At 41.8% G+C, this 71565-nt stretch overlaps 2 protein-coding genes across 3 annotated transcripts in view; both read right to left on the minus strand.

Annotated features, from left to right (window-relative positions):
- Positions 1-33644: 33644 nt before the first annotated feature.
- On the minus strand, positions 33645-46455 carry LOC121071960 (inducible T-cell costimulator-like). 2 transcript variants are annotated; one of them, XM_040560887.1, is made up of 7 exons: positions 46105-46455; positions 45789-45878; positions 39802-39840; positions 38503-38841; positions 37540-37652; positions 36838-36929; positions 33645-36315 (listed from the first exon to the last, which is right to left on the minus strand). In XM_040560887.1, exons 2-7 carry the CDS (start codon positions 45844-45846, stop codon positions 36294-36296), a joined length of 663 nt encoding a protein of 220 aa, XP_040416821.1. In that variant the 5' UTR covers positions 45847-45878; positions 46105-46455; the 3' UTR covers positions 33645-36293. The 2 variants fall into 2 exon arrangements, with proteins under 2 accessions (XP_040416821.1, XP_040416820.1); XM_040560886.1 differs by lacking the exon at positions 46105-46455 and having other exon boundaries at positions 45789-46044.
- A 21489-nt stretch (positions 46456-67944) lies between these two features.
- Positions 67945-71565, minus strand: part of CTLA4 (cytotoxic T-lymphocyte associated protein 4) — a 4139-nt gene continuing 518 nt past the window's right edge. Inside the window, exons 2-4 of the mRNA XM_040560888.1 lie at positions 70536-70886; positions 69884-69993; positions 67945-68936 (exon numbers count right to left, since the gene is read on the minus strand). Of these exons, the coding sequence (XP_040416822.1) occupies positions 68838-68936; positions 69884-69993; positions 70536-70886 (560 nt within the window). The 3' untranslated portion in view covers positions 67945-68837. The remainder of the gene's footprint in view (positions 68937-69883; positions 69994-70535; positions 70887-71565) is intronic.

The following is a 71565-nucleotide window of genomic DNA, read 5'->3' on the forward strand; positions in this document are numbered from 1 at the left end:
AGATTCTCAGCCCTTCCCCTGTTTCCTACACTAAAACCAGTTCCTTTTTATTTCCTCTGGTCTTTGGATCATCTTCCTTATATTTTCCCATCCTGTCTGCTTTCTCAGCATAGTGGGTTAGCAGTGGAGGGAGAGTACAGGAAAGCGTGGTCTGTCACTTCTGTGCTCAGTCAAGTACCCAGATCAAAATCAGAAAGGCTGGGATCCTCTGCTCATATAAAGAAATGTTTCTCTCTTAAAGTGAGTGATTTGTCCACTGTCCTGATTTGTACGCCTGAGAAACATGCATTTTCAGTCCGTTCCCATTAGAACCTGTTGGACCATTTAAAACTGTTTCTCAAGTCCATGTAGACGGACACTTTTCTGCCTTGAGCCTTTTACCTTCTCAAAGACTAAAAGAAAGCCATACTAAGTATAGTTAATATCCCCTTCAGTAGTCATCATATGGCCAAATTTTTTAACTTGATGTATTTAAGCTCTGTAAATCTGTCACTCCACTATGTTAGTCAGGTTTGTTGCTTCTCTTTGGATTCCTTGCAGTTTGCCAACATCTGCCTGGCTCTGAGGTGCCTAGGAGAAATGTCGGTGTCTGCGGGCCCCTCACCTCGGTGCGAGTGGAGGCAGGACTGCCACCAACCTGAAGTCCCATACTGGTAGCTACTGGGCACAGAAAATCTGACATGTGTCAGGCCAAAAGGAGAGAGGTAGAGACAAAGAATATTTTTCAAGAGAAAACGTAACTTTGTTTATCATTTATTTATGCCGGGAAAATATTTTGTATACATGGTTTACAGTTACAGGTGATAAAAATAGCGTTTCAGGAAAGCTATCACTGGGGAATTGCTACCAGAAGAGTACAATCAAAGTAGAAATGATGGTTTGTTGTTGTTGTTTTAAATCAAATGGTTGATTAGGAGCTAATCACGTTATATACATTTACTGTCAGGTATTTCTGTACGTGCAGTGGAACACAAAGCATGGTCCTAGAAACAGAGACCAGTTCTGGTTAGCAGGGACCTTTAGAGGTCATCTTGTCCGATCCCCACTCAGAGCAGGGCTAGCTTACAAATTATGTTAGCTTTCTCAGAGCCTTGATGTTCGCACTGCAAACATTTCTGCTAAGTCTCTGATAAGGACTTCTGAATGAACAATCAAAAGCTTTCTTCAGAGAGGCTGCCCCAGGTTTCCACGGCTGGGACAGATCCCAGTGTGTTATCTAGTGTGTTTTGAAGCATTAACCCATAAAACTCATCCAGTGAGTGCTCCACTAATAAAAATGTGCATTTAATGCTGAGAAGTTGTCTGAAAACAAAGAGAAAAATCCTAATATTGCACCAAGCAGCCATCAGATCTTCTCCTTTAGATCTTTTAAGGTGTGTTTTTATCTCTTTTGCCACAGTAATACATGTGTGCAAGGGCACAAGTGCTTTATTGGAGCAAATATATATCACCAGGGACCGGGGGCAGAAATTAGTGAGTGGGCTTGATTCCTGCTGTTGCACATGGACAGCGCTCCCCCATTTCAAGCAGTCGTGGAGGAGACCCCAGGTGCCTCAGTGTGATCCCGGAGGCAGGCTGCCACTTCTGGGCCCAAGGGCAGCAGAGCCATCTCCAGGTCACTTGAGCGATATTTGTCACCCTCTCAGTTTCTTCAAAGAGTGTCTCTTTCTGTGTTTTTGTGATCCAAAAGTTCAGTTAAGGGGAAGGTTTTAGAGAGCGTGATCCGACACCACATTACTGGAGCTAATTGGGCAGCCAGACCCGGCTTCGGTTCTGTCTGGTCAGATTTCTTGAAAAAAGATTTCAGAATCTCACCAGAGCAGGAGATAAAAGCTGGTGTCAAAAGAGACAGTGTGTTCTTTCCTACTTTTTCTTTTGATGATGTAAGTCCTGGTGGTTTAATAGTGCTGGTAGTTAAGCAGGAAAGTTTTCTGTAGTTAACTGTTTGCAGTGACAGATATTAATTACTTTTACTTCGACAGCAATTCTTCAGTAATAGCTCTTCAATGGCAATTCCTATTTGACTGATTTATAACAGCTCTTTACCCTCTATTAAGAGACAAGTTAAACTTAAACTTAAATCTTATTACTCATAATTGGGGCTTGGAAAAAATAGTGTAGACTTCACACTTTTAAATTTTAATTATGAGTGCATTTAATACTCATGAAAGTGAACAGCTAATTGCTCTGGTTTGAACCAGACACAATGCATGTTCTGTACAAGCTTCAGCTTGTAGTTCAGCCAGTGCACCTCAACCCTGAATCCTGTTAATCCAATCTTACTTTTTTTTGCAATGGGACAGCCAGTTTGTCAGTGTGTTTTATGAGCTACATGAAAAAAGGAGCAGGGCTAGGATCACCAAATTCCTTCTGTATCCAAAAGCAGGCTTTGAGCTTACAGCTGCAAGAGGCAACTGCTCGTGTAATAGCCCATTGTTCAGAAACAACCAATTTCTTCTGCAGCTGAAACCCAACGTAGTTAAAATCAAATGCTTGGCCATAAAACTAGTAATTTTTATGTCAGTTTTTTAAATTGTATTATTCCTAATAATATTTTATTGTTGTATACATTTTCAAATATTTTCTCTCTCTTTCTGGATCAATACTCTATCAAACATATCCGTTCTTTATGTTATTTATTTACCTTTCTTTGGAGATTGGGTGCATTTGGACGTGATAATAACTTCCAGCTTGCAGTACTCAAAATTAATGGCCAGAGTATTGAAAAGCTTGCCATAGATGTTAATAATCCTTTTTTCTGCTGTGTTTGTTACTTCCATCTGTTACCACAGGAAGGATGACTAGGTAATAAACCTATGATTATACCTTCACCACAAAACAAGAGAGGAAATGAGATGTCAGCAAAAAATCAAAGTGTGACACAGTCATGTTCGGCAGCATTTTTTGTGACTTAGAGACTCTTACACGTATGTTGTTGCTAATGCCCATATCTCTGAGGAGTTTGGAATAATTGCAGTAGGGTAAATCCGTCCAGGATGCCCCTCCTCAGGAGTTGCAGTGTCCACGGAGAACCGAGTCATCTCTGTGGTACTGATTAATGCACTTGGAACTTCGCCTTCAGGCAGAGATAGGACTAAGCTGCAGCGTTTTACAATACTGAGAAGGAACTGTGTGCTTTCATTTGAAAACCTGTTTCTGAATGGCATATTTGTGATCATAAAATGTCCATATTTCTATGAGTTGTTCTAATTTTGCAAGTCAGCCATCCTGGTGGCTCTACTGGCACAGAACGGTTCTCAGCCTGCAGAGGTCTGGGCTTTCTTCCAGCGTCTAGCAAGAGGATCAATGCGCTTCATGACTACCCCCTATGCGTTCATACACTGGGGATATCTGGGCCCTGGCAGCCACTCACCCTCCCTTCCTCCTATCTTACAAGCTCAGCTGGATTCTCCAGAGCTCTGAAACTACATGCAGGTGGTTCCTAATTTTAATAGCATCTACACACTGACTATCATGATGTGTGAGACGGAAAATCCCACACCTCTCTGATACAATGAGCTTGGGCTCCTGATGGGTTTCTGAGCAGCCCTGAGCACACCATGGTAGAAAGGAAGCAGCTGAGCAGCTGTAAGGCTTCAGGTGCTTTTGTGGGAAGGAAAGAGAGACTGAGAATATGGGTCATTTGGGGGAAATCTTCTTACTTGTCCTGCCATGGGGGTTTAAGCAATTTTACCATGGTCTTAGCCAACCAGGCATTGCCCCAAAGGCTAAAACAGCCCATGTTGGAGACCTCTTCCAAAAGATTACAGCAATCTCAGGCCCAGTGTGAAGTGGCTTGTGGAAAGTAAAGGGCACTTTTCACAGGGCTTTTTTTATGGGTTATTGATAGGACTTGTAGTAACCAGGCCCATGCTGTCTTCTCACAGCTGCTTCTGTCATTGCTTCTGTTTAGCCCTGAAAAGGTCAGGCAGTTGGCCTAGATGATCTTGGAAAGTCTCTTCCAAATGGACTATTCTATTCTATTCTGTTCTGTTCTGTTCTGTTCCGTCCTGTACTGTCCTGTTCCGTCCTGTTCTCTTGCTGCTACATATATATTCTGCACTTGCCCCTGCATCTTCCCTCCCTCCAGGAAGGCACAGTGTGGAAAAAATGAAGCCTGCATTTCCTGGCCAACCTAGAGGTACTTGCAGGCCCATGAAGTCCTTTCTGCTAAATGTGCCCATGCAGTTTACAGTCCTTCCTCAAAACACCCAGGAGACCACAGAGATTTTAACTATGCAGGTTACTCTTCTGCTGAAACCCTTTCCGCACCACAGCTGCTTGCAGCAGATCGTAGCAGGTCAGTCCCCAGCGGTCCAAGCTCACGATTCAGAAGAGTGAAGTTAAGCCCTTGGAAGTCTGTGATACCAGGGTATCTGAACCCAGGGCTTTTGGTGAATTAACTAGAGCTCCATCTCTTTGCTGTGTCATTTAGATGTACTGCAACTTCTAAAAAATGTCTTTTTGAAAACACTGTGGAATGAAAAAGAAAAAAAATCTTCCAGTGACATCTTCCAACAGCACTTAAAACTTCCATTAATATTACAAACGAATTCAGCAGATAATCTGCTGTTGAATCAAAATTTCCAGCACTGTATTCCAACTGCACTAAAAGCTGCATTTCCATTAATGTAAAGAATGAATCCAGCATGTAATATATTGCTGAATCAAAATTTATGCAACAGGTTAGTTAAGAGGCTACAGTCAACTCTTATAATGCAAATATCTCAAGTCTGGCCTAGTACTATAGCCACTGCAATTAAAAAACAAAATAGATGTGAAAAACATGTGGAGGACAATCTATTTCTCTAAACAGTGATGTAGACACAGTGAAGATGTTTGAAGAACGGGCTTTGAAAGTCGAACAGTCACCTCCTCTATAAAACAGGGTACTATTGCAGCCTGTTTTCTTGGGAGGTGGAAGAGCTTGTAACAAATACAGTGTTTTTATTGAAAAGCTTAGTACCATCTTATTTTGCTTCTTCAAGAAAAAGTACAAGAGAAAGTACAATAAAAGCTCAAGAAAAATACAGTAAGTTTGATAGAAAGTGCAATAATGTGTCCGGATTGTTCAAAAATTGCCTTAAGACTCTTCCCAGTAGAACGGTGTTCTTCTCTGAATGCCTGTGTCCCTTTCCCTTATATTTTGTTATTCTGGGAAAACCCTTACTTTGTGAGGTTTGTTGCCTTGTTTGTGAAGGTGTCAGTGCTCTTCAACAAGGGTTCTTATTTCACTGTCAGAACTTACAGGCAGAGGAATCCTCAGAGATCTCAGCAGCTCTCTCCCAATTCAAGAGACATGAGCAGATCAGGAGGCAGCAGCTCCGGCTGTGGAAGGCAGAGATCTGGCATGGCTAACAGGTGTCCTGAGAGGAGAGGGAGGCCCTTACAGGCTCACAAGAAGCAAAAGGAGCTGGTAGGAGTTCCACTTCCCTGAAATTGGGACCTGTATTTGCAGATCATCTTCCTATGTACCAGCAGCTGCCTTGGGGTTAAAGAGAAGTGCCTCGAGTGCTTTGGTTTAGATACCTCTTTCTCCATCTCAGCAAGTGCTAGCAGTGGTGACATGTCCCTCCCAAGAGATGACAATATAAACTTCCTCCTAAAGTTATCCCTTACAATTTTGATTCTACTCTGACAAGCCAGGATTTTACTAACAGGTGTATTGCCAAGTTTCATACCTTGGGAATTAGCATTATAATCTCCATCACTGTCTTTATTATCAGCTGCATTCTTTTAGTTTTCCTCGATGTCATTCCTTGCTGTTAATTTTATCTTTTTTTATCATTCTACACCATCTTCTACATTTTTTTAATTTTATTTTTACTAATGCAAAATCTCTTTATCTATCATTCCTGTAATATTAGCATTCTTCTTCCATTCAGAGTTTTAATTTTAGCTATGCATGGCCTTCTCAGTCAAAGGCAGCTGAGGATATGCAGCCCCTTGCAGGATCAGATCCAGACCTGAGAGGAACTTGTATGCTCTCTAGATATATTAAACTAATTACTTTGACTTCCATATACTCATTGCAGGTTCAAAGGCCAACAGCTGGGCATCCTATTTGAGAATTTCAAGGGAGATGGCTGAGCACAGGAGAGCCTGGGAGCAGGTTTCAATTATTGTATTAGACAGAGGGTTAAGAGTCATGCCTGGGAGGAGAGATGAGTGTTTCTCGACGTGGGATTTGGAGTGTAACAAGGAGGACTTGAGGGCTTTTGATCTGGCATCTTTCTCAAGCATTATCTCACTTTAAAAAAAGAAAAAGGGAAAAGAAGAAAGGATGGAAACACCTCCTAGGCTGGAGATTTTGTAACGAATTCTGACACCAAGAGGAGCTTATGAAATACTTTTTTGGGTACAGCTAAAAAATCCTGGGGCAAACAAAAATTCATGGTAAAATGATAAGGAGTTTTGTTCACTTGGAACATGTATCCTGCATGTACCTAACATGTATCCTTCCAGCAATGGGTGAGGAAACAAGCTTCCATGTTTTGGACAGGCTTATGGACTAAGAGTTATGGCCTGGAAAGGCCATTAAGAAAATAACTGTAGTAAAACTGTGAATCAATTATGGAAGAATATCTGAAATACAATTTTAGTTTATGGATGCTTTCAAGCAATAAAGTGTGATGAGTTAATTCTCTTATGCTTATTTCTACAGCTTCAGAGATGAGATTAGAGCTTGCAGATTCCTGGCACCTTGTCCATGCTGAGTCCACAGACAATTTAACTTCTACAGCATTTACTGTGCTAATGCATGGAACATGGTAAGTGTTTTAATATTACTATTCCAGACTTCTCTTTCCCCATTTTAAATACTTTGAATCTGCTGGTATGAACCCCAAATAACTTCTGGGGGAAAAACGTTTGCCGTGACAGAAAGAAGTATCACTTTGCAAATTCCAAATTAGTGAGTAACTGGCTACCTGTTCTGTGACACCCTATAGGGTGAGTCTAGGACAAAAGCCTGTTCTTATTATGTCTTTTTATGCAACTTGGGATGTCAGTAGTCATTTGAATGAAGCTGTCTGCCTTGCCTTAAAAACAGGCAGTGGAACTGTTTAATGTGAAACCTGGGATTGAATTGTAAAATGTGTCAAAAATAGTACAGGAACTACTATAAGTTTCGGTAGTTTTTATTCAGGTACTTTCAGAACAAAAGCTACATGAGTCATTTCAAGAAATACACCTCAAGAGAGAAGAGGTGCATGAAAAACCATAGAAGGGTTTACTAAATTCAAACACCACTTTCATATTTGTAATGCAAAACAATAAATGCAATCCAGTGTATTCTCCAGATGCTCCTGATATGAATCAGTATGTCCATGAGTAGGTGTAAATAGGCTATGATAACAATTCAGCTCTCTTCCTGCCGCCTACACCACTAAAGCATTTGAATACTTCACAATTATTAGTGGATTTTCTCTCTGACGTGATACCCCCCTCCTCCTCATAAGGCAGGGAAATATCGCTTCTCACAGGTAAGGAGGTTTCAAGCCTGACAGAGAAAATGGAGTTGTTTGGTGCATTGGATTAGGTGCATACTCTAGTGTAACTTCACTGGTGTGGTCTACCCATCACTGCCAGTACCTACAGGGCTGAGTACATGACTTGCGTAAGGCCATGCAAGAGGTAGTTCCAGAAACTGAATTCTCTGAATCAGAGTTGGAGTCTTCCTTGCGGAACTGATTTTCTAAATAATCTAATTGTTTCTAACAGAACTAAGTCCTTTGCCTAGTCCCGTGAAGAGAAATTACAGGATTTGGTCTCTGTGCAATAAATATATGGTCCTGAAAGGCATTCCTTTATGGACATTGGGAAAATTAGAGCCTTGTCCAGGAGCACTTCTTTTAAGGCCTTCCCCTGCAATGACTTAGGTTTACTGGCTCTGTGTGCCTCTAAACACTAAACTTTCCTCGATGAGTTTCCCTAGTGAGACCTTCATGTAAAGAAAACAATGAGGACATGATGGCTATTCACGTATCATAAAGCATTAAGCATTACCTTTTTATATACCATTTCTGTGCCTGTTAAGATTGGATATATTCAGTCTTTGACTGTTAAGTGCAGTTTTGTGTTCTGTAAGAGACAAAGTGACTCAGAATCCCTAGACCACTACACATAAAAGTTTGATTTTGCCTTTTTTATTTATACCTTATACTTAAAATGTTCTAGAAGCCCGATCAAAACAAGAAAAATAAAAATGTTTCCTTGAAAAAAAACATTGGAATGGGATGTTTGGATAATACCAACAGCGCCCTCCCTTCTCCTTTGGTATTTGGTTGCCAAAACAAACTTAAGCCAAACTGATGCACTTTGGTGAAGGCCATAAACCTTATTGAAATTGCATCCTCTGAGAGCAAATGGTTCCACCAACATTTAACACTGCATTTACCAGGTTTTCTGTGTACAGCATCCACCTCTGAAACCCTGTAACATGGTGGCTTTCAAAGGTGTGTAAATAGTCACTAGGCCTTTTTCAAATCAACTATTCAAAGTGCACCACTTTGTACTGACCCCTCTTTCTACACAGCCTCTAAGTTAACCATTTTGTAAGTGAACATAGCATTAAAAGTTGCTGTTATTAGAGCTCTACCTAAATCAGAAGAGTGGGAGGGGTGAACAAGAGCATGTAGAAGTGCTCTCCTGAGCCAGACCAACAGTCTGTCATTCAGTGCCCCTCTTAAGGAGCGGCAGTAGGAGCAGCTGTTTTGGGACACCATACAAACTTGGCCACCATTTGCTGTCCATACCCCTTGTACTCCCTGAGCATCTGAATCATTAGATTAGGATGTTAGGGAACAAATCCCTACCCAGAGTTTTCACTTTGTATTTATGTACCCCTTGTCTAGGAATTTGTCTGAACCTTTATTTCACCTGCTGCTATGCCTGCCTCCACAACCTCCTATAGTAGCAAGTACCAGAAATTCACTACCCATTGTGTAAAGAAGCACTTGCTTTTACCTGTTTTGACCACATCTGCTACTGCTTTCATGAAGTGTCCCTGGTTCTCAAGTTATAGGACTTGGTAAAAACAGTTCTGCCTTTACCTTGGGAAGTATTGCTTGTAGGCAGTGGAGGTGGAGAAAGAGATACGAGGAAAGAGCGTTCCACAGGTTTCTTAGAATTCTCTCATCACACAGTTATGTAAAATGTGTCTGTTAATAGTTTGCATAAACTAGAGCTCTAGCAGAATCCCAGGCAACACCCTCTTGGCAGCGGTGTCCAGCCGCTGAAGCCTAGCCCAACATTTACAAATTCCAGAATTAGGGAGCCAAATTAGTGGCTTAAAGGTAGAGATATTCACTGTCTGCAAAAGATCATGTAGGCTCTCTATCTTCTACAAGAAGCTTGTTTGGTACTTAGCCTACATTTTCCTTTCCCTGGAATTATTTCTGTATTTGTAATCACAAACCCTTAGACTACACTAGGTAATTCCTTTCCTTTCTTGATTTTCATTTTCTCCGCATATTTATCTTGTCTCACCCATGGCTGTCACTGTGTCAAGTTATGCATTACAAGGGCTTTTTTTAGCTTCTTCTCTATTCACTAGATTCTCCCTGTCCCATGGCAATTTTAACTGTGTTTTTATTTCACTCCGATTTCCCTTAATAAGATTTGTCTGTTGGCTGTCTCATGTATGTTTTATTTCTAGAGACATTTAGAGTCTGGTATTTTTCAGCTCTCCGACTGGTTCCTCCTAAGGTCCGTGAAGGTTTCCAACTCCAGAGACGTCCTTTTCTGTAGTCTCACTGCTTGAAGCGGGGGCCAAGAGTCAAAATAGCGAAAGAAAATCAAACATATGCCTGCGAGCTACCATCTCCTATTAGTGGCTCTGCGCAACCATCTCCTGTTAGTGGCTTCATGAAACTGTCACCAGAGTTGTTTCTGAATCAAAACCTTGGGAAAAAAAATAAAAATCGGAGCCCCGAGGAAAAGGGGGTTGCTGCAGATCTGAAACCTGCTGCTTGAGTCCCTCTTGTTTCTCCCTCCCCCAGTTTCCTTTTGAGGCACACGTTTCGTTGTGAAATAGTCTCAAAGGATGCAGTGTTGGTGCCCTCTTGTGGGAGGAAAAAGATACGAGGTGAGGAAAAATTCTGGCCCAGCAGTGGGACAACGTTTAGAACAGATTAGGATGGATTGTTTTGGCAAGGGGTGGAGATGGGGATTTCACTCAGCTACGCCAAAAGACTTGGTTGGTGGGCACTGGAGGGGTATTGGCAAGCTGAGATTTCAATAGATCACCTGGGACAGGTCTGCCAGCCTTGCCAGTGACATCTGTGGCATGGCCCTGTGCAGTGCAGCTGGGAGATGTTGGTGTTGGTGCCCCGCAGGCAGCATGCTGTGCCCAGAGAGAGCCCAAAGTCACCGCAACGGAGGGACAGCTGCCTTAGCAGTGCTTCACCTGGGCTTTTGGGGCACAGACATTAGCCTGGGCCCAGCTTGGCACTGACGGAACTGCAGCTTTGCAAAGGGAGTTCAGTGCCCTCTGACATTAATTTCTTTGTCCTCGATTGTGTGGCACAGAGAGGCCTTGCATTTCATCAGCTCACATGGATCACCTTTGAAAGGGGACCATACAGCTACGGAGGTGTTTGGTTTGTTGTATAATCCTTGCTTATAGCTTCTTATGCCTGCATCTTTGTGCTCTGGCTTTTCAAGATCCCTTTTCGCTACAAAAAATAGAGCCCATAAAATCTAATGGAAGATACGGTTCTCTCCATATTTTAGCTCAGTGTATTTCTGATTCTTTTTTCATAAGCTAAGAGCCCATGGTTTGTTTGTTGTCAAATAGTTTGCGTGCTATCTTTTTATGAAAGCATCAGCACGGAACCAGTAGTACATGAAAACTGCTAGGTTTTTCACCTGAGATACCAAGCTTTCCTAGGCTGACCTGCAGTCAGTCATCTAACCAGATATCTGAGACATCTTCAGTTTCTTCACATGGTTGATAGTTCTGGTTTTAGCTGGCTGGAGAAAAAGCTTGTGAATGCTGAACAACTACTTGATGCAAGGTTTTGTGTCTGTGGATAATATATGGAAAAAAGTATCTGCATCTTTCTGAGGTAGCAGACTATTAGATGCCACTTTCTTTAAGCACAGAAAGAAGGCTGTGAGCCAGCAGAATTCAGCATTAAAAGATGTTCATGGGGTAGAGAACAGCCTTATTGCGTCGATATTAAGTGGCAAACAGTAAATCATAAACCTAAATTTAAAGCCTTCTCCTAGGCTTGATGATTTTAAGATTTTCATCCAATTTTTTTCTTGCTTCAAGGTCTCTAAAGATTTGCAAACCCTGAGTTAGTTCATTTGCAGGTGATAACTCTGCTTCTTTAGGCGGATTCTCGCCAAAGTTCACTAAACTGAGGGGGCTATCTTTTTGAGCAAAGTCCTGCAACCCACTACAGGTTTGGCTTGATTTCAAGGTTAGCTGCCATCATTCACAGGCAATGGCTGTACTGCATGACCAATCACCAGGGTAGTGGCAAGGAAATCAGTATTATAGTTCTGAAACAGCTATGAGTAATAGCCAAAACTATTTCAAGTGGAACCTAGTGGAAGGTATATCTGTCACTCAAAGTAAATAGAGAATGCCATTTCTTTAGTGTAAAGACAGACAAAATTCTTCATGCAGGTGGCGTGGGAAATGATGTATGGTGTTTCAGTAACTGCTTGCTTTTTAATCGTGTATGTAGAGGCACAGTGTCTTGTTTAGAAAAGGAACCTCCACAAAGCACTCAGGGCAAAGTCTTTCATGAAATGGAAGGAGAGAGGAAGAAGCAGGCAAACTGTCATGCTAGAGTAAAATCTTCCAGCCCCGTCTTTTGATCTTGGAGGGGTTGTTTTCTCCCCCATTCTTCTCCCTACTCTCTCCTCACCCTTTTCAATCCTTCTGCCATTTTACTTTTAGTAGCACTAATTCTCCAGTAACAGTAGAGGGGCAAAAATGGCCTGCCTTTTCTGTCTGTGCTCTTTTCTATGGGATGAGCTCTGCCAGAAACTTCCTTGCAAGGCCAGTCACCTTCTAGGCATCCACTTCACTCAAGCTATCTGCATATCATTATTGATTATATACAGTCCTTCCTCGAAGCATTTCAGCCCAAATGTCAAAGTCTTGTAGCATCCTTATCTGCAGAGTGATGCGTGTCAAATCTGCTTTATCACAATCTGCCACCAGGGTTTTCACATGTGTAACTTCCATTACAGTTGACAGGAGTGATATATGCAAATCTTCCACATAGCAAGAAAATAGCAGTTTTATAAAATAATCGAACTAGTAGAAATGCCCTCTGTACATTACAAAGAAACAAAGGCAAGACTAAAACAGCAATGGCTAGTAGCAGTCAAATACTGTATGCCAAAAAGAAGACTGCTAAGCTTGCTTTAGAAATGTTTATTTTGGTCTCCCCATTATCCATCTTGGTCCAACCAAGAGACTGGAAGGCAGCAGCTGTATTGTGTCCCTTGAGATGTAACAGGCCAAAACATGAAAAAAACTATCAGGAGCTCAGGAAAGGATCTAGTGTCCCACTCTAGAAGGCCATAAAATTTCAATCAAAAGATAAAATTTGGTACACTTCCTCTAGTAGGGAGCTAAGAGCTTGTTTCAGCTTGTCGCCAAACACCCACTCAAAGTCAGCGTGCCACGCAGTACTCTGGCCACAGGAAAGCTTTTACTGGCAAAGCAAGAAAATGTATGTAACAAGGCATAACGTATGTTGTTCGTATCCATTAAAGACAGTGAAACTCTCAAGTTAGCTGCTGACTAAAAGCTTCCAAATCTGTAGCTGGCTTAGACTGAAGCGATGAAAGTGGTGTCAGTCTGGTGCCACATATGTGGGCGTGCATCAGTGCACAGTCTGAGTTTACAGGATATGAGGCAGTAAGCAGTCGGGTATCAGCAAATAGAATTAGGGCAGGAGCTCTAATCTATTGTAACCATAAATTGCTTGGCTCTTTTCCAGGGCTGTGTAGACAGGAATTTTCTTTCTGGGTTCAGGTCCCACAAACTTCCTGGTAGTCTCAGTTGAGTTTCAGAGCCAGATTCTGATCTTAATTTATTCCTTCGCAAACTCAAAATAATTCGGATGAATCCAACATGTGGCAGTTGTTCAAAACTACCCTAAATGAACTCAAAAGAGCATTCAGAGTGCCTCATTTCTTCATCTGTAAAAGGAGGGACTCCTCTCTAACCCCTCAGTCTGTCTTTTCGGTACTGTAGCAGAAAGACAGTTATTGTGCACTTATTGGTGAAATCTTAGACGGAGTCTCTATCTGCTAATATAATGCAAACAGCAGTATTCACAAAAGATTTGAGCAAGTTTTTTCAAGTTGCAGTTCCAAATTCTAAATATTGTGAGAGCAGAGAACCACACAGCACTAGCATATGTGCAGTAATTCAGAAGGCAGCCTGACCAGAAGGATTTACCCACACAAATAAATAGTCAGGATTTTAACTCTGAAAGAGATCAACTAGCAGCATAAAATTTCAAAAGAAAAGGTGGGATTTCTCCATTTCTTGCTGTCTTTAAATCAGCCTGCAGGTACATTTTTTGATGTTATGTTTTAATCAAAAACAACTTTTTGTCTTCCAAGCAAAGACAGGCTAGAGAAATCCTATTTTCCATTATTCCATCTATTTAAAGAAATCAAGTTTTAAGAGTTAGTATGTTAAGCTTTTCAAGTCATTTGGGCCTAAACAGGGGAGAGAAAACATAATGAAGAGTCAGAATGAAGAACATAAAAGAAACATTCATGCAAGAACTCAAGAAAGGCTGGGCAGTAAATTGCTCTGGAGTAATAGCAATGTAGCGTTTATATTTCCAACAGGCACAATTTTAATAATAAAAGCAAAGAGAGACCAGATTTTTGTAAAGTAACGCTGTCTTCTTCTCAGTATTGGTTGTGTTTAGTCCTCCCTAAATATGTCACGTGCATGTGCAAAGACACCTTTCAGTTAACTGTTCAGACTTCACAGAATTTGGAGATTAAACTGTATTTTGTTCTCGAAATGAGGGCTGTGTGAAAGTGAGTTACCTGAATTTAGCAACATAGTTTGTAAATCTGTTCATTTTTCTATGTTGAATCTTTCAGGTTTCCCAGAAAAAAAAATACCCTAAAAGTAGTATCTAAATCATCTTGACTATGTAGCCATATTTGTTAGAGGGGGTGAATATATATGAGCTAATTCCGGAATCACGTACCTGAAATTGGTATTTTAATCTTGAAAGTCGTATTACGTATTAGGAAAAGTAACTATTTTCAAAAGCAAAATTGGGACACTTTTGCATTGACACATGTGAAATGTTTCTATGAAAGAGAGAGGTGCTTCTTGTAAAAAACAAGTATATCGAACACATTGGAAAACCTTAGGTGTAGCAATAGTATATTCTTTTTTTCTGAATAAATGTTTCCAGTAGTATAAGGTCTGATTCAAAGTCTTCTCTGAGCACTGAGGAGTTCTATTAACATTTACTCTCTTATAAAGAACAATTTTAATGAGGGTTAGACTCATCTGCTTTTCCTCCTACTTCCAAACACTGTTTATCACAGCAGAGACCCATTCCACTGCTTGGTTTATTTTGTGATGAAGGCAGAACCATTTGATCACTGTGTGTTGGGCAAACATAAAACAAACAAACAAACAAAACAAAAAACAACAAACAAAAACAACAACAACAACAACAAAAAAAAAACAAACAAAAAAAACTTGATGTGAGAAAATGAGATGTAAAAGATTTTGTTCCTGAACAGTGAGAGTACATTGCACAGAACTCTAGACTTGTACCAGCATAAAAATTCAGAGCATATAGGTATTTTAACAGAGCTCACATACATTGAATAGTGCCATAGTTCCAGAATGGTCCTATTACTTTGGGCAGCACCATCTCAGTTGTAAGGCAAGAAAAATCTGGCATGTAGAGTAGCTATTTCTGAGGAAGCCAGAAGGAAAGATACAGAATGAAAGGGGTTATTACATGTTCTTTGTATATTTGAGAGTTCTTTGTTAAAACACATTTTCCCTGCATTATTTCCTTGGAAGACTAAAATCAGTTAGCTGATTTTGTCCAGATCTTTAAGTGAGAACAGGGCATTAAAAAATGTTCTTTTAAAATGGTTGAGGTTTGCAAAATTCATGTTGATTAACTTATTCTCAAACATTAATGCCTGTGCCCTGCTTAGGAATGGCTCTGAGCCCAGATTATTTGTGCTCATGAACAGCATTTCTCATTGGTGTCAACAGAGCAATGGTTCTTCATACTAGGATCTCCCAAGCAACAGGAAAAGACAGAGCAGTAAGGAAAGTGTCTCTGTTTTAGTATTCTCCAGAAGACGCTGAGGAGAAGCTGAGATGAGAAGAGCCTAGTGGTTAGACAACGGGAGGTCAAAGAGATTTTTTTTTCTTTCTGGAGTGAAACTTGTAGGATTGCTGGGAGCTGTTGGGAGGAAAGCAGGTTCTAGGTAGCTAGAATTAGGGAGTGCGGTAGACAAGTGGTAGGATAAGAGCTTGATTTCACTCATTTTCCATAGCGCCTGCTTTTGAGGAACAGTTTCTTTGAGGAGCATCTGCTCTGTCTCTACATTCCCCTTGAATGGGTCTCAAGAATGGGTATTACTTAGCAGGTCACTGGTTGGGAGCCACAGTATGAGGGCGGTCTGCTCCGTGAGCCTGGCTTCTATCCATGCGGCTGGACACCAAGCTGAACCTGAAGTATGTAACAAGTCATGTACGAAGGAGACACCAACTACATCAGGCTGAGAGAGGATGTTTTGTGCGTGTTCTGAGTTATGAAGTGCGTCTTGTTCTGGGTGCTCTGTTAGTGGTAATTAAGAATCTGCACTTGCAGTTTTTAAATTGTGATGAGCTTTAAATTGCAAAATCGGTAGGTTGACAAGAACCAAAGGACAAAGCTTTCTAAAGGAGGGAAAGGAGGGAGAAAATTGCTTCCTAACAAACAGCAGCTCTACAAAGTAAATGATCTGTACTAGGATGTCCTTGTGGGCATTACATTTCAGCACAAAATTCTTCAGGGTCCAATGGATTCTGGAATAGCAAGAAATACACAGAAAAAGCACAGTGAAGTATTTTTTGTGAGTTGTCATTGCACTGGATGGGTGTGCATTTTAATTCTTGCAGACTACTGTTCGAGGTAGGAGCATTTTAGGTTGCTGCGAAGTGCCATTCTGTCAGGGGGTCCCGGTGATCAAATTGCCCATTTCTGCAATATTTAGGGTGTGTTTGTCATGTCGTTGCTTCCCATCTGCTCACAGAGGAAGATGCTGTAGGAAAATAGGAATCAGAAGAACAACTAGTCCTGACCCAAGAACTATGAGAGGCAGCAGGTTAAGATGACAACGGGAAGATGCAACAGCAGAGTGAGTGGGGATGGGGGGGCACGGCACAGAGGTTAGCGCAGGGAATGTGTTACAAAATCTGGGTGTCGTGCTGTGCAAATAGGCCAGTCAGGGAAGTACCTTAGTACCAAATTAGCATGGCAAGGAAATGATGAGAAAAAACTCCTCAGACGGTCCTCCTAATGAGTCTTATCTCTGATCTTGAAGGGCTTAAAACAGTTTACTTTCCATGCCTGGGTAAGCCATTTGTGCTAGTAAATCAGAAGTAAGTGCTCCATATCCTGTTACCTTCAGATCTGCCTCAATAGCCACAAGCTGTGTAATGCCAAAAAGACGTCTCTATCTTAAAAAGAAAAAAAAAGATTGAAGGTCCTTTTGATCTAAACTGAATCTCATTCAAGTCTATATAAACCCTTCTGTCTGTGGCGCACAACACACGCTTCATGGCCTTGTTCCATTGCATTCACAGCGATGTCCTGTGGTTTCCTTGTCATTTTTTGCAATCAAGTCTACACGAAATATATTATTGTCTACCTTCCTCTGATAATCTTGATACCACATTTTCCTGTTGCACAAACATCTTTTTCAGGGTGATTTGATCTAAAAGTTTAAACCCAGCAGAAAGGAAACAAAATGTGAGGGTTTTTTTGAACATCCTATTTCACCACTTTGAGACCTTGTTCTAATTGCTGCATCCTAAATTTAGGTGTTGGGATCAAAGTGGAGTAAAGGAATGATGTCAGGAAACATACCGTATCTTCTTACAGCTTTGACACTATCTGTACTGTCCTGGAGATAGGGGTTGAAGATATGGGCAAGATACTTTGATTTCAATTCGAGTTGTGAATTTATGCCCCTTATGATTTCAGTCACCGAGAGAGAAAATTTCTAGTAACTGCATGATGGGTGTGTGTCACACAGGCTATCACACCAGATTGGGGGTTAGGCTTGAACCCAGGCTCCCTGCCTACGTGTTTTTTCACTCTACTCTTCCTCCTGCACGGGAGAGGGCAGGCAGTTGTCACACTTGTGTTCTGTGGCTACAGGCATCACAAAAGTAATCGGCTCAAACCTTTTGGTTCAAGAACCGGAGCCCATTCTGGGGCACAGCTTAGAGAGGCTTGCCTGCCGTCACTTTGCCTGTCCCCAGAATGGTCCCCTGCCTCTGGACACAGTCACTGCACCATTTGCCATGTCCCCCATTTAGAAAACGTGACAGGTTGCCTCAGCTCAAAAATCAACATTCAGTAATTGTCCTGTGACAGGTACAGGATGAGTAAAAACAGAAGCAGCGCTATCAAGCAGCTCTTTTGGTGAATTTTGGCTATTCACTGAAGGTAGCATTGATGTCACTGAAAGAATGACTCAGTTCTGTGTTTCTTGAGTCACCTGTGCTGAAACTGGTAAAGCGTGTGCCAGTAAAGATGATTTCGACTTTAGCTTTTAGTGACACGAGTGCCTTTCCCCTCCTCCACTGTAGAGCTCGGTCATCTGATAAAGCTAAATTATGAGCCTTCCTGCGAAGAGAGCCTAGACCAAGGCTTCTCCAGGTCTCTCTTTGTATTAAGCCTTAGATAAATGTATCAGGCCATATAAATCCAAGGCAGCAAATGTGCTACGGCAGCTTTTCCATTGCTCCAGCCTTCTGGGCTGGAGGCAGCATCCAGATCCTTCCCTCAATGTCCCACTCACGCAGAGCTGAGGTTTACGTCTCCTAAGTAGCATACGGTAGTTTTTCCTCAGTGACCTAAACTACAAGTGCACATGGGAGAGGAGAAACTGATTGTCAGTGAAAGGAGCAGGTGGGAATGGAGAAATGCAAGAGCAGATTAACTAAATCACCTACAGCCAGGAGTAGGAGTACATTCTGGGTCTGGACTGCCCTTAGCGACCACTTGAATTCCTTCAGGTAACAGCACTGGGACCTGCCTGTAATCACTGTCAGCAACACCTGTCAGAAGGGTGCAAATCCTTTGCCTCTGCTCTGGGCTCCATTTTCTGCCACTGACTTTGAGCTACAAGGTCTTAAACTTTCTTCCAAAGTCCAGCCCTAAAGAAAGGGAAAAAGGGGAGAGAAAAAGGAAAAGCAAGTAACAAGGGAATGGGAAGGGAAGGGAAGGGAAGGGAAGGGAAGGGAAGGGAAGGGAAGGGAAGGGAAGGGAAGGGAAGGGAAGGGAAGGGAAGGGAAGGGAAGGGAAGGGAAGGGAAGGGAAGGGAAGGGAAGGGAAGGGAAGGGAAGGGAAGGGAAGGGAAGGGAAGGGAAGGGAAGGGAAGGGAAGGGAAGGGAAGGGCCCTCCTTTTATCATACGACTGTGTGAGTGTGTTAGAAATCAAAAGAGCCTTTGGAAAAAGTTATTAACAGATGTAGGCCAGTGAAAATTTCAAAGTAGATAGAGATTTTAGAGTGCAGAGAACAAGAATGATAGAAGAACTGAAGATTTACAAAAAGTCAGACATGCAAGCATGGACAAGGTTTACATGGTTGAAATCACTATAGCTGTAGAAGGAAAGAAAAAGAAACAGTGGCTGGAGAAGTAGTAGCTGGCATGGCATACTAAGTTCAGCATCTGGGTGGGGGTCTCAAAAGTGTGTGCAGTTTGGACAGGGGTGGTTTGAGGAGAGAGGACAAGTGATGGGAACTTTTACTGCTCTCTGTCCAGCAAAGCCTGTGCAGGACTTTTGCCCATAAATCATCAGCTCAGGTTTTACAATCCTGTCAGTTAAATCTTTGAATCTCTCACATTCTTGGGTAGAGGATTTAGGTGAAATACACTATCCCTACAGCTGGAACAACATTTTTGAAGACACTGCTTTTCAAATCTCCTTAGGGAGGTAAGAAATGGGCATAATTTATGCTGCAGTGCTATTATTCATCCCTTCAGGAATTATTGTTCCATGTGAACAAAGTCAGGACAAGTAGGCCAGGTCACCTGAGATTCTGCTGAGCAGCAAACAGATGGCTGGAAAGATTATCCTGAAAATCTCTAGTGGTGCTTAAATGTTTTCCAGGGATGGTAAACTAGCCCTTACGTTAAGTAATACTGCTGAGGGGCTGCTCATGAGTTCCTCATCACCACAGATAGTCACAAAACATCTCTGGTGTATATGCATGGTCATGGTAGAGCTGTGTCGTGTTTTCTATACACGAGTTATGTTGTATACCCTTCCGGGGGAAGAACAAATAGCGTTTATTGTCCTCACATGTAGGACAATGTGCATTAAGTTCCTGTGAATCATGTTGGCACTGTTACCAGGGAAAAAAGGGCAAGTAAGACCATCATAAATGGCCTTGGCTATGTGGATTTAAACTGTGGCCTGTCTTCCACCCAGAGATGCTCCAGCCAGTATTCACTGATAAAAGTAGGGAAGCTGAGGGCAGAAATTACGTTGCAGGGATGCAAAACGATCACCACTCTTAATAGGTCCAGGTGGGGAGTTTTTGACAATGTTATAGAGAGAAACCATAGGACAGGTTGGCCGCACATGAGTCTGGGCACTGCTCAGCTCACTCGTCTGTTATGAAGATACTTCAATGTGAAGAAGACATTCATAGACATGTTCCCTGAAAGTGACTCTTTGATGACTTGCTCACACCAGAGCCATCGGATTTGACAGATGGATATATACACTCGTATCCACTGCATACATGCTACACGAAGGCTGGCTGACAGGGAACCTGGGTGGAAATTTTTTTGACAGTTTTGGGCAAGCCCCAAGCGACTCTGTTTTTCTGGATTTCTGATCAAAATTTATACGTGGCCAGTTCAAGCAGGCTCAACAACAGCAAGAAAACAAGACCTTCATTTTGTTGCACCTGTAGTTGTATGCGACACATAGCACACCAAGAGATCTTTTGAACAGACTTTCAAAACTCGGTACAAATGACTAATTGGTGATGCAATTTGTTGAAAGCAAATACAGTGCTTCAAACATGTCTGGAATGTTTGCAAAACATTTTCAACAAGCTTAATCATATTTCTTTCATCTTATCCCTTGATAGGAAACCTTTCTGGACATTTTCATTTCAAAAGTATCTTTTTTCTTGCTCATTATTTTTCAACAGCTCCAAAAATGACCTAGTGATCTTAAGTCTGAAGAGACATTAAGTGGAAGATAAAAAGTAAAGAACTGGGACTTGATCAGCTTTTTTAGTCATGTTGTTTAGCTTTGTTTTACAGGTGGTGGTACTTCTGTGTTTGAAGTCTTTTGCAGATGTTTTTAGGCATTCCAGTGGTCCCCCGTTACCCGTGCTGCCATGACAAAGAAGAAAGGACATCTGGTTTAGTCACATCTTTCATACCAGTGTCATACAGCTAAGTCTTTCTGTGGAGTTGTGACACTATAGGGTTGGATCTGAGGGTCTCCATGGATTTCATCGTATGTCTAAACGATTTAAAAGGTATAAGTCATTTCAAGAGTATGTTTACAGTGACACATCTTATTAAATAGTACTTCAGCCTGTGAATGTAAAATGTTTGCTGAGTCACTCCAGCACTTCCAGAACACCACGCAGCAACCTTTGGAGTCAGCAGATACTCGGCAGGATCACAGTGTTCCTGCTTAGAGTGAGACAGACTGAAGTTTCTTTTATCCACATTACTCGGCTTAGGCTGGGCCAGTTATTTCTGAAGCATGGAGGAGTAAGACTCGGCTTTACCGTATTCAAATACACATGTCCTTTAGAGAGTAGCTCTCATTGCAGCCACCAGTGAGTTTTCAGGTTGATTCTGATATTTTCTTCTTTGAAGATAAGACCTTAACCTTAACCCAGCTGATGGCTGGCTACCAAGTGTGGTATAGTTTTTCAGCTGAACTATTGCTTAATCAAAAGACAGAGGATCAAAGGAATGGAAAGAAAAAAAAAAAAGGTCATTAGGGTAATTAGCCCCATATGTCTCCCAGCTGTTTCTCTCCCTCCATAGTTATTTTTAAAGCCTTTTCTTTCCCACCCTTTTTATATGGTAGCACATCTTTTCCAGAATGCCAGTTGGTGACTTCTCTAAGTCATTTTAAAGCACCCAGGGCCCTTCTAAGACTGTAACTACTGTAGGCTAAGTACAATCAAGTTATTTTGCATGAGGTGCAGAACTGGACAAGAAATTCTAAGAAAGCCACATTTCTGCTCATTCTCAATTGTCACTCTGAGAAGGGTTTCTTTGACACCTCAGGTATCACCACATCTATGTCATGCTTGAGGCAGGAATTTTGCAACGGGTCTGACAAGTTGCATCATTCAAAATTAGCACAAAAAGCAGTAGAACAGGCTATGAAATAAATTTGTGTAATGTATATACACAGCAGTGTATGTCTTTGACCTGTTGCTGACATGTTTTGAAGAGACACCTCTGTACTTCCATTCAGTGTTTTATGCATCACATGCTGAAGCCATGTATTCTGGGGAAAACTGACATTGGAAGAATTTACTAGCATGTTTCACAGTGCTGAATTTGGGGAGGATTTTTTGGTCAAATTTATTGCGCAGAAATTTTTAAATAGTTTGTCTGTTTGTCATTCAGTGGATGTCTCCAGTTTCACATGTCTACATGAATGTACTCCTTTCCGGCTGAACTTGCTAACATGTTCCTTTCCTTTTCCATGGGTTGTGTGCCATGTGGGAAATCCTGAGGCCTCATGCTTCTGCCTGAGATGGAATTTTTTCTTGAGAAAGGGAAAGTTGTATTTCTCTTCAAAATGACAAATCTTGCAGATTTTTAGCTATCCTCTAACCTTTGCTCTGATTCCCCAGGAGGGCCCTTTCGTCACTCTGTTTCCTGATGTCTCCTTTTGTGTATGTGCTAGAGAGGGAATGTAAGTTTGTTACCTACTCTGACAAATGATGTGAGGGAGAAAAGTCTCACAGAAGACGTTTTAACTTTGGCAATTCTAGATTAATTTGAGAGAACGTCAGAATTATGATGATTGATTTTGAGATACCCAGGAAGGAGGGTATAGACTGGTAAAATGATAATAATGGATTTCTTTGTGGGGTTTGGGCTTGTAATACGAACACGTACCATTGATTGTTTCCCCAGAAAAGAATAACCCTAGGGTCTAGAGACTGCAGTTGTTGAGCTTCCTTTAAAAAAGCCACAGGCTCCCCGTCCAGTTCTGGCATTCACAAATTGTCCAAACTGTATCTCTAGCTTAAGAGACACAAAGAGAGAGAGAAATAATTTTGTGCCTTCTTCTGCTAAAAAGAAAATTATGTGGTGGACTCATTAGCAGGTATCTCTGTTGTGCAATAGCAGGACACAAAATGTGGGGAAAAAGAAATGTTAAATTCAGAGACTATGAGTTTCCCAATAGCAACTGCATCACCATCTAAAAGTGAATGCTTCCACCCTTCAGTGCAGGACAATTTTCAGCGATCTCTTTGTGTGACATATACAACAACCTCTGTATTGATGGGATTGAATATGTTTGTGTGTCTGTGATAGCTGCCTGAGGGAAGTGCTGTGTTCCAGGACTTGAAAAATATAAATCTGTCCATAGCCATGCAGAGATGTACCAAGGTTATGTCCTGGCAAGTCTCTAAATACATTTTCCTGTCTTGAACTTTTTCTCCTCCTTTAGAACGAAGGAGTTCTTCATCACTTGTGGATCTCTTTCCTAGTGAGGATTCAGGCCCACCTCAAAATACATTCATCCTGCTGGCAGCACTGTAGGACCTTGTTCTGCAGATCACAAGGTTTAACCCTGTTGTTCTGACACTATTCTAGCAACTTCGCTTCTTACCAGGCCTCGTGCTGTCAATGCCATAGTATTCCTCCCTCATTAAAGTACCAACATAATGAAGTTTTTTCATAACAGCAAAAAAAATGTGGCAATAGAGCATTCACATCCCTTGTCCTAGGGGTGTATGCCATTTTTTTAAGGATAAAAAAATTGCTCTATGAACCCAAGGCTCAGGTACTTGACTTTCATGCACACCAGATAGCCCTCTCTGCCCTGAGAGCTCAAGTCTACCTTGTCTTACCCCTCATGAAACTGGACCCACAACTGAAATATCCCCAATAACTTTTAGAATGGGGCACTCTGAAATTACAGTCCATCAACTTCATGCCCATAAATCTTTTACCAACTGCTGGTAAGAAATTCTTCACCCCTTAAACAGTGATGTTCTTCCCATTTTGGAATTATTGCTAAGTCATAGTAGGGTATGTATCTCCCTCTCTTCTTGTATACTCAGAATCGTAAATAATTTTATTTTTCTTACTCTTCCAGGGTTGTTTTTTTTTGAGCATAAAATGGCCATGACTGTATATGTGGCATCCAGAACAGGCTGATTATAATCATGTATGTGCACAGATGTGTGTGTATATGCAGTAATAGTTATATACTGTGTATATAGTCCTTATTTGTATATAATATAGTAAGATACTGATTATAACGATTTCCTTATCATCTGTATGTGCCTCTAGTACACACAAGTGGCATCTATACCTGAAGTTTTCAACCATCATTCAACCCAGTTCTCGGAAGTCAAAACCGCTTACGCATCTCAGCAGTTTTTAGAACTATACCGTCTACAACTAGGGCATCTCAAAGGCCACCCTGTGCTGCATGCATCCTTCTCACTCAGACAGAGTCAAGGAGGTAGCAGCAATCATGGCTATGGCCGCATAATGTCTGGTGTTAGCTCACTTGTTTTGCTCACCGTGGTAGCATTTCTCATCCAGGTGAAATGATAAAGATCCACGTGTACACGGGTTAAAGCACTCGGGTTGCATGGGAATCACGCATATTAAAAAAACAAATGAATACACCTTTACTTCACTGAGAGAAAGCATCCAAATGTTGATCTGCATAGGGTTTTGAAATGATGCGATGTTCTGTGCACTGATCATTTTTGATCACTCCTATAATTATGTACCATCACGTCTCCAGTAGGCATTAGGGACCCAAAGATGCTTATAAAACGCAGGCTATCGATTGTGTTATCTTAATCCACTTGACACCTTCTCTTGTTATGTATTAGAATACCCTAGGGCATCACATCAGAAGTGCCTCTCCCCTACTTCCTGCTGCTCAGGCTGTTTCCACAGTGACAGGCAGAAGTTGTGTCACAGCTACATCTATTGTGCTGTGAATTCTCCTCAAAACTGTCGTTGGAGCAGTGTTGTGGTGGTGGCCTCTTGAAAATCTCTGAAAGCAAAAATGATCTTATGTCTCACAGAGTGGGGAGGGAATGCCTTCTCCAGCATCATGCAGGTCTCCAAAACGCACACCCTCAATCTTCAAATGCTTCCAGAGCAAAGTTAGCAGCCCACCGAGTGCTAGGCCTGTCTCCAGCCAAAGCTTGCACTATGGTTTTGGAGCTCTCGCTGTGCCTCTGCTCACAAACTGGATCTACACTCCTGAAAAGCAGCTCCCTGCCCAGCGATGATGGTGCGGGTCCTGAAAGGCCCTTCTTTGAGGAGGGAGCCCCAACCCTGAAAGACTCCCAGCTTTCAATGGCTGTGTCCATGGGTGGGACCCAGAGGTGGAGAACCCACACTGCAGGATGCAGGGGCATAGCTGGAGCAGAGTAACCTTTCACCTACAAACCTGAATGTAATTATGGTAACACTAAATATATTTTGGACCCCAGAATATATTGGGGGTGCTCTGAATCCAGCACTGTGTGGGCTGCTGCAGGGAAAGTTAACTCCATCCCAGACAGACCCAGCACAACGTCATTTGCTGTGGGCAATCTGGGACCTTCTGAATTCCCAAGGGACGCTCACAGGCAAGTTGGTGATCATGACAAAGAAGCATCTTCTTGTTGCGCACAGAACCCCTACTGTCTGGGCCCGAAGTACATAGACTCCGGCTGCCCTTGATACACCCGTTGCAGGCTCTGCTTTGTGGTAAACAGTTTTTCGCACACGCTTGTTCATAGTCAAAAGGTGAAGGTCAAGATCAAAGGTGGATGTCGGTGCCTTATCAGCTCACATGCAATGAGGGCACGCTCGCTGTGGCTTCACAACACACACAGAGGCAGCAGGGCTGGGGTGACATCTCCATGGCTGCAGCCTCCAGCCCTGTCAGCATTGCTCATTCACAACGGGGTGAGCTGGGGGCAGGTGGGGTTCAGGAGATGTGCAGAGGTGGGCAAGGCTTTTGTGATTTTAGTTTATTCATACTGCGTGTGCTGGAAGGGCTGAGAGGAGGAGTGAGGGCCTTGCAGTACCCACACAGCATTAAGCGTGCTTGCTGAACTGAGGAACCTCCAAATTACAGGCAGCAGACAAATGCGAAGGAGAAGGAGGAGAAGAATGAAACAGAACAGCAGAGAGAAATGGCATGTTAGCTCCTTGTGTCACTTGTTTAGGAAAAAAAGTGACGGTACATATATGTATGTATTTGGGAACATGACAAGCAAGTAAGAAAGGGTGCAACAGTCCTCAGAAACACTACAGCATATTTGATAGATTAAGTTATTTGATCATCAAAGTCTCACTGTGTTTAGATAAAATACAACTTCCAAAAAGAGATTTAGTTTGTAGGGTTTCAGTTCCTGGAAGCTGTGTGTTTAATAATTCATTTCTATATCACTAATTTTGTCTTGGTAATGTTGAAATCAATATTCTCAACACACAGCCAATCTTGATAGATTTCTGGCCTTTTTTCTTCCCCAAAGATGAGTCTTGCTGAAGTTGCTGATTTTGATCCCTGTCATGAGACACTGTTTGGGTTTGTTCAGAAGGCAGACTGCTAGTAGCAGCATATGCTTGCTGTGATTACAAGCAGGGAGAGTACCATCTTTCAGCAGATCTGCTTACTCTGTGCATTCAGGGTTGTATATTCTTAGTTTCATTCTGAGAATATTTCATTTATTTCTTGCTGGTGGCCCTGCAGAGCAGTGACACACAGAGAAATGCTTCTTTTTTGGTTGGCCTCACCAGCTGAACTCCTAAACGAAGACCTGACTGTCCATATGTGTGCTCCCATTACTGTTATTTTTCTTTACTGTTATTTTTATTTACTGTTATTTACAAGCACCATTACTTGTACCACGTATTGCAGCACTGCATAAGGATCCTGGCATCTCTCTGTATGTGTTCCGTGGGACTGCTCCTAGAGCTGTCCACGGGTGCAGATGCCAGCAGAACTGTGCTGTAGACCCAGATGTACACGCACAGAATCGGAGAATCAGCTTCTTTTCAAGCTCTTTTGATTGATTTTCAGCCCTTTTTGATGTAGCAGAGAAAACTCTGTTTTAGAAATTTGTGCTAGGAAAGAGGCTGGCATCAGAGACTGTTTTCTGCCACTTGCAACCCTCTGGGAATTCTCCACAGTTATCAACGCAGTCAGTTTAGTCTCGAGCTATTTGCTGTGCTGAACGCTCTTGCGGGTAGCCTGGAAAATCTGTATCTCTGACAAAACTTTAAGAGTCAGGGAAGGTTCCTAAAGAAAGCTAGTCCTGAAACATCCGGCCTCTGTAATGGGACCCCAGCGATCTGCCAGGAAGGGAAGCTCCCAGGGACCTCTGGGGGCAGTAGGAGGGAGGTGGCAGTGAGAGCTGTGCTGTAGCGCTGCTGGAACCAGCCTGCGCAGTTGTTAGCAGTGACCACCTGGCAGCCACAGAAAAACGGCTCGATTTTATTAGAGTTCATTTTACATAAGTTCTATCTGCAAATACAGGGAATGAATTTGGCTCAAATCTTTAAACAAACTTAATGAAAATCACAGAGCTTCATAAAACGTTTGACTATACAGCAAGCACACCTTGAAAGGACTGTGAAATTGGCATTATTTTGATGTCAAATCAAAAAACAAAGTAGCCAGATATAGCAAAAGGATTCACAGATTAACTGTATTTTAAGCAAATGTGGCCTGAATTTCAGTGTTTGTTAAGAAAATCCAAGTCACTTGATTTCTGTATAGTTTTGTTAAAGTTTGTCCATACAGTTTACATTATGAAATAAAATGGCTTTGCAAAGCACTATTTGAATACAGGTCCTCCAGAGGAATGTTGACCTCTCTTCTTCTGTTCAGCCTTGCATTGGTTTCTTTTCCCTTCCTCCCTCCAAGGGAGCCAGTTCAGCTGACAGGCGTCGACTAAATCTTCCCTGAAGTGCAACAAAGGATAGCCCTCATCTGGCTTGCAGAGCAGGTCTCTCCTCTTCCACCGGGCTTCCTATATGAGCAGTGCTACATGCAAAACCCTTTCTGCTCTTCCTTCTCTCCAGAATCACAGAAGACACCATGAGCGGAGGCTCCTGCAGGGAAGGAAAGCAGGCCACTGTATCACAGGGCCCCAAGGGGGAATTCTGCTGCACAAAGGAGGGAGGTAGGAAAAGGGGAAGAGAGGGAGTCTCTCCTTCCTTCTACACTCTCCAGAAAGCTTAAAGCTCCTTCTGCTATCCAGACCCCCCCAGTGGTTTTCATGTTGCTCTCATTGCACTAAGGCCCCACTTTGTATTTGAGGGTAGCAATTGGAGATAGCTCTAAACATGCTGAATAGTTTCTCTGCAGCAGTGTTAATCTGTGACACAGGAAACACTGGCAATATGTGAGATACCAGACAATGATATATAAAATGGTTGCGAAAAACCTCCCCAAATTCAAAACTGTCATAGGTGTTCCCATGCCCTTGGCAGATACGGGTCCCCATTTGCCCGCAGGCACAGGCAGTAGCCAGCATCCAGCTGCAAAATGCCTACTTGAGGTGATTTGTAACTGTGTCAGTAGCATGTGGCTTACCCAGTGCTGTGTGCTTTACTGAGCATCCCTCTGGCTATCAAAGAGCACCCCCAGGAGAGGTGGTCTAAACATCCTGCAGCAGGCTGAGGATTCACTGGGGAAAGGGAAAGTGTGTGGGAGAGAGAAATCACTGTAAGACCTCTAGTTGCTGGCAGTCAGTGCGAAGAGGGACAAGCTGTAGTTCTGATTCTAAATCTGTTTTGGTACCTTACCCCTGAATTTTTCACTTGAAGTTCATAAGCAGTCCTCAGGATGGTACTGAGAGCATGCAGCCATGAGGCTTCAGGACCGTGCTACATCCCATCTCCAGCTCTGTGACTGCTGCAGTGAGTCCCCTGGTGAAGTGCTGCTCCCAGGCACATGGGATGTGAGACCATGGTACTTTAGTCAGGGCTGTGGTATCCAAAGCCAAACACCTATCCATTGGGCTGGAGAAAGCTGAGCATTTCAGTGTCTAAACTGTTTGATGACTCTCAGATCGCACAGGACACCAACAGCTTACTGGTGAATGAGCCATGTTCTAGGTTCATGTCCTGACAACTCAAAAAATTTCCTTCCTGACCTGAAATCTCTTCATCCTGTGACAGTACTGGGGAACTCACCCGCTGGAGCTTCTGTACGCAGGCAAAGGAATTGCACTTTTCTGCCAACAGGCTCTTAGGGTAAGGTCTCTGGAAACCTAAGGGTGCCACAGAGCCAGGCAGGTTCTTTATGGATTGCTCAGTACAACTGGTCACTTGTTACGGATCACTCAGTTGGAGTATATCACTTGTATGCCTGAGAAATGCACAGATCCTCGTGGCTGTTGCTCTAGACTCTCATTCTTTGTCTGCATTTGCCAGCACCGCAGAAAGCAGAGAAAGTGTAGCTTGAAAATGACTCAGAAGTGATTCCATGGTCATGTGGTGTAATGCTCTGGTTTGCCATCAAAGCAATCTGACTGAATGTCTACATTAAAAAAATCCACTGCGTACATTTCATTGCACTAGCTAAGCCGTAGCAATGCTTTTCTGCATGTTTTTATTCACAGCTGTTGTTTTTATCAGTGACAACTGACCAAGTGACGTTTTCTGTGGAAAGAGAAATGGGTCCCCGTTACTGGCACACAATTCAGGTCTCTGAAAGGTGCTTTGGCTAGTTGTAATTACCGAAGGAGAGATGCAGTCTTGTGTTTGAATTAGTAACTGTGCCCGGTGTTAGAATTTTGTTTAAGATGAATAGAAGCCTGTTTTCTTGCAAAATGCACATTTTCTTCATCCTGAGTGAATAGGATATTTTCTTTTACTCAAATTCTCAGTGGAAATTATGATTCACGAGCTATTATTCAACACGGGTGACCATTTTCACTAGTGCGTCTGTTTTCCAGTAAAGAGCACACCTTTTCTCTAAACGGAAAGATTACCAACACACTTAGCAGGAAAGACAGGGCTCCTTTCATCTGGGTCAGGGTCCTGATGGAGATGAAGTTTCCTTTAGCTTTTGAAGCTGGTGAGACAGATGCTGTGGTAGGAAGTGCTGTGTGCCTCTTTGTATTGGCTGTGTGAAAAAGAAACAAGGCAATACAGAAAAAGTGACTCTTCAGCTTGAAAGAGTTTCAGGTGGAGAGGTGCTCATAAGCAGTGCTCTCACACCCCAATACTGCGCCTTGGCCAGGCCAGGCTGCTCGTGACTGCAGAGGGTGCCCCATGGGTTAGGCACAGCCCCGGCAAGGGCTGATGAGCACCTCCACAGAAGGAAAACAAGTGCTGTTAGGGCAGGGCAGCATCCCCATCAGTCCCTGGTACAAGAAATTAAGCCCCAAGCCAGGGAGTGTTTTGCTGAATAAATAGATTGTGCTTGAAATATTGTGCATATTCACCAATGCGTGTTTCAGTCAGTCCCTTGAGTAATCAGACATGGGTTTCTGTGATCTTCTCACTGCCTTCTGTGAGTCTAGACTTCTCAGAGGTGCAAGTACAAAGAGCAAAATAAAATTAAAACCTAACGAAAAAAATGCTAATTTTTTACATTTTCCGAATAACATGTACAAAAATCTACAGTTGGTCTTCACCCCTTTCCAGGACCTGAAGAATCACTCTAAATATCAGTATTACTGATTGGAAGCAAAGATACTTTTTGTTGTGGCAGTATGTCTTAAGAGTTGTTTATTTTAGTCTGTTGTAGTCCACAGAAGTTTTGAGCTTCCTCCTCCAAAATTCGATCTCAGTAGCCTGAAAAACTTAGGCAGAGTTCTCGTGCAAATAGAGATTGCACCAGTTAAACTGCCACCTTGGGGGAAGGCTGTGTGTTCCCTCTTGCTACTGTCAGCTGATGCTAACATCATTTTTCCTTTTCACTTTTCTTGGTGTTTCAGACTTTTTTTGTTTTTTGTTTTTTGAGGAGAACCCTAGGGCAGCAAATGAGCCTTCTTTCTCCACAGGAGGAAAGTAATACCCCCTTGTAAGTCTTTGCACAATCCAGGCCTTAAGTCGTTGCCTCAAATCTGAGAGACAGCAGCAAACTCTATAAGATGCAGTAAAGTTTGCCCCTGCAGTGTGTTGAGACAGGATAAAATATGGTAGGTGATGGATTTGCCAACAGAGTACTAAAAACTGGGAGGACTGATGCAGGATTTAATATGTGGAAGATGTTCAGTATTTCAAAGTTGTTAATGTTTGCAGTTTTTAAAAATGATTATGCTTGATGTGTGCAGCAGCTAAATCTTTCTCATTGATAATCAGAGCTGATTTATCTCTTTTTAAAAATTGATCTCAAGCCATAGGAGATCTTATGACTCCCAGGAGGAATTAAATAGCTCAGACATACTCATTTAGAAGATGTTCACCCCCTGACCTCTTTTTCATATCTCCAGTTCATACCTGTCCAGCTCATTTTTCCAGAAAAGCTGTTTAATCCTTCCCATTCCTTCATCTTCTCCAGTCAACCTTCCCCCACCCCCCCACCTCCGCCCCCCGAATTGAACTCATAATCACAGAACATAAATACAAATCTCAAAATTTCATCTATGGGGGAAATGGGAATTTTTTATGACAGCGGGTAGACTGCTTTAGTGATAAAGGACTGGACAACTCAAGGGACTTGGGTGTATTGGGAGTTTCATTGAACTTAGAGTCAAACCAAAACCAAAGACTTAGGTCCAGCTCCCTGGTAAACCTTGTATGGGCAGAAGTCCCCAATAAAAAATTGGATTTATTTTTAACTCATAGAATCATAGTATCATAGAATCATTTAGGTTGGAAAAGACCTCTAAGATCATCTGGTCCAACCTTTAGTCTAGCACTGCCAAGTCCACCAATGAACTGTGTCACTGAGCACTACATCTACACATTTTTTTAAGATCTCCAGGGATGGTAACTCAGCTACTTCCCTGCACAGCCTATTCCAATACTTTACAACCCTTTCAGTGAAGAAACTTTTCCTAATAGCCTACCTAAGCCTCCCCTTGCTCAATTTAAGACCATTTCCTCTTGTCTTATCACTTAGTGCTCGGGAGAAGAGACTGATCCCCACCTCTCTATAGCCTCCTTTGAGGTAATTGTGGAGTGCAATAAGGTCTCCCCGAGCCTCCTTTTCTCTAGGTTAAACAACCCAAGCTCCCTCAGCGCTCCTCATAAGACTTGTTCTCTAGACCCTTCACCAGCTTCATTGCCCTTCTTTGGACACACTCCAGCACCTTGATGTCCTTCTTGTAGTGTGGGGCTCAAAACTAAACACAGCATTCGAGGTATGGCCTCACCAGAGCCAAGTACAGATGGTCAATCACTTCCCTAAGTAATTTCAGTGACATGTACTTTTTCTGCTTTTATTATTGGTACATTCTTCTGCATGGCAAGTTGTAGATTCACGTGTGTAATGGACACTACACATGTAAAACACTTTATGAGTAACAGTGCACAATATCTTCAGTTTAGATCCTTGTTCTGATTAATTTGTTTGCTTTACCCTAGTTCCTGAGCCTCTTTTCCCCTAGACTTAAAAAAATTTTGTAGAATCTGTAAGAAGCATGGCAGAATTTGAAACTACTTGAACTTTGAAGGTAACAAAATACTCATGCTAGGGGAAAATGGCCCATGACATTTCATAATGGCACTTCATTCACAGTGTTATATATTAGGTACAAAATTCCAATCTTGAATCCAATCATTAAACTCCAAGAGCATTCAGATTTAGGGTTCATAATTCAGGCTAGGAAGATAAACTTGCAAAATACATGTTGAGCTTTGGATTTCAAACCAACCCAAGATATGCAGGTGTTCTAAATGAGATATTCTTGTCATATATCCGTCTTCAAATTTTGGAGTCGCTGTAGTTGTCATCTTTAAAATCGTTCACCTGTTCACATTAGATCATGCTACCTGTTCAGCAAGATTAAGTTCAGCTTGCTTTGCTCCAATTGTAAATTTTTATTTCAGGTCTTAACCTGCAAGATTACAAGTAGTTCTTTGCCACACAAACCTATTTGGTTTATTGACTTACTGACTTCATACAGTCCATACAGGCACGGACCAGGAAAATGTAAAGGACATTAATGAGTGTAAATAAATATATATGGAGCAACTTGCAGCAAGGATAAATCAGAATGGCTGAAAGCATCTTACTGATCCTGGATCTTGTTACCTATTGTATGACAGAAACTGATCTTACAAGAGCAGGAAAATGATTGAAAAAGGATTTTGCTTGGTGCTGTTCTAGGAGCCAAGTCCCTTTTTCAGTCATTTTCCCCTTAAAACAGTAGAAGATGAAGATGGAGAGGGCCAGCTTGTAGAACTAACCTCAAAGACTGCTATACAATTGGAAAAATTCTGTTACAATTCTAAACCTTTACATGGCAAGCAAAAAACTTAAGTTGAGATTGTTGCTTAGTAGTTTATTTTACCCCCCAAACTCTGATTTTCTGAAGCTTATTTGGATACTACTCACGCTTCTGCTTTCTTGAAAGGGGATTTTCTAGAAGGGTTGGCTAAAATATTCCTGGTTGATGTTTTTCCCTGTTGAAATGATCTTTTTTACAAAACTGGGATTTTCCAAAGAAAGTTTTGACTTTCTGAAATGCTGACCTATGAGAATATCAGACTTTTTATTTATTCTTCTAAACTCTTTTTTTTGTTTGTTTTATTTTAATCCCTTTTTTGTCACTCTGTAAATTCAGCTCATGTTACTTTTTTCATAGATTTTTTCTCATTTTGCCAATATTTATCTTCTTCCAGCTCCTTTTGATTAGGGGGTACTGAAGTGACAGAAAGAAACTGAAAAATGTCTAAAAATAATCCTAAACATTATCTGTATACTGCACAAGGGATTAAAGGAAAGCAAAAAGAAATGGGGCTATAAGAAAAACCACTTTTTCATGAAAATAAAAAGAAACAAACGTATTGAAAAAGCATCATTAATTCACTGCATGGAAACAGCTCTAAATTTTTGGTTTTCACTTTTTTTTTTAATCATTTTTTTCCTTAGTACTTTTCCTATTTCGCACTAAGTTCCTATATGGTGACTGCCCCTGCCCTCTCCCTGTTGCACTGTGGAGGTTGTAGAACTTATTTCTTTCATATGGCACGCAGGCACTCATGAATTTTCTTAAGGACACATTTAATAATAAAACAGTTTTATTAAGAATAAAAATTTCTCTTTAAAAAAAAAAAAAAGCAGAGATAGAACCTGAGATTTCCCAAAGCTTTGTTACAAGGGGTATAAACCATTTCCCTTTCTAGAGCACAGTATATTTTGAACTATCATAGAATCATACAATATCTGAGTTGAAAGGAACCCACAAGGGTCATCGAGTTCAATTCTTGGGTCCCCAAAGGATCCCCCCCCCCCCCCAGGAAAATAATAAAAAAAATCAGATCATGTTTATCATTTATCCTTTATCCAGCAGCACCTCAAGGCAAACCTTAGGTTTTTCCTTCTTTCAGAAACTCTTTATTCCATGAATTTCCTTCTCAGTCTGATGAAAGTTTCTAGAGACTAGGACTCTCCACTCTTACATAGAATCCTATATCCAGCATTTATTACAAGCAGTAAAGGTTAGTTATTTTCACTGATAATTTTAAAAGCTAATTATTTCACCAATAATTTTCAAAATGGTGAAGTCATGTATTTGTGGGTGTACAGAGGATAGTTTTGCTTTATAGGGAAATTAGGTCAGTTGGCAAAGTTATTTATTGGAACGACAGAAAAGAATGTAATGTTGGCCAACATGCCAGGGTACCCCTCTACATCTCTGCCTAGGAGCCTGGTTATCAAACCAGGGTAGCTGCTGCAAAATTGGCAATCCCTACTTCATTTGGTGCTGTACTCATTTCCCCCTCGCTTAATGTCACAGCTTACAATTTGCACCTTCTTCCTGAAGTATCTCTATGTATTTAGGTTTTTGTTGAGGAAATACCCATTCCTGACTTACCAGCAATGTCCCCTTCGTGTCTGATCATCCCTGTTTTACCCTGTCAAGTTTGAAACCAGCCTTCCATTTACCAGACAAGCAGGCTATGCATCTTTCAACATAGTGTCCTCTGACCAGTATGTGTTTTGTCAGTGAATTACAGAAAGACTCCATCAATGCACCGCTCTGCTTCCAGCAGCCAAATGGTATCTGACAACATATCCAGGTTGGATTCCCAGTTGGTCATTTATGATCCAAGTTTTGGTGGATTTCACAAGTAGCATGAAGGATCATAGAATCATAGAATGGCTTGGGTTGGAAGGGACCTGAAAGATCATCCAACTCCAGCCCACTGCCATAGGCAGGGATGCCACCCACTAGATCTTGTTGGCCAATGCCCCATCCAACCTGGCCTTGAACATCTTCAGGGATGGGGCATCCACAGCTTCTCTGAACAACCTGTTCCAGGGCCTCACCACCCTTACAGTGAAAAATTTCTTCCTAATGTCTAGTCTAAATCTGTCCTCTTTTAGCTTAAGACCTTTCCCCCTTGTCCGATCATTATCTACCCGAATAAAGAATCCCTCTCCATCATTTTTATAAGACCCCTTTAAGTACTGAAAGGCTGCAATGAAGTCTCCCCGGAGCCTTCTCTTCCCCATGCTGAACTTCCACAGCTCTCTCAGCCTGTCTTCATAGGAGAGGTGCTCCAGCCCTCTGATCATCTTTATAGCCCTCCTCTGGACTCGCTCTAACAGGTCCACATCTTTCTTGTGCTGGGGGCTCCAAACCTGGATGCAGCACTCCAGGTGGGGCTTCATGAGGGCAGAGGTGAGGGGGACAATCCCCTTCCTCAACCTGCTGGTCACACCTCTTTTGATGCAGCCCAGGACAAAGTTGACCTTCTGGGCTATATTGAAGACTGAGCAATTTTCAGAAGGTCAAGTAACCCCTAAACCCACGGGGGAAGTGGTAAAGGTTTCATGTCAAACCACAAGAGGAAAATAATTGCAAACCAGAGTCCACGAATACCCTGCCCTTATGGACACTGTTGTATTGGTGCTGTAAGATATGTGAATAGGAGACGTCATGCCTCCTAGTTTAGGGACTTATCCTGTAGGTTTGGACTGATTTAAAGAACAATTGCAGTCTCAAAAGTAATATATTACTATTTTGGAAGAAGAATTCAGAATTTAATTAAATAAGAGGAGGCCTATGGTGTGAATGGCAAAGATGTACTGCTAGCACAAATGCATTGGAGCATACCTGAGGTTCTATGTCACAATAAAGTCTCTGCTGTGTTCTCTCAGGCAGGAGAGCATGTGTGCATACCACACTGGCCTAATGTGGTGCTAAGAAGTTTGACAGTGGATCTGAAGATGACTTCATAGCATCAGGCTAGACTAGCCCTAATAAAAGGGCTTGTGCAATACATTGACAGCACTTCACGGCTGTGCCACAAGGAATGGCATTGGAGGTAGTCTTTTTTTTTTTCTTTTTTTTTTGTAACCAGTGGAAAGTTACCATAAAGGAAACTGTAGAAAGTAGAAGTTGCCTCTGTAGCACCACTGCAAGAATCTACTCTCAAGCAAACCCTATATTTTCTTCAGCTGAAAGCTGACATCTTTAACACATTGTTAGCATTTCGTGTATAAGTCAGTGGATCAGGCAGCGTGCCAGTTAACACACAAGGCTAGAGCAAAACAGAGTTTAGAGCAGTGGTAGAGTGGGTGTCTCATGACTGAGCACTGGACCATCCTGAGAGCTCAGGGAGGCAGAAGGTGAGGAAATGTTGATTTCCCATTTTCCAGGGTTTTCCCATTGTCCAGGTTCAAGTAGCTGGAAACTTCCACTGCCAGAATGTCTATGCCACAAGCAACTTAAACCTGGAATAGAAATGGAGAATTAGTTATGTGCAACCCACATGTGTTTGAATCAGTCCAACCTCTCCTTCTGTTCTGTATCCAAACTGCTTCTGGCTACAATGCAAGGATTTAAGTAGTTAGGAAATTCCTTACTCCCTACAGATTATTTGTCCCTAGCCAGTAACCCTGAGTGAATCTAGTAAATCTCTTGTGCCTCCTTGGGTAGCACACACTATCTGAAGAATCTGAATGGAACAGTTTTACATGCCTTCCTCATGTATAAGATCATCACTTGGCACCAATGCAAAGCAAAACAGTTGCATTTCTAGGAACCAGCCCACCATTCTGATTCAAAAGCTTTCCTGAGATTTTGTTCTGTTTCCCCTTCCTGCTACATGGCAGCACGAGCTACTGTGCTGATCCCTTCTTCCCACCCGCCCACCTAGACTCAATGGGAGGCACAGCAAGCAGCCCTGTCCCTCCCAGAGAAAGCCTTGCAACAGTTAGAGGCAAAGGTTCAAGTACTACTAGTCTTAATACAACCTCAGATTCTTGTTTTTTTTTGCTGCATTCACTGCTGCCATGGGCATGTATTCACTGTTGTACTCGTGGGAGTTGGATTCACACTGCTGATTCTGCAAACAGAGAGGAAATGCCATGACTTTAATTTGTGGTCACTAACCTCCACCACTCCTACCTTTGTTCTTTAAACAGGGCAGTTAATCTGACTGTTTTAAGTGTGAATATTAAAGTCAGAATAGACAGGCACTCAGGTAGAAAAGTTGGAATAGAACAAACTGAAAATGAAAAACGCACTGTCCAAAAAAAAATAACTAATGTCCACAGTCTCCTTTCTTCCCTGAGCCAACTGGTTCTTTGTTTAAGTGGTTTTGCTCCAGAACAGAGCTGGAATTGCTCCACTGATGATTTGTTTCCCCCTCTTGAAGAAAACAATCAGGTGAATTGCTTACCAAAGTAATTTTGCTGACCTGTGCAGCATTTCTCTTCTTTCCTTTAATTCCCAGCCCTTAAATCAATAGACAATTCTGTCTTAGAAAAATTAAATCAGAGCTGCTGTCATCAGTGAGTGAATTTCAGTGGTAAATTAACAGTTCAGTCTCTTTGTCAAAAAACATATCACGTGCTGAGTATATGCCTGTCCCACCCTCTAAATCTCATTAAATCAAGTTCCCTGTCCATGACCCTTGGAAGGAGGGTTGTGCAGAATCTCATAGACTTGCTTACCTTGTTCCTTAAGCGACAGGCTGCTACACAGCAGACACAGGAAATAATGGCAAACACAATCAGGCCAATAGTTACCCATGACATGATTCCCAGTGAAATGCAGTCTTCCTTATCTGGAGATAGGGAGGCAAAAATGTCATTGCTGAAAATCAGCACTTTTTATTTCCCCCCTGCAAACAACTTTTCAAATTATTTCCCATCTCCTCTTCATATTTGAGGAAACAGCCAAAGTGTGCTCTGGAGAAGGATTTCTCCGAGTTGAAGAGCTGCCTTGGAAAAGTGTATTCAGCAGGAAACAAAACATCGCAGTTTTCCCAGAAGGAGAAGTGAAAGCCTAACTGCTGGTACACAAAGCTAAAAGTGTAGATTGAAAAGAAACGAAGCCCAGACTGAGAGCATGATGATATTTCAGACTTGAAGATCTGAACAAGGTGTAAGCACAGGTAATTTAAAGGGCAGCCTGGTCAAAAGAAGGGAGGACTTTGGCAGTCATGTTTGGGTAGGAAGGCAAGTGGAGGGGGACACAAAATCAACCTTGTCCAGATCTCGGAGAAAATATGATAGGGCATGAAACAGCTAGCAATAGCTATGAACATCTGGCTGTCAGGAAAATGGAAGTGGACAGCAGTGGAAAACACCACTGACAAAAAAGGATGGCACAGCCTGATTCTGCAATCCAGAGGGGGATAATAGATAATTTGCCCAACCACAATTTTAGACGCAGCATTTCAGCTTTTATCTATGTTTAGTCCTGGCGTTGAGAAATGGGAAAGGATAGAAAGGGAAGGACAACAGACAGTACAGTATTGCTATTGATCTGTATGGAGAACCCTTCCTGAGTACTTTTATGCTCTCTTGGAACTCTCCATGTGAACTTCAGTCACACTTCTCACTGCAGTGTAGCTACACCCAGTGTCTGTTTATCAGTAAACCAAAGTAAGGGGAGAAGGGAAGTAAACTTACCCTGGATGTACAAATAGGTTTCTTTCAGGCGGCAATCTATGTAAGGAGGGGGTAAGAACATCTCCAGGCAGTAGGTATAAGTGTCGATGTGTTTTCTTTCCAGATTTGTGAGTATGAAAGTGGTGCTGGTATTTGAATGCTCTGCCTGACAGTAGGTGACGTTACTCTTGGGGATAGCTTTCTCCTTGCTTACATGGAGAGCACAGATCTCCTTCTTTTCGTGCCCTTTGAAGAGGGTCATGCTGAACTCACTCACATTTTTGGGGTTGTGGAATATGAACTTAAAGTTTCCACTCTTAAATTCCACCATCACCTGGGGGTCAGAGACATGCAGCTGATCTGAAAACATGAAAATAATAAGTGCAGTCACTCAAACAGCAATGAAGAGAATCCCTAAAATGTTAAGAAACTCATTCACAGAAAGCGAGTGAACTGTGTCATAGAAACTTAAAACACGTAGGTACTCAGAACAGTCTGGCTTTGCCACTCAGCCCTGTACTGTGAGATACCAGTGCATCGTTCTGGTCATGTCCCACATTACAGAGAAAATAAATGAGATAACACCTTGCCTGCTATCTGCTATGAGGCTGGACAAGTCTCTGTTAGCACTGGATCAATGACTTATTTCATAATATTTAAAGGCCTCCTTCGACCAAATCCTGAGACATATAGTCCCTTCCACAGTCTTGTTGTCCTATTCATAGATAAAACAAGGTGAGATGAAAATGGCGACAATTATCTCTGGTTTAGGGTTTGTAATCTGAAACTCATTGCTGTAGCTGAAAATGCAAAACAGGATTTGAACCCTAAACTCCTACATAAATGCCTTAACCATAAGACCTATCTTTCCTTTTGAGATAGTGGTTTGGGGCATGCCATACAATTTAAACTTAATTACTTAGATGACTATATGACCTTTATCACGAACATGAGGACATGAGTAGAGGACAAATGTCACTGCGTGCATGCATTCACATGCAATCCAAAAATCATATTTGACCTTCCTAAAAGCATTGACAGAAAACATTGACAGATGTTATACAACTCTCTCATTCTGCAAAATGTTTCTATTTTTATTTTCTTGGAGAAGAAAAAGAAAGCAAACTGACTGAGGACCTCCTGCTACCTCACAGTTTGACTTTTGTAAAATCAACAACCAATAGCATGGGGAATGCCCTCAGAAAAAAGATGTGTTAAAGGGTGCTGTAAAAGAATGACAGCCCTCTTCTTCAGAGACAGTATTTTCTGATCTAGATTGGCACTTGAAACCATATACCAAATTATGTGAATGTGTCTTACCTATATTTTTGCACGGTCTTGATGAGCAGGTATCAGCTCCTGAAAAATAAATTGTTTCCTCTTTAAAATTCAAGAAGAGAAATGCAGGAGGAAGGGCTGAGCCATGCGATGTTAAGATGCTGAAGTTATTTTCTAATGTTAGTACTTGTGTCGTAAGCGGATCTGATCTTGTCTCAGTGCTACACTATAAAATCCCATGATATGATAAAATCACAAAGTATAAAAATAATGTAGAAAGAAATTTAATTGAGCAAGAATTAATATTGATAACATATATAGCACTTAGAAATTCATAAAACACCTCTGCAGAAGGAATAGGTGTACTTAAAGAATAGAAACTGAGATGAAAGTAGAATTTCCCCAAAGATAGTGAGGAAATCTATCCCAAATTAAAAAGCATACTCTTGTTTTCTCGTGAATCCAAAGTTGGCAATAAGTTAGCATTATACTCTGTTTCCAGACCGTAGTGCCCATTTTGTTCTATGTTTGTTCTGTTTCCCAGCACTGCATCAAAACAGCTTCTTCTGGCACATCCAGAATGAATAACTGGGAGGTGCTCCAAGATATGCAGCAAGAAAATATTCATCAACGCATGCAGTTTTCTGTTTGAACTTTTTCTCTTCATGATTATCAAGCTGCATTCAGTCTGTTATGCTTAGGCAGCCTCTGTTACAGGAGCCCAACACACTTTTATTAATTATTTAGGACTTCTTTAAGGTGCTACCTCCCTCACCACCCACTATGGCAATACTGAGAATGGAATTTTCTGTCTGAGTTGGTGGCATGCACTGCTTTGAAATGGTTTGTGTGTCATTAGTAGCAGGCATAGCTCAGCCTGATAGTGTTTCATTTAGACTTTTCCTTTTTTGCATTGCTCAAAAATTAGAGGTTTATCTCCTACACAGACAGGTAGAAAAAACCTGTATCAGCCTTTCCTGTCTTCAGGTAGTCTGAGCAAATTCTTCAGAGGCTGCTTAGATTGAAATACACTCTACATCAAGATTTTTTGATGTTAAGGAAACAGGGGACAAATACTTGAAGGCTTTCATAGATAATCATATTCTTGTTATTGCTACGTGGCAGTCTAGATCCATGCAGAGTAGGTTCCCAACTGTGCTGGGTACTGCACTGATTGCACAGTGTAAATAATCCTTTTCCCAAGGCACCTGCAATCCACGACATCCAGCCTGCACATGCCCAGGAACAGAAGATTATTCTCATTCATGTAGTGTTGTATGCTCTCAACTCTCTTCTTGGACTGAGGCAACTTTTGCTGTCCACGCTTTTTTCTGCTTTGAATTCTTGCTCCTCAATTATCACCACTGGTAAGGGTGTTGCAATGAATTATACTTGTTTAAAATATTTTTAGTGTGACACATAAGTTAATGGACTTGTGGAAAATGCTTTGTGATGTGCAGTTGGAAAGCAATACAAACTGTTATCCTTTTTTGATTGATTCACCCTCTTACCAGTTATCACATTCTTCCTGGCCTACTGTGCACAGTCAGTGGCCTTATGTCACACAGCGACAGTTCAAATATCTGTACTACTTTCAGGACTATTACTAAAGTGTGTGATAACAGACAAGGTATCTTGTACCACTGGTATGAAGATAAGACAGACAAAACACAACTTGTCAACCCCCATTGAATTAAAGCTCTCGATACAGAGAGCGCAAGCCCTCGGAAAGGCACACGGCCTGAAAAGCTGAAAGCAAAGGTCAAATAAGGAAACGCTTCTTGATAACTTGCGTGCTGAGTGGTGAAGGAAAGCAGCTGCTGGGAGAACAACGTTTGAAATAAAGGTCTTTTAAAATGCTCTAGTTTCAGTGGCCTGTGGGTTGATAACATATACCTTTAAAATTAGTCCCAACAGCAGATAAATTATTTAGGGACGGAAAGAAAACAGCGAGTGTATTGATCTAGCAGAAGCTAGGGAGAGCAGTGTATACGTGAGCTGGCCTGGCCCCACCTGTAGCTGACCGAAGCCTCTACCTTTGCCACTGGACGTCAGAGAGGAGAGGCAGATGCTGGCTCGGGGTCTGGGCAGCTGCAGAGCCAAGCGGTCCCAGAGGCCCCCGGCACCCCAGAGGGCAACTGGGCTGCGCTACTCTGCGTAAAGGAACAGCTTGGAATTTCATGCCTCTGATCGCCTCCAAGAACAGTTCAATTCTGCTGTTGGCTAATGAAATTGCCCTTTCATACTGGGTGGTTTAAAATCTTTGTCAGAGATCATGGTTTTAATATTTGTTTTTAATGGAAAAGGGCAGTGCGAGGTGATTAAGCGTGAAGTTCACGTGACCCTGTGGCAAGCTGAAAAATTGTTTTGCATCCTCTCAGGCCCAGAAGCTGTAACTGCCTATTTTCATGAAAAGCTCAGTAATGTATTTCTGTGAAGGAACATTTCAGTAGAAGTAATACAATTAGTATTCTTCTGAAACAAGTGACGACACAGAACAGTGTGCTTAGCATAGTATAAAGGGAGCATATTTTAAAATGAGATTAACAGTGCCTGAGATTAAAACAGAATTGTCTACATGGGTAACCACAATGAGTGAGATCCAATATGAATTTCCAGCTCACTAGCTGTTCTGCATCAAGTCCTGATGTGAGTGCTCTGTCACTGCATACTAAAAGGTAGTTTATTCCCCCTCCCTACGGCTGATTGCTTTTCTCCTGTTCCCATTTGTATTGGTTCATTCCTAGGGTAATCCTATGGACCCTGTAGCACTCCAAGGTTAATGGCCAGATGCGTGTATTTGCCAAGCTCCTATGAGAATAAATGTGTATTTAGGGGGGTGGAATATAGGAAATGGAGGTTAAAACATCCACTAATATTGAGAGATTTACTCACAAAACCTCCCTAATACTACCACGAAAAATACGTGAATAAAAGAATACATCCTGTTAGAGTTGAAAATGAGCAGAAGAATATCACTGGTTCAGCAGTAAAAATGCTTGCATTTGGCTGTAAGGTTCCTTTTGGTATTTTTCATAAAAGAACTAATGCAATTGTAATATTTATAACAAGAGGAAACAAATCTTTCAGTGGTTTCCTAAGTGTCACACTGATGTTGTGTAGAGCTGTTCCTAGCTCACCTCTTGTCAAGTAGATGCGAATCCAAGAGATGAACTTGTGTATGAGAGCAGCATCTTGTTATGTCAAACTATGAAGTGTGTGTGTGTATGCATCCTATGTTTGTGTGTACTTACAGTCCTGTGCATTTCTGTAAGAGATTACCTGGATAACAACTATGTCTACCTCAGTTCCTTTGATAGACATTTTTACTTTCATCTTTACTGCAGTGGGAAAGTACTTTGTCAGCGGGTTGTGAATTTCTGCAGTTGTGGTGCTTGGATGCAGAGGCTGCTAGAAGGCAGGTTATTTTCATTTTAATGGGACTGCAACTTTGAGCTTTCTCATTGCTCTTCAGCAGACCCAATGCTATTTGCAAACATCACAATCCATTACATATTTGGGTCTTAACAGAAGTTTAAAAAACACATTTGATTAATTTTGAAACTTGCATTTTAAAGTAGGAGAACGGAACAGAACAGGGATAGGATAGGATAGGATAGGATAGGATAGGATAGGATAGGATAGGATAGGATAGGATAGGATAGGATAGGATAGGATATTCTTGCTTGGTTTTATTGCATTTTGTTTTCTCTGCCCCAGCTCCCAGAAACTAATCAGCTGATTACAAGAACAAGCATAATTTTGCTTGGGTGTGTTTGCCACTGAAAATGAGCAAATAGAGTGTAGACCCTGCTTTTCAAACAAGCATTTTTGTTTTATTATTACTAAATGTCTGATGAAACCACACACCATTTTTAAGTTGCTGTAGCTTTTAATCTTTCAAGGCACTCTGAAAGATGGCACTGTCAATTCAGTGTCATTAGTCATGTGCCTAAAACTAACATGTTCCTGTCCTTCAGGAATCAAGGGTTAAGAGGAAGGCAGTCCTTCTGGGCAAAGCAAGTAATGGCCAGAAGTACTCTAGGAAAATATCTGAATTATTTCTATGCTATAAGATATGTTGTAGAATGTGGAAGCTATTATAAAATATACCACTAACACTGCAGTAATTGCTGGTAATGTTTCAGACGCCCTTCTGAGAAGTGACCATGGCTTCATCCGGTGTTGACAACAGGAGATATGTGGGTAAACAGTGATAATAGTTTGCAAACGTTGGCATGCAAAAACTCATGTACAGCATTTCATAGAGAAGGGCCTCAAGTGCTATGGAGTCCTGCAACTCTGTACTCCAAAATCCCATTGCCTGTTTTTGTCTACCTAAGAAGCTCTTACAGACAATTTCTTGGTCACAATTGGTTTACCAAATTGCACAATACACACACACACACGTATATCACCTTCCATGAGGTATTTACATTGAAACAATATCCACAGATCAGAAGTAGAGCTTGCTAATAACTACATTAAAACAAAGAGACAAACAAACAAAAAACCCCACGCTTTTAAATTACTCTGTTTTTACTCCCAAAAATTTGCCACAGTGCTGGAGTGCTAGCTCACTCTCTAAATGAGGGTGTCATACTAATGTGTCTTACATAAAGCTGCTATTTTACAGCCTTTTTCTTTTTAGCAATAATGATAATAATTAGTACTTGTTATACTGAAAGCACTGTAAGAAAAAAAAAAAAGTGAGATACCATTTCTCACTGGAAGCAATGTCTTTCTTCTGCCATCTCCTCTGCCCAGACCCTGCCCAAGACCTATTCTCCGTGTTGGAAGGAAGGGAGAAAGAAGGGGAAACTGCCGGTATTAGACAGAACAATTATTTACACCCTTAAAATGCCAGCCTATTTCTTCCAAGGGAATGACCTTTTAGATGGCTGCAGCCATATGTAAAAGCATGCTGGTGAAGTATACCTGCTAAATTGACTAGCTGAGAAATATGTAACAAAATTGAGAGGATGTTTTTGTTAGATTTAAGATGATTTTTCAAGGAGAAAAAGAACAGCTTGTGTCCCTTTGTTGATACTGTCCACTATCCTCCTTCCCTGTGATTTCACCCATTTTTCAATGTCTGAAAGCTTGGTATGCTGTTGCTGTATTAGTTAACCTTCGGAGGGGTATCTGCATTGCCTAAAGAGCTGGAAACTAGCTTTTATTTAAATGAAAGCTTAAATTCTGTATGTAACCTCAAGACTACTCAAATTCTACAGAAGGACTTGAAACCTACCTGAACCTATCTATCACTGGAATTTCAGAAGCGAACATATTCAATAGCCCTTCACATGACCTTCACACAACATGTTTAAATAATGAATGCTTCAGTTAGTAACTCTGTGCACTAAATCTCAGGTCTCAGATAAATGTGAGCTCTGGTATTTTACTTTACATAGCTATTACAAAACACTGAACCACGCAAAATGCTACATCCATGTTTATGGCTGGACTGAGATCAACGCTGTCACCCTGCCCCTTCTCAAACACAGCGTTAGGAGAGCTATACCTCCTTTTAAGTCTGTCCGTATTTCAAGCCTGCACCAAAATGATCTCATCCACCCTTCCATGCCATATACATTTTTCACAGGACAAAAATTCCCTGCTCAAGAATGACCAGGATTAATATCAATAACTTAGATTAATATCAATAACTTTATTAAGCCATTCACCGTCACGCTGCTCTAAGACATTGTGCCCAGCAAGGGAAGCTGGCTGGAGCACTACAGTCTAAACAGCTAGAGGATAACACTGAGCAGATGAGCTAAAGAATACAGACAATGAAAACTTGTACATTTTGTCTCAGACCAAATGCCCTTTCTGGCAGGAATTCTCTTCCCGCCAGCTCTAGTGATGTTAAAGTCAAGAGTGGTCTTTTTGCAACTGTTTCCCTTAGTTATCTCTATTCCTCCAACCCTATGCTATCAGACCTCCTTTACTGCCTCCCTTCTCTGGGTGGGCTATATTCCAAAGGGACATCTACTGCGAGGAGAATAAGACAAACTGCTACTCACCATACAGGGCTCCAAACTGAAAGCAGAGGAGACAGAACGTTACAGCGACCGACTTCATGCTTGCCTGACACACAGGCACCAGCCTTCTGTCTGCTGTGAAGATGGGGAAGAATTCTTGGGTAGAAAAGGAAGTGGTTTGTGGGCAATGGGGGAAATTATATGATAGTCAGAAGGACTTTTTAATTTAACACCTGACTACGTTATAGCTATGTCAGCATTAGCTGTCGCCCACACCTGTGGAGTTTGCTGCTTTTTTTTCCCCCCGCCTCATGGCTTGCTGTCACAGACAGGAAGATGAAATATTTTCGAACATTACCTTTGATAATCACTTCCGCAAAGACTGCTTCTGGTGAAATCTGTCATGACAGAGTCTACCATCACCTACAACACGCTTCCTGGAGATAGCCAGTTATTGGTGACCTGTTCCTTAAATTAACTTACTGTATGTGCATGTTTGGCACTGGCAACCAGGCTTACCCCTCACCTTCAGCTGGGCTTGTGTAACTGGTGGTGTTGCTCTGCACGGAAGCTGATGGCCAGTAGGGGAGGAGGCTCATCTTTTCCTGGACCTTGAATTCAGTGGAAGAACAGACCCAAATCGCAGAAGGATCCACTCAGCCCTGTGACATCCTGGAGGCTCACTTGGATGTAAAACTTCCACCCTGGAGTTCAGGCTTGCTCTGGGTGGACGTGAGAAACTCCACACAACTCTGAGCAGAGGAGATCTGGCCCAGAGCCCCAGGGCCTTGGGCAGAAGTTTCTCTCCCTCCCTCTCCTTGCTTTTGTGCAGCACACTGTACTTTGGCCTGCAGACGTCTATGTTCAGGAAGTGGTTTGGGATCCTCTGGGATAAAATGTTCTACAGCCATTTAGATCTGGCTAATTTTAGGGCAGATACTATGTTTGAAAAACATCTTCTTTAGTAAATGAGATGCATTTAGCATTCCTGACTGTCATATACATGTTAGAAGACACAAAGGACTAATTTTGGTGCCTGACAGACACTTCTGCGGTTGATGTCCTCATAATGGTCATGTAGTGGTACCCCATAATTGTGAATAATAGGATTGGGTTACAGATTCTCTCCTACTTTGTACTTTGTGAATAAGTCTTCACCCGTTGGTTTACTCTTCCTCAAAAAGTGATTTAATTTCATTACTACTGCTAAAGATTTGTTCACATGAACACTGGCAGAGAGTTTTACTCTCTTCGAATCTTTGCAAATCCCTGCAAATCTTTGCCTTTTGTTAAATGAAAATCAGAGCTGAGTTGGAGTCAAGTCAGGATTTGATCTAAATTCTCAGCTCAGGTCTCTGGAGCCAAATGCAAGCAATTCTAACTAGAGAAAGTTTCTGCAGTATGCTTTTAATTCTGAAGCTCAAGAGTAATATATGAAGGTTCAAGCAATGATAAAGCTGGGAGAGATACACCTGACTCCTGAGCTTTGCCAATGAAGTTATGACCCAGGTTCCAACCTACTGAGGTTCCAGGTAGTACCACCTTTCCCATCCCTGACAACAACTTACGGGAAGTGCTGAAACACAGAGGAGTCTTCTCCTGGGACAGGACCCTTATTGCTCCCTAATTAACCTGAGACAAGCAGCAAGAGAGACTGATAGTAAAAAGAGCTGCTGATGATGCAAAATTAATGGAGGAAGAGGATCACGTGTGAACTACCCCCACCGCCACCTTTGGGAGAGCTTGCTGACATACCAAGGACTAAGTCTCTAGAAAAACTACTGCTGGCTGGGAAGGCCAGTAAAGGTGCAGGGGAATGTAAGCATTTGAGCAGAGTTTTAACTGTTTTATGTAGAAATGAGCTTTAAGACAAATCAGGATTGCTGGGGTTCATAAAACATGTTGGCTTTCTTCAAAATGTAAACATTTTGCCAGGAAACTCATTTTGATAGATTTTTTTTTTTAACCAGCATAGCTGTTTTGGAGCATCTTACTTCTTCCCTCCCTTCTCTGGGACTTTATCAGTTACACGGATGCAGAAAAGATGATTACGCATCTGTTTCCCTCCTGGAGTGAGAGTAGCTACCAGTGTAGCTTGGTTGACATAAGCTATGACAATTGGAGCAAGTTCCACTGCCCAGCAAATAGGTTGTGTTTGTCCTCTTTCTCCTGTCCTTATAGGCTCAAATATGGAGTTACCCCTTTACTTTTCTGTTTCCCAATAACTTTGGAACTGCTAGAAAAAAACACTCCCATTGTTTCAGAAGGATCCAGCCCAGGATACAGTTTGGAGTACTTTTGGCAGCAGTATGAAGTTTGATGAGGATAATTTTTTTCTTCTTTTTTTTTTTTTTTTTCAGATAGTTGAGTGTCTTTGATGATGAGCCAGCAGAGCCTGGGGCACTCAGTGTTTGTTCACAAGGTGAGAGACACAAAGTCTATCTCAGGGCTGAGCATGAGGGATGCTCACCTTGTAGTCCCACGCCAACAGACGCCTTCATTGCCTTTCACCCTCTTTACTCTTTCCGTCTTTGCCTCCCTCCTCTGTCATGCTTTTGTACCTTACAAAGACACTGTGACTGCAACTAGAAGTGTTTCTTACAAATACTACAGTTGGTTGCAGTTAACCACCTGGGACAAGCAGCCTGTTTCCACAACACGCTTCCTATAACTGTAGCTATTTTGAGTCACTAACACGTGTTTCCTTTTTCCATCGTCACTTATTTCTCTCCCTCCTTCATTTTGATTTTGACTGTCCTTCATCCACATGCTCCTCTCAGATCTCTCTTCTTTCTTTTTCTAACCTGACTGCCTATGGCCCCCCTCTATGCCCCTCTCTGTCCTCCTCTCAAGCAGAGGCTGCTCTCCAGCATGTGTCCTAGGTCCTTTCTGGAATGTGGCTCCTCCTGCCCCCAGGCCACATTCTTTCTATATATCTTACCTCCGTAACTACTATCCCAGTGATAAACTCCTTTTTCTCATACATCACTTCCAACTTGTTTTGTCTGGGATAGAGTTAATTTTCTGCATAGTAGCTCATATCATGCTATGCTTTGGATTCGCGATGAAAACAGTGTAGATAACACAACTCTGTTTTTGCTGTTTTTGTTGTTTCTGGACAGTACTTATACAGAGTCAAGGTCTTTTCTGTTTCTGAAACTACCCTGCCAGTGAGGAAGCTGGGGTGCACAAGAAACTGGGAGGGGACACAACCAGGACAGTTGACCCCAGCTGACCGAAGGGATATTCCAAACCACATGACATTGTGCTCAGCAGTAAAATCTTGAGGGGGGTGAAAAGTTTGCCAGGGCTGCTGTTGCTCAGGAACTGGCTGGGCATCATTTGGCTGGTGGTAACCAATTGTGTTTCACATCACTTTTTTTCCCTCCTTGGTTTTGTTTTCTTTTGTTTCTTTTATTTTTTACTTAACTTATTAAACTGTCTTAACTGTGTTCATCTTGGCCCAGGACTTTTCTAACTTCTGCCCTTCCAATTCTCCTCCTCCACCCTGCTAGAGGAGGCAGTGAGTGAGCAGCTGTGTGGTGCTTAGCTGCCTGCCAGGGTTAACCCACAACAGACTTGCCATCTCCTTGACTGTAAACAACCTGGAAATTCCTTATGGGCATTTTTATTCCTTTAAAACTATAGCCAGTGGCATACCCAGTTCCAAAGAGAAACAGGCTTGCCCATCCCTTGATCTGTACATCAATATTCTCTACCCTGTGATCTTTAGTGCTTGTCCTTTCTAGCTCCAAGCAACTCAGAAAACACCACTTCTGCTGCTTCCCAAAGGAGACTGATTCACAGCAAGGATTTTGCCTGTGATGTACAATGTATATTTTTCTTTGTCCTGTTTAATCACTTAACTCTTACTCTTCTTATCACTATCACCCAAAACAATTTCCATGTTAGCAATCTGCTAGTGTGTTGTATACCTTTATTCACCATGAAATAGTGGTGGTGTTTACATTGAAGTAGCTTGTTGTGTCTCACTGGCAGTTTTCCACTTCTGCTTGTGGATGATGAGCAGTTGCCCACAGCAATGTAAAATATTCTCTCAATAAAATGCATTGTGATTCTTTCTGCAGGGGCTGTTACAGTCTATCCACACAAATTATATTCTGTTGTCTCCTGCTGCTTCTTATTCTTTGCTTCAATATCTGGCCTATATTTTCATGACTCTGGGTCATTTCCTCAGGGCTGGAGCAGAAAGCCTCCACACTCCTGCACTTTCCTTTCCCATTCTTTGAATAGAGAAGGGGAACAATGACTTTCTCTGTGCTATTTTTAAAGTTCTGTGATAGGTTTAAATCCCCCTTCCCATCAGCATCACTCACTATTAGGTGTGTAGACAGGCCGCAGTCACTCATGGTTTACAGATTTCAGCCGGAGATGCAACTCGTGTTGCACCAACCCTGCTGGTATGGGGCTGATCCCTCCCACAGGCCTGTGGGCACGCTGTAATGTTCTGACCACCAGTGTGCCAGAGGAGGCTACAGGGTCTCACCTCAGCTCAGCAGCAGGGCAGACACTTCCCTGTATGGGTATGTTAAGGAGTTAAGCCCAGATCTGACCCACGTGCAATAAACTCAATCAATAGGAGCCTAAGTGGCAAATGCAGTCAGCCTAAATGCCACTTCAGGTCCTGTGACTCATGTTTTGTGCTGGCTGGCTCAAGGCCCTCAAGGCCTCTCTCCCGCCGACCTCAAGAGCTGATGCTCTGTGTGTCTGGCCTCCTGCCCACTGGCACACAGCTACCTAATGAGGTACCTAATCACTTTTCCAGGATCACTGAGCATAGGGAGGCATGGACCAGTGACGGTCAGCACACATATGCCCGTGGCCTGGACTGCAGGCCTATGGGATGGCTGTGGAAGATTTCCTGTCTTGGTAACAACCAACACCATGTTCCTGCCCTTCCAGGTGTGCTGGGAGAAGGACTGTGAGCAGCAGGTATCTTTAAGTGGCATACGCCCAAAGGTGCAGGAGGTATTTAGGAGAACAACAGGGTTGTAAGCAGCATGGGTTCATGTGTGCCAGAGGGAGAACACCTGAAGCCTTTGCAGTTCCTCTGTGGCCAATGGGCAGCTGTCTGGAGCTTTGTCACCAGTGCTACCTACATCTGTGTTCAGATGGGAGGTTCTCCAGAGTGGACAATAAATATACAAAATCCAAAAGAAATGTATACTTGGGGACCCAGACTGTTTTTGTCTTGCCACTTGTAGAGCACTTTACGACAGCTACCCGACGTTGAGCTGGATGACCATGAAAGTTTTTCTGCTGTTGGATTTGAATTTAACTCTCTTCTGGGTGTGACAGTGATGAATTAAACACATTCTTTAGCATTTTCACACCCCAGCTGTTTCAAAGCTCTCAGTAAGGTAGGGCCTCCTGTTATGTGGTTGTCTGGTCAGCTGCTTTGGAGGAGTTAGGATTGAAAGAGCCGCAGGCTGTAGTCGTAGTTGGGGTTTGTGGTGTGATTTTATCTCAGCATTGTTGTGATTACGTTTTAAAGGTAAACTTTCGCTACCATTGAGTTGACAGTATAACACGAGGCGAACTTTCCCCTACAGAAGCAGCCCCCTAAGCTGCGATTCCTGTAGATAAGAGAGAACTGAAATGGCATGCTGAAAACTGCAAAGACTGGTCTAACAGCACAGCCCAGGCCTGGACTTCCAGAAACACTGAAGTGGCTTAGGTCACCCATGCTGCTGTCTGCTGCCAGCTCACATGAAGCACTTTTGAAAATCTTGTTTTTTTTTCCAAATGTTTTTGAGCCAGGCTTTGGTTTGCAGCTCCTACTAGTGGTTAATCGAAGATGCACTTAGCTCAGGCCTTGACAGATTTGGAGGAATAAAGTCAATTAAATGACATCTTTCTTAAACATGTAACTAAATTTCCTCTTTTTTTGTGTATATCATGTTCAGAATCACAGAGGTTACTGTACTGGGAACAAAATGCTCTGTCCATGCATGCAAAAGCTAAAAGAAGCACAGAATAATGATACTGTGCTCCACCACGCTCAAGGCATGGTCCAGCCGCACTTCTCTTACGGATGCCAGAACAAGCTAAGGAAAGCTGGACACACTGCAGCCCTGTGTCACACTTCCAGCAAGTGACCAGCGGAGGGGTTTTGTCCCGTTTGGTAGGAGATGATTCCAAGAGCTGACATGGGCTATGTGTGAACTGTAAAACCTCTCCCGCGCGGCCTGGGCTTCCTGGAGGAGCCGAAGCCTCTGCTGCAAGACAGGGGAGCTGGGAGGGCGTGCACAAGAGTGTGAGAGGGCCCCATGCGCCATGAACCCGTGCCCCAGAGGCAGCCCCGGCTGAAAACCCTCCGACAGCCGCTGTCCGCTGCCCGCCCCGCCGCCACGGGGCCACATGGGGGCGCCGCCGCACCGCGCTGCGACACGGCCCGGCCCGGCCCGGCCCGGCCGCGCCGCCTGAGGGAAGCCGCGGCCCGGCTGCTCCCGGCACCGCGCCTCAGGGGGCCGCCCGCGGACGCACAGCGTTAGTTTGGAAAGATTTGGGGTTTTCTCATTTTTAAGGTTTCTGACACCTGCACGGGCGAGGCCAGTGCCGTGTTTCGGTGACCCGGGCGTGCAGGCCAGGGTAGGGCTCCGTGTTTTCGGTGTCACGGCAGAGGGGGAGGTTCTGTCTTCTGAGTGGGCACTTGGCAATTGTCAGGCTGCACCCGCTAATTTGATGAGAAAGAACAAGCCGTGAAAACAGTCAGCCCCTCCAGCAGGCCAGGAAAGGCCAGGAGACAAAGGAGTCTGAAAAAAAGTCACTTTTTCCGTCACGTCGACATGTCTCGTTCTGGGTGTTAACGGGCACCCCCCAGGGGGTGGGTGAGGACTGCTGGTTCCAGCCAAAGCTCACATTGCCTGGTTAGTAAATCGGGATTGCCCACATCCAGAGCAGGGAGGCTTCAGGAGGAAAGGTTCCCCCTTGCTGCACGATCAGTAACAATTTACCGAGTCTAGTTTTATTGATGAACATGCTGAAATCAGAGCTGTTACTTGATAAAACATACGCTTAATCACGCTCAGCACAGCTTATATGACCATACAGGGTCTGGAAATGTCTGTCACACAAAACATGTTAAAGGAAGTGTGTGGTACTGGCTTGTACATGTTAAACTGGAAAAGAGGATGAAATTCTCACAGTTCGTTGTATCCTCAAGAGAACAAGGAAGAAAATTTTGCTAATACCTTCCTCTGGCATTGATACCAGCATCTTTCGTAACCTCGAGGTTACAAAAAATATTGATAGCAAAATAAATTCTGTTATAGCAACCCTGAATTCTGGATCCTGGCCAGAAACAGTTTTGTGCAGCCGCACAAAGTGTCCAGTGACCAAAGGCATCGTCTTCTCCTCCAGTTTCATGGCTTACGCAGAGTCTGCAGCATGAGCAGAACACTTGTGCTGCGGTGTGCAGAGCTGGTGTGGGCAGGGGGCTGCCCTGCCCCTGCCAAGGGAAGATGCAGCCTCTCTGGAAGCAGTTGTGATGGATGCTGCCTCTGGCCGGCTGTGGACTGCCCTCCTCCAGGAGGGGAGACTTGGCTGGGAACCCCTGGAGGGTGCAAAGGCTGCTTCAGCCCTGTGGGAGCAGCTGAGTATGCTGTGGCCAAGGGACAGCTGAAGGGTCAGTTGGATGTGAAAGACCAGGGAAACACAGCAACAAACTGCAAAGGTGTGGCTCATTAAGACTTGGAGACATTATAATGAAGAGAAAAGGAGGACAGCTATGCCTCCAGGGAGACTGAAGGAACTCCTCCAGGGATCAGTCAGAACTCAGTTTGCTGCCACTCAGAAAGTCACTGAGTTAACCAACATTAAGCTTGGGAGCAAAAGCCTATCTGCAAGAATGACAGGAGTGGAGTTGTCCATAAGCCCTTCTGATGTGTTTGCTGTTTGTCTCAGGCTACTTTTAATCCAGTGAAGTATGTCTTTTCTGTGCTTAAAAGTCTTTGATGCTCTTTGGGAACTCACTAAGGGAACGGTCTAGGTACTCCTCTCACAGCCAGCTTGGTTGCTGTCACCACAAAAAAAAAAAAAAAAAAAAGTAAAAATTAGAACAACAGTGAATAAAACATAGAAACAAGATATCTGTGTTCTCTAGAGAACATGAATGATTGAAATGACTACTTTAGAACATCACTTTAACCACATTGATGATATTACAGATCACCATAGTATATTCTGGTGAATTGGCCTTTGCCATGTAAAAACTCAGATTTCTTAACTGAACTTCCTAGCCTTCGTGCACCTCTGAATGCCCCTGGGAAACAGGTGTAACTACTTCGTAAGTTGTACAACTTCTTCATCGCTGAACCTTCATGATAATGGCATCCTTCTTCATTTGTATGGCCCTCCACATCTACATATTACCATGTCAAAATCAGCTTGATTCTCATGAATTTCACCCTGAGAGTGCAAAAAGAAAAAGACTGGTGTGTGCGCACATTGCAAAGGTTTGTAGGGCCAAGACAGAGTGCTCACAGCAAAAGCTACGAGCTCTGCAGCTGCTCAGCTCCTATCTTGGTCGGCTGTCCTTCTGTGTTTGGCTCTAGTGGACACTTTATACAGTTCAGGGTGGGCTACCCGGGCTCTCAGGGTAAGTCCTCATCGAGCTCTGCTCAGCCTAAGCTATTCTCAGCTCGTGTTGCTATTACTCTTAAGTTGGCCCAGGGAGTTGCAGACATGTCGTATAGAAATGTGCAGCTCCCTGCTTGCTCATGACGGTCTGCTGGCAAACTTTAAGAAACAAGCTTTTCACTCTTGGTCTCTTTGATCTCAGCTCAGTGGTTAGTGGTCATTAAAAGTGAAAGTGTGCTCAGGGGGGCTTTTGTTGTCCTAGCCAAAGTGCTTCCTCTGTTTTGGGTCTGTAGCCTCATGCAGTTCTGACTGAGCCACAGCAAAACAGACCCAAATCCAAGGAGAGGTCAAGCAGTCTGCTGGAACCTCTTGCAGCATGATGAAGCTGGGGAAATAGGAGTGTCCATATTGTTCATATGGATACTACAGAATCCTGGATTTCCTGTGTCCTTGGTCAGCTGAGTTACAAAGACGTAAAAACCCAAGAAAAGTCCTTGACCTGCAAATTTGTTTTGGTTGTGAGTCTTTCAGGATAGCATTAGCACGTGTTTTGCCTGTTCTTACATTCGTCTCTAAGCATCTACTTCGAGACACTTACCTGAGAGACAAGATACTTGACTTGCTGTATTTTTGTTCTCATCTGGAACTGCTGCCCTTAGGCTCACGCTCTTGTGAATTGTTTAGATGACTATCAGAACAGGTGAAAGTTGGTGTTTCTCTGTTCTTGCTGTGTTGATATTACTGTCAAGCATTAGTGTTACATTATTGTCTGGGGCTATTCATAGCACTGTTCCCGAGCCTAAACTTAATTCCTCAGGAATCTCCTACTGGCTGGGAGCTGCCTTGATTTGCAGCCAGGCCAAGGAGGATGCTATGGCTCTTCAGATAGCCCTGGAAAAAACAGTGTGAAAATTTCAATTTTCTCTTCATAGATCAGTTTATAGATCAGCTACTCATCCCGTTGCTTCAGGTGACCACTGAAAAGTCACACATGCACATCCTCTCTCCCTCTAATTCAAAATCAACCACTTGCCCTGTCTGTTTGCTAGAATTCTTTCTGCTTGTATGGTCTGCGCTGTGCTGCACTAGCAGCAGGGGCATCGTCTGGCTGTTGGGAAGCTGTTAGTGACAAAGTTGTGTGTGCAACATACCACAGAGATCAGTATCACAGCTGATGTTGTTCTTGTTAGCTGAACTATCCTCATTTTGGCGAAAGTTTCCCTGCAGGTGCTGCCATGTACCTCTTCAAAGGTGTTCTTGGATGTGATTATATACTCACTGGCTTGCCCAGGTCTTTCTTAGACTTATCTCTTCACCTGATGTTGGGGGGGGAGTGCCCCTGTTGTGGCCCAGGAGTACGTAACCATTGCTCGTTTTGTTGGTGTTCACAGTACGATGAGAAGTGTACAAATGTATTAGTTTCTATGTTAGTGTTTATACAGTACCTGCAATCCACAAAACATGGGATTCTTTAGTTCCCAAGTCATTAATTCCTATTATATCGATTCAGGCATTAAGTTCTGTGGGCCATTTGTTTCTTTCCTTCTGTGCTAAGTAAGAACAAGTAAGAACAAAGCAGTAGCAAAAAAAAAAAAACAAAAAAAGCCAGTCACTCCACTTCTCTTTGGGTTGCTGTGGTTACACTATGTTTGCTACTGACATCAGTGAGGACTCTGTAATGCTTGCGTGATGGACTGTTTTGGGTGCCTCTTTTGCTTGAAGAAAAAAAAAAGTAGCCGAAGGGGAAAAAATTAAGTTGTCCATTTGCATCTTTCCTTCTAGTCATGTTTTCATAACAGGGTGAGTAGTGTTAGTGGTTTACTAAGGAGCAAGTGGTGATTTTTTTAATATGCTTTACATACATGCTTTTTGATAATACAGCTACAAATCATTTTAGTTGATATGGAAACATAACTATTTTTCCACTAAGAAAAGAGACACTTCATTGTTTCCAAAGCTTTGAAAACTACCTCAAATAGCACCTTTTTTCTATCTAGGTTTTTCTGCCAATTTCAAGGCCATTTAAGGTTTTTCAGGTTCTTCCATTTCTTATGTAATACAATGAACAAATCAGAACAGAATCAGAACAATCAGAACAGCTGATCATCTTTGCTTACCTGGACTGAAGTTCACAAGGTTTTAAAAAGTGGCAGGATGAATCTATGTAAAAGAAACCCCTCAAGGTTGTTAAACATACGGATACCAAACTTTGACATTCCTAAGCTGCTGGTGAGGGAAGGCTGGGACAGTATTTGGGGGAAATTTCATAACATGCTTTCCATGTTGTTATTCTCTACCCAGACATAGTTCTTGGTCACTGTTGGGAAGTGGATAGTAGAAAGAGTACATCGTTTGTCTGACCTGCTGTGGGCTCAGTTATGTTCTTATGCTCTCATTGTTGCTGACTAGGATAGCAAATTGCAATTTGATTTGCTAAGTGGCATCAAAGCCTGAAAAATGCAGTGTGCTCCACATCATTTGAAGCTCATGGCGCTGCAGTGCCTTTCAGGTGGGCTTACTGCTTTGCAGGAAAAAGATAATGCTTTTGGGTGATTGTGTAGGTCAACAACTCCAGTTCTCTGACCAACCTGCCATTTCCCTTACAGAGCAGCCAGCTCATCTGCAAAGCACATCTCCTGCAACACAGCCAGCGGTGGGAGCAGTTGGATGTACTCAGTACAGACAGAGGAAGCAATCAGCTTTGAAAAAAGAGCTCCATGAGCAGCCTGCAGACTGTGTGCTTCAAGTGAGTTAAATGTCTTATCTTCTAACAAGTTAACTGCTTAATTACACACCCAATATGTCATTTGGTTTGTGTTACATCTGAGTTACACGTATGCAAATATATGTGTATACACTTTTATGTGCAGTTGTCTAAAGGAAAGCAATTTGCATCAGTGTTATCCTAGTATTGTCATGAATTCCCAAATACAAATCTAGGGAGTGAGAATACAAGTACAAAAACATTTGATTTACGGATGTTCCAGTAAGGAGAGAGTATGTCAGTGAAACTGCGGCGGTTCGAGCAGATGCTGCTGTGGAAACCCAACACGGTCCATTATTTTCATTAGTTTCACATATATGTCAAGCATAGGCCATTCCTGATTTCGCAGAGACTGGGACTGTTTAACCTGAAGAAGGGAAGGCTCAGGGGGCATCTTATTGGTGTGTATAAATACTCAGGGTAGTGATAAAGAGGATGGAGCTAGACTCTTGATGCCCAGTGACAGGACAAGAAGCAGTCCAAAAAATTCCATTTAAATGTCAAAACAGTTTTACTGGGGGTAGTCAAACACTGGATCAGGTTGCCCAGAGAGGTTGTGGAGATGTTCAAAACCCAGCCAGCCATGGCACTGAGCTGCCTGCTCCAGCTGACCCTGCTTTGAGCAGGGGCCTTGGAGTAGGCAATTTCCAGAGGTGCCTTCCCACCTCAGCCGTCCCGTGATTCTCAATGCCTTTGTTCCAGGCATCTGAATTTTGGCATTCGTACATTGTGATGTGTCTGTATAAGTTTTAGGTTTCATCCTGACTCAGCCTTTCCAACAGAAACAACAAAGGGGAAAGGCTATCTGCTTAACACCTAGGAATTTGGAGGTGGAAATCACCATCTGCTTAACTGCTCCAGTGTCTTTTCGGATCATTCCTATCTTCGCTTCTGCCTGCTATGTCTGGTCTTGAATCAGACCTGCAGATACTGTAAAAGAAGTACCATTTGATTAGTACTCATTTATAATGTACTGTCCTTATTATTGCAAATAAGAATATTATCTCATATAAAATGCATTCAAGAGAACTGCTGATGTGTTGTCCTACCACAGAATGGAACATCTTTTGGTGTTCCCACAGCCAGCAGGTTAACAGTGGCTGATTTATTTTGCGTCCATGGAAAGAAGAAACAGTTTTAAAAAGATGAGCTACACCATCTCATGCAGAAATACCTACAAACTGTACAAATAAGATGCCTGACTTCAGTATGTGTGTGACTTGGAAAGAGAAAAGAAAAATTAAACATAGTATTACCAGCACAAATAAAACTCCAACCTTGTTAGGTATTAGCACATAAATTGGTAATATGAGTTTTTCAGACCAGAGATCTTTCTTGCATAAGAAAGAGCAAGGGTTACTGGTTTGGAATCTCATACAGTTTCTGCTGTCAGTAAAATCTGCTGTGCAAAGGACTTCTAAGTGTCTCAAAATTGTTGAAAACAGCGATTCTTAGTTCTGTTGCAAGATACAGATTCACAGTACTCATCACTAAATCTGCTTGTGTTCCATGTTCTAACAGGGCCGTGTTGTCAACAACATTTACTTTTAACAATCTTGAATAGATTTAAACAAATAAATTGTTGCGATGTTTGCTATTATACTTGCTAAGTTTTAAGATAAGAATTTCCCATTATGTATCAGGGCAAAATTGCAACCATTCACAGTTTTTCAGTAAAAATCAGGAAAGCTTGCCAGCTATGACAGTCTTCTGCTGAAAGTGCAGAGGGAGTGCGCACTCTCCTGGGATAGTCAGTGGTCTGAGCACATTCCTGCCTTTGGTGTGGGATAAGGCAAAGGAGCAGCAGCCTGTGTGTCTGACTTCCCAGATGAGTACCACAACATTCAGGCCCTTTGCATTCCTGTGTCTGGCACTGAGCAGAAGATATAACTTTGACTCGGAAAGTTTTGTCAAAAAAGGTTTAGTTGCTGCACATGCACACATCTATACATACACACACACACACTTGTTAAAACAAACGATCATTGTCTGTATGAAGTTTCTGGCCAACTCTTAATTATGTGAAGGTGACTAATAGGACCAACTCACCCACCACTGGAAAGTGGCAGCCACTTACTCATGCATATCCAAGTGAACAAATTAGGGCAGGAACTAAAGAGAATTCTGAATGACTTGTAAAATGACAGGATTTGAGATTTTGCTGGAGTATTCTCTTTAAACACTTTACAATTACAAAAATGCCATGGTATCTACTGATCAAATATCATCAGAGCATCAGTTTCGTGTTGAAAGAATTGAAAACAGCATTTCAGCAAAACATGAAACTATTTTCTAGCAACTAGACAGAAACTAGCAACACTTCATTTTTCAGCCAGTTTATAAGTTTTATTTTGGAACAGATGCAAGACAATGTATTTATGAATAATTGACTTTTTTCACTTTTTTAAATGAAGTATGGGTTGAGGTAGCATGGGAAGCCTTTGGGTATGCTCAACATATAGCTATGTGTATTTCAGATGCATATTTCTATATTCATATATTTTATTGTGTATATTTAGTAAATTTAAGTTCTAATTCTACTTTCCCACACCACCTGCTTCACATACAACAAATTATTTCCAGCTTCTGCTCTTCCAGCTCTGATTCAGGGACAGTTTTTTACAACACTGAAACATTTTGCAAAACTTTACCCTACACAGATGCTACTACTGTATGATGAGTAAGATTTTGTGATTTATTCACAAGCCACATGAACAAGCTTGTAATCTGACTAGTTAGCTATAAGTGTCAATGCTTTTAATCCATACACTGGCCTCCCAGAAAATTAAATTCATAGAATAAAGAAAAAAAATAAGTGAAATGGAAGTTGGAAAGATCCAGTTGGGTCCAGCTGGAAGTTTCAAAAGTTCTGTTCATCCTAATAATGAATTGAATTTGGAATCACATAATGGCAGCTATCTAACAGCATGAAAAGAAAAAAAGGTTGACCAATTATTGAAAAAGAATTGTACCCTCATTACCCTCTAAAATGTCATAATTAACTCAAAATGCTTTTGGCTTTATTGTAAGGTAAGAAAGGAGGATCAACACAATAGCTTTTGCTACATTTGGCCTCATCTCCATTTTGTGGTATTATTATTTGTTCTTTGAAGATTTCTCACTCAGATACATAATTTCCGTTCTTTTGCAAAAACTAGACTTATGAGAATAACTGGTTCTAAATTCACTGTCCAATCTGAAAAGAATGTGATTTTTTGACAAACTAGGAAAAAAGAAAAAAGATAGTTTTATCTTTTGTCTTAAGTTTTATCTTATCTGAGAAAAAGATAGTTTTATGTTTGACAAACATTTTTCTTGTTAGAAATTCAACATGGTTAATGTAAATTTTAAAGTGAAGCATCATTTCAAAGAAGTCAAAGTAATTCATTTTGAAATACAAACATACGCCCTTTTTCCCCAGATTTTTTCTATACACACGAATTTACCAAAGTCACTATAGGCAAAATGTTTTATGTGAGCTGCTTATCAGTGGAAAAGGGTATTCAGTTGAAATACTTCATCTGTCTGGAGCAGACGTGGGTGCTGAGTGTTTCCTGTTCTGCATGTTGGAAAATAACACCAACAACATCTATATTGTCACACCTAAACTGGCATTTTTGGGGAAGAAACATTTAAAAAGGCACTGCATTTAAAGATGACATTTATGCCATGTGCACACAGGCTGACTTCCTCTTGCTTCCTCTAGGCTCTTCCTCTTGAAGCCTGGCTTTTGCTCAGGTGCCATGCAGGTTGTTACCCTCCTCTGCGTGTCATCCACCCACTGAATAAGACACAGCCTGCATCTCCTTCTTTGTCCTCCTAACTATTTCATATATTCATTGCACAAGACACTAGCAATCTGGTCCTATGGAGCACGCACCGTTGAAAAATGAAAGCGGAGAGAGGAAATAGATGTCCATGCTTAGCATCACGACTGTCCTAGTTTCAGGAACCATAGAGCAAATGCTTAAGGTGCATTTCAGACTGAGGCCTCTGAAACCTGAGAGTGAAGAGACTTTGTCCACATCCATGAAAGAACAACTAGTAGCTTGTGCTCAGGGATAGCCGAGAAATTGCTGTATTTAGTAAAACTGGTATGGAAACCTGGTCTTTCTTAATCATAGAATACAAAGTAAAAAGATGAGAAACAATAATGGAAGTTAATCTGAAAGTTACAATATAAATGATGACGTTAATGTGAAGAATCTTTACACAGGATATGCATCTGTGGTTCACATATGGGAGGGGGTAACATGAGTTTGGAAACTACTGGTATAATTACATTATATTATTGCGCAGAGACAAGTAGAGAGAAGAACTTAAAAGGTGTTTTATCTCAGTGAGAGAGTACTAAAAAGAGCAGGCTAAGCAAATAGTCATAAAATAAAATATGATATAATGAATTAGCTTGGTATTATAAGAGAAAGGAAAATATTATTAATTTGTGAAGCAGACAGTCATCTTTGCTACAGAATTAAAAGTGAGAGAGCTCTTATAAATGCTACCCACACGATGTAACACCTCACCAAAGCTCAACTATGAAACCAACTTATTCTGCTGATCACTGCTGTTCTAGCCATCTTTCCTGCATGTAAAACATTAAGTCAGCCAGTTATGAAGCTATTGAATGTTTCCAGAGTGTCACTTACCAGAAGGATTTAATAACTTACAGAGAAATGAACTGTTTTGCTTTCTGATCTTGATTAAGTGCTGCTAACATGCCACAATTTATAACAGTTTCAAATGTGGGTTATTTTTAGTTCTTGCTCCCCCCCCCCCCCCCAATTATTTCTACAATTTTTGACCAGTTGATTGCATCTAAGTTTTTAATCTGTATGACACAAATAAATTAGAGCAGGTTTTGTGTTTCCGTAGTACTGCCTGGCACAGTTTCTAGCATAGGCAAAGAGAGGGCCTATTTTTAGTCACCTATTTGTTCTATTTGTTTGGGTTCAAATTAAGTAAAAAGATGACAATAGGAGGAACTAGAGACTTTATCTAGCACGTAAGAATACAGACTCTGAAAATATAAGAAAAGAAGTCTTATCAGAGCTCCTACAGAACTTCAAACAGCTCAGCTTTCCCCAAACAGCTGTACATGAAGAGCAGTGTGGCTCTGCAGTGTGACTGAAGGCCAACAGAGACCAAGGAGAATTTTCACAGAACAGAAGGAGATTGAGATATTTCTTACAGTTCATGATGACGCAAGTGCCCAGCTCAAAGTACTATGGAAGTCAGTACATGCCAATCCCCTCAAACTTTGGAAAGAGACTGTGCGAAAGTAAACACTTCTGCTGGCCCCTTTCATTGCTAGTTCAAGGAAGCTGCAAATCCCCAAGGAGACGCTCTAAAAGCAAGACTAAGAGCTGCCTAACGAGTAGTGAGTTAACAGTAACCCATTTCATGTAGAGTAGGATTCATTTACTTCCTGTGTGTACTGAGTTGTAGAAGTCTTTGGAGTCAGGCCACTCAGTTCGTACTTTGAAAGAAGCCTGGAGTATTTGCTAGGTGTAACTATTTTTATTTACATAAAAAGAGCAATCCTATGTATTACATGCAAACAGCAATCCTTTCTTTCAAGAGCTCTCAGCCCAAACATTTATGTCCAGTTCTAACAGAAAACCCACATCCCGGGCACTGATCCTGGCTAGGAAGAACAAGGCATCCTGCTGCTTGCTTCAGCTTTCCACACAAGCTGCTGCATCACAGGGCAGAGCATGAATGCTGATAAACCCCACCCACGGCACAACATGGTCCAACCAGATGTTACCCGGTAATTCAAGCTCTCCCCGTTGTATCACATAACCTGTTACAGGAGGTATTCTTCTCGAAGTTCCACCTACTGGAATCATGTAATTAATTATGTGAGAAATTATGTTTTCCTTAAAAGCAAGTGCTTGCCTACTGTTGAAAACAAAACAAAACAAAACAAAACCAACAACAACAACAACAAAAACTAACAAACTAATCCAGAAGGCATCCAATAAGGAAATAAAAATGTTTTTTTTTTTAATCAAAGTTATGACTGTCTGGTTGTTTGATGTATGGTTTCAGGTTTCTGCCATGGTTTTCCCTCACTCTGTCAGGACAGCTCTGTGCAATTGCAGCTGCCCAGTTGCTGTCTGTGATACCAAAGATGACTCTAATGGCTGCTCTCTGTGTAAAGAGTTTGTAATGAAAATAAAGAACCATCAGTATGCTACTTTTCATTTTGAACAGTCAATTACTTCATCATTAATAAATAAGATATGCTTTCTTATTATCAATTTTATTGCAAATAAAGAAGTACTACATAGCATGTTTGCAAGAAAACTGCATGCCAGTAAATATTATACTATAACAGAATTCATCCATATTCTTTAATCCTAATTTTTACTGCAATCGCATATACTTGTTTTCAATTTGTAATATACTTGTATTGAAAGATGTCTGTGTCTTACCACTTGTGCTGCCGGAAGTTTGCCTGTTGATGCTCCTGTGAGTTAAAGTAACTTAAAATGTTCAGGAACCTCATTTGTATCATGTGGATGTTTGAACAGAACAGATGTGGTGTTGTGTAGAAATGTTCCACCCCAGAGCAGAAAATGAAGCAGATCAAACTGAGCAGATTAAAGAACTACTTTTTTTCAAAACAACAGCCAGAGGAGAATGAAGGAGAAAAACTGTCAGTGAAGAAACTGAGAACTTTTAGTTCAACTGTAACTTCATAACCACTAAAAAACGTTCATTAAGATATAAAACCATGAATGTGGTTAAGGCAGCTGACTTTGGAAATTGAAAGAAAACTCCATTTTAGAAGTTAAAAGAAAAAGGAAAGAAAAGTAGAAAAGTGACATTTTGAATAGTTAATAATCTTCTATTTCATGGAAATATCTGCCAGGTCACATCAAAACGAATTATTAATGATTCCAAATGGAGTTTTGTCCCCTATCTGAACTCTTCCTTGCTGTATCCTTCTAGCAAACAACAGGAATTTCTAAACTAATTTCAGGGGCAACTTTTACAACTCTCCTGCCTCGACTTACTAAGATCTTGTATCAGTAGCTGTTAATTTGTTCAAACATGCCACAGTTCCTCAACATTCTTCTTTGATACGCGATGTAAAAGTGCCTTAAATAAGACTGTTCTTTTATCAGTCACAGAAAACATTCACACAAAATGATAACAAAGTCTCTTAAGTACTAAATATCGGTATGTAGAAGTACAGGAATAATCATGCGCAAGTGCTCAGGAATTTGCAGTATCAACAGTATGGTGCCCTGTATTTGTGATTCTTTCCCCTTTCTCTGCAGCTCAAAAGTTTTCTGAATTTCACCTCTTCCCCACACCTTTCTTCCCCATCCATAAGCCTGCACTCAAAATGACATTACACTCCCAGGGAATGTAGAGGCTCCACAGCGAGAGAAACTAGCTCAGAGTACCATTTATGAGTTCAAGCAAGCATGAAGTTTACAAATGTCAAAAGTAAATTGGTTTTAGTAATGCATAAAACCATCTGCTATACACCAGCCTTCTTTGGTTTGGATTTCATGACATAACTCTTGGCTACATCATCTGATTCCTATTTATGCCTCTCCTTTTAGAGACAGAGCTCTTTAGTCATGGTTCAGACTGTTCCCATCATGGGGAAGACTAAAACCTTTTTTTTTTCTTTTTTTTTTCAGAGCTCTCTCCCCAGCAATAGTTTTTCTCTAGCAAAAGGAAGAAGCCAGACTTATTGCCTCACCTTCAGAGACTGTTGCCTCCAAATCTCACCTCAGTTCCTTACACAAATTCTGATGCTCTTTGAAGCTGCAAAGCTTAAAGTCAGAAGGCAGAAATTGTATTAAACAAGCTAGGAGTTACCTGGACAATGGAGGTGTTTGTTACTGAAAAACTAGAAATTAATCCCAAGTGTCTCTTCAGCAAAGTTCAGAAGTTAGGAAGAATAGAAGCAGGTCTGCTGTTGAATAGCCTGGGGGCCCTTGATTATAATTTTTCTAATTTGGTAAGGAAAAATTTGATGTGGAAAACAGCATGAATTGATTTTCCCTACAGATCTCAAGGCCTGACTGAGTAGCAAGTTCAGATTTGCATAGTTGTTTCCTTTTTCACAGGAAGATCTCTAATGCTAAAGTGATGGACCACTCAGCCAAATCATAGAATAGCCAGATGAGAGACTTTGTTGCATGTTTTCCTGCATCAGGTAGGAATCCGATAGTTGAAAATGGCAAGGAGAAAAATAGTTCATATAAAAAAGCAGATGAAAATGAAAGTAGAATATCGGTGTGTGTGTGCATATGCCATTGCCTTTGATGCAGACAAGTATACGTGTGAATGCCCAGGCAGATGCCGCCAGAAACTCACTATTTCTGTTTCTCAAACAGGCTGACATATCTCCTGTCTGGGTAAAGGGGACATCAAAAGAGACCCTTCCTGAACCTCAACAAGCAGTGCGGTCTCATTGTTTGGCTGCCCAGGTAAGATATTCAGTTATGTTTTTAAACTCCCTGTTCTATGAGCCCCAAATTCTTCTGAGACCAATTCCTTTGGCCTCTACATGTTGCATTCTTCCCAGAGTCAGCATTTCCTCCTTCTTACATTTTTTCGGATGTACAGTACTGCTTTGGTACTAGTACAGCTATTGGTGCTGCTGTAGTCTGAGAGAAAAGCATATCTAACTTGCATATGTCAATTTTTTTGAATGCTGATCATGGCAAGATACTCTCCTAGCATCAGGAGAAAGCACAGAGCTCAAGGTCCTGAAGGGTGGCACAGGGCATGAGCAGAATGGAAATTCCCTGAGGTTTATGCTCTGCACTCTTCAGAGCTGCTATATGGACCATATGGGGACAGGCATAAATAACATCTCTGCGGGCACTTAGGCTCCAGTCATTTCTGTAGCGCCAGATATAAATTACGAGAGTACTATTGTCAATAGAATCTGAACTGAAATCCCACTTTGGTCTTCATTGCTACATCTGCTGTTTTGCGTGCACCTCGTACTCTGCCAGAAAATTCAAAAGGAGAACCTGGCTTTGAACAAAAATGGTAACACATACTTGGATAACATTCAGCTCAGGTAAAGCTGCTACAATGGTAAGAAAAGCTAGAGAAAATTCAGCACTGCAGAAATAAGAGAAGGTTGGAAAAAGTTTGGGTTGAAAGCTACTGAGAATGAAGAGAAGTTCACAACAGCTAGAGAATTTAGGCGAAGTAATTTCCAATACAATAGTTAATAAGCATCATACCAGAAATTACTTAAGTGCAGGAGCAAACATAAAATACTGCTATTGCCGTATGTGAAATGATTGTTTCTGCTCAGGTGTCCCATAATCTTCACCATCTGGGTAATTTAGCAATTTTTAGTTTGTTTAGGTCAGAATTCTCCACTGCCCATTAGAGGCTGAATGTCTCTAGGAAATGCAAGTGTACTGAGAGGGATTAGTCCTGGTGGATGCAGAAGGCCTAACCATGGTCAGCTTACCTGCCAGCAAAGAAAGTGATTATTATTTATACTTGGATTCTGTGGTGACACAGATTCACAGCTGTGGCCAGAGGTCATGAGATTGTTGACAGACAGAGGCCCAAAGCATCCCTTCCCTCAGGAGGGACAAACTTAGAAAATCATTTACTTGAGCTGCTTTGGATTGCTCAAGAGAAGGAAGCACTTGGTTGCAGCGCATACAAATTGTCAAGGGAGAGAAAAAGAAGAAACACTTGGTTCCTGATTAGCAATTGGACACAATTCAGGGAATATCTGAGCTATTACTTCCTGTGCTAGGAAAAAAAGTTGACCTGAGTAATTATTCTTGCTTTGCCAGGGTAAATTTATTGGAAGATTTTACAGCTCCGACAAGCGGATGTGTGGGTCAAATCTATTTCTGCCAGTCATGGAACACATTTCTCTTAGCAGACTGCACTTGAATAGACAGAAATTTGGTCATTTTGCAGTGAGGTCAGCTGTGTGAGTTTTTACCATTTTTAATGCCCAGAACAACAGGCTAGTGGAAAATTGGAGAAAAATCCCAGACTGTTGTCAAATTAAGGAACAATGGCTTCAGAAAAAGCATATGTCACCAGATGCTACTTTTACTTAATGCACTACAACTGTAGGTCAACACTGAGAAAGCAGTTGGCACCTGCAAATGTTTGAGTTGGTAGCAAATTGAGACTGTGAATGTTTGTTTGTACAGTGGGAGCTGATGTAAGATGAATGGGGGAAGAGGGGAAAAGCTAACCAAGAGAGCAATGAGATTTGGTGTTCTGCAAGCTGCTGCTGCTGCAGGAGCAGTGTAGTGGGCTGTGAGGATTTGATTACACAGTTACTGAGGCAAAAAGATGCATTCACAACTGTTAAACAGAGGTACATACTGCCAAGTTTTGGAGTTGTAAGGTGAAATTTTGATAGCAAAGAATTAAAACGGTAGAGCTAAGAATTCTCAAATGGTTTTAAGCTCTAAAAGCTTTGTGTGTCAGGTAGCATTAAGTGAGTGAGAGTGTCAAGGAGGTGCAAAGAAAACAGGATTTGAAACTAGAACTAGGTTTTTGTATAAACAGGTACAGGAGATGCTACCAAAGTCGTTACTGTTACCTTCTGCAAGCAAGTAACTTTGCTGGAAGTGTAAAGGTGACTGGTAGCATCTGCGAACCACATCACAGCAGCTCTAACTAAACAAATAGAAGACTTGGCAGATTTTAATGGTGACCCCTGAGGAGGAGGGCTGAGAAAGTAAGTGTTGGCATTAGCACCCAAGCTCCTCAGAAAGGCAAAACACAGGGTCAGAGGGGAAAGGTTCATCTTGTCATCGCTGCTTTCTAACATGTAGCCACTTCCTGTTGCTTCTGAGAATGGTGAATAAGAAATGAACTTTAATTTGGGCAAAGCTTCAAGGTTTTTATTGAATGGTACATAACTAATAAACAAGATTATACACTGTTGGTATTTTCATGGAAAATAGACTCAGTTAAACACAGCAACATACTTCTGCCTTTTGGATAGATGCTAATTTAGCATTTGTAAAATGTGAGGCCCCAGCAGAGCTGGAACATCTTCCCAGCAACAGCTTAAGAGGTCTCCAGCTGGGCAGCTTTTCTCTCCAAGCACTGGCTCAGATATCATCAATGTTAACTCCAGCGCAGCACTGCTGGGACGCAATGCCAGAGAAAGGTGCTGAGATCAGGCTTTTAGAGCAGCGGTATCATCACTGCCAGCCTACGGTGATGCCTCTGTTGAAGCACGAAGCACTAATGCAAGAAATGGAACCAATAAATAGCACTGCACAGAAACAAGTCAACATTCCTTTGTACATTAGTGTGCTCCTCTGCCTCTGCCTCCCAGACCTGTAGAATTAGCCTTGCAATGACACACGAGCTTCTGTCTTAATAGTGTTTGGATCTCAGTTGATCAGTAGATATGGCACAATCTAACAATAAGATGTTCTGCTGCAACAGCAATAGCACTTAATGCTATACATATATATATGCATATATATATAGACTACATATTGGTACAATACAACTCAAAGAATCAATGGCCTAATGTAGCCATTTTTATGTAACAGGGTTAACCTTGAAATATTAATGCATAAACTATATTTATTCTCCTCCAAACCGTAGAAGTTACAAGGAATATTATCTCTCTTTCCCATACACCTTTGTAATAAGATAACAAATTTTATTTCTTTGACTTAAGTCAGTTAGCAGATTCTCCATCCCAGCTAGGAAACAGGCTCCCTCTCCCTGTTTCAATTCACAGTGATGTGAAATGGAATCACTTTTTTCTCTAGCTTTTCAGAAGGCATTTTCACATAGACTCCAGTAGTGAGACGTCGTCTTCTCTGTATCTGTAAAATATGGGAAGACACAAAAATGAACAAGTCATCACAGCATAATCACTGACTAGCACATTTTAAAGAGTGGTAGGTGTACTGCCTTTAGCGAGTAAAACATATTCTAGACACCTTTCCTATTCACCTCTCTTTGTAGATGATCCATTAAGACTATTTGAGGGATAATCAAGAGTTACAGGGGCTGTTTAGGAAAAGATAGAGTCCTACTATTCAATTAGCACTTTGAAGGTGCTCTTGTTGCAGAGTCCAGCAACAGTTCAAACCTAGGAGTGTTGACACCTGACTGCTTCATTTGGCTTCTAGGGACAAGGATGGATTGAAAAATACAGGACAGGAGTACTTTTTGGTTTTATGCTTTGGCATCAGTTTTATTTCTAACAGGCTGAGCATGCCAGACCCACACTGAAACGGGCAACCCAGGTTTCTCATGCCTCTGTTTTCATGCAGATGTTCCTAGCCGTGAAGTTAAAAATGCTGTAAATTACAGTTCCCCCCTGTCACAAGGGGAGGCCTCTTTAAATTTGCTTTGCACCGAGATAAATATTGGGGAAAGGAAAAATCAAATCCTGGCAATTTGTGTGAATTGGCCATGTGAAATCAGAGTACACCTGAAGTCTGTTGCCTTTGATCCCAGAAGCATCCAAGACTCCGTCCTGTTCTAAGCACCCAAACCTAAGCCAAGGATCAGTCCAGCTGATAGAAGCTGGCTGCTTTCTGGTACTCTGGCAACACAACTGATCCACAAACAAGTTTAAATGGTAGGTTCAGGAAGTTCTCATTTTGTATTATTGTAACAGCACTGCATTGCACCAGTAAAAGGGAGCCAGAACACCCCCGTGCCTTTGCTCCTAACATTCTTCCCTCTTCTCATTTCTTTCTCCTTTTCCTTGGCACACAAAGGGGTATTATTAGCAGGATGGGGCTGAATTGACAGGACTTACCGCTTTGCCCACGACAACAGCTGAGATGATGAAGCTGTAAAGAAAGAATCCTGAGGCAGTAGCTCCTAATACCCAGAGATATATGGCAGTGTCTGGACACGGTTCTGGATCTAAAATATATCGTACCACACAAGTCATATTACACATGCAGAAGAACATACATCTTACTCTTTGCTGTTTCTGCACTTACATTCCTTACTGCCTGTACACAACATAAGGAATCCCCTCGAGTCAAAGATTAGCCTCCACGCTGCTTTTCTCTAACCTGCACTATCGCAAGATACTACCATGACTGAGCTCTGAGCCCCTGCCCACTCAACTTCCAAGGAAAATAGCTTTATCTGCAGAAGAACATGTCTTAGCTTTGCTGTTTCAGCTCCTACATACCTTACTGCCTGGACACAACATATACACTATATGGTGTTGCTTATGCTGTCCAATGCTCATACATTACTAAATACATTGCATGCCTATGAATACACCTGCTTTAGGTATCTACAGGGAGACATTAAAGGAATAAGAGCATGATTCTCAAAGCTTGAATCAGTGTTCAACCACACTTCTTACAAATAGAACTTTGAAGATCTCTGAGACATAATAGCAACACCCTTAAGCTGGGAGTATCACAGTTCTGTAAAGCTGCTTGGCTTACCAATCACGTAGAGTTGTGTCCCATTGCCTTTGTTCATAAAATAGGGTGGAGGGTACATCCGCTCCATCTTGCAGACATAAAGACCAGTATCATTAACTTGCAGGCCAGTGAGGGTGAGGGTCACATTGTTTCGGCTAGGGCTAACACGGCACTGAATGACCTCTTCCACACTGAACATTTTAAACTCCGTCGTGTAGGTTGAAGCACAAATCTCAGTGAACTGGTCACCCGTCTGTTTCAGCAGAGTCACTCGAATTTCCTTTGCATTCCCGATGTGCTTGTATTTACAGACCAAGCTGGCAACTCCTTGCCTGTTGGCCAGCACCATTGCTGGCTGAGACACTTCCATTACTGTAAGGAAGCAAAGGACATGATGGTAAATGATCCGTCAAGAAATTATCTGCAGTCATGTAATATTTACTTGAAACCCATGCAATAGGAGGAGTGTCCTACCACCCCCTGTCAACCATGGGTAACTCCTAGAAATGCAGATAAATTCTTCCAAAAAAACACAACAACCACAATTCACATAGGGGCAGCATTAATATACTTAGAAATGCTGAAGTGCTTTAATTACTGTAAATTATATTATAAATCTCAGCAATCACTTGTTGCCCAAACCAGAACCATTAGGGTAACAGTAAAACTGAATAGAAACTGTATTTGCATTTCTTTTGGTCTTGATCTTTTTGCACCAGCTATTCCCAAGCCACTGTACAGCAGCAGCATACATATCCTAAGCCACAGTATAGGAATGCACAGCAAAGCCTGATAAACATACTGAAAAAAAATCATGACAAATCTTAAGGGGAAACCAGTGTACCACTGGCTACCTTTTACAACCGCTGTACTCTATCCCACTATAGTATGGGAATGCAATTATTTTTTTCTTTAAAAGCTGTCAGGACACAGTATTTGATTTCATATTATATCAGTCCATTTGTGGTCAGGGCTTATCTTCCCCAGTTCTTCAGTGCCAGAATTTGAGGGAGAGAGGAGTAAAATCTCTCCAGCCATTCAAACCTCTGTC

Source organism: Cygnus olor, chromosome 6, assembly GCF_009769625.2.
Source record: "Cygnus olor isolate bCygOlo1 chromosome 6, bCygOlo1.pri.v2, whole genome shotgun sequence".
Classification (NCBI taxonomy): domain Eukaryota; kingdom Metazoa; phylum Chordata; class Aves; order Anseriformes; family Anatidae; genus Cygnus; species Cygnus olor.

What these genes read in the sequence shown, in the direction of transcription:
- LOC121071960 (XM_040560887.1), bottom strand. Translation starts at nt 45,846, where the DNA reads ATGAAGTCGGTCGCTGTAACGTTCTGTCTCCTCTGCTTTCAGTTTGGA. An exon ending in TCAGTTTGGAGCCCTGTATG is followed by an intron (nt 39,841 to 45,788) that starts GTGAGTAGCAGT and finishes TTTATTTTTCAG; the next exon opens with GAGCTGATACCTGCTCATCA. An exon ending in AAAAAAAACAAGAATCTGAG is followed by an intron (nt 36,316 to 36,837) that starts GTTGTATTAAGA and finishes TTTCTATTCCAG; the next exon opens with GTTTAAGTTGCTTGTGGCAT.